Genomic DNA, 72,089 nt, shown 5'->3' with positions numbered 1-72,089 from the left:
GTATTTCATTGCAATTTAGAAGGGATTGCATTTAGGCTATGTATCCCTTTTGGTAATACAGTCAATTTCACTGTATTAATTTTAAAAGCTCATGAGTATCGAAAATCTTTCTATTTTATAGTCTCTTCTTCAATTACTTTCCTCAGTGTTTGAAAATTTTCATTATAGAAATCTTTCACTTCCTTGCCTATGTTTTATTCTAGGCATTTTATTTTTGAACCTATTGTGAATTCAGATTGCTTTCATGATATCTTTAAAAAATTTTTGATTACTGACAGAGAGATTCTGGTTTTGAATGTTGATTTTCTATCCTGCTTCTTTGCTATATGTATATCAACTTTAAAAATTTTAATGAAATCCATAGTGTCTTTTATAATCATATCTACATAATAAATTTACTCCTTCCTTTATTATGTGTATACATTTCTTTTCTGTTCTTATTGTCATAGCAAAAACTTCAAAGACTATTAAATATGTTTCCATTCCTGTAAAAAAAAGCCCTCTTAAGAGACCTTATTTGTATCTTTATAGAGAAATTGAAACGCTTTGACTCTTTCTTGATATTAGTGGAAAATATTTTGGGTTTTCTTCACTTATTAAAATGCTGGCTATAGGTTTATCATATAAATCAATGATATGCTTGCTTACTCTGTACTTCTTTGGGAATTTTGACATAAAGTGGTGTTAAGTTTCTGCAAATGACGCTTTTCTGCTTCTGCTGAGCTGATCTTGTGATCTCTGTCCTTGACTCTAGTCATAAGATGAATTGCATTTATAGGCAAAGATATATTGAACCCTCCTGGCATCTATGAAATGAAGTCAGCGTGATCATAGTGAATAATTTTTGATGCGTTATTGAATTGAGGTTTCAAGCATTTTATTGACAACCCATGTATGTCAAGGACATTTGGCTATAATGTTCTCTTTGAGTGTCTTTATGCAATTTTGCATTAGGAAAAATAATGACTTGAACTTAGTGGTACCTCTTCCCCTTCTAGTTAATGGAGAAGTATTAGAAGCAGTGGTGTTAATTCTTTAATATCTGGTAAAATTCAGAAATGACTCATTTACATCTTTTCTGCTAATTTCCATCCTAGACCTGTTTTACTTGTGTACTATAGTTTTTGCGATGTTTTTTTCATTTGGTCTTATGTGTTTTCAAAATCTCTCATTTGATTTCTTTGAAAGTCTATTTATCATTCGCTAGTGTGCTATTCAATCTCCATAACTGCAAGTATTAACTCCACTTTCTGTTGCTATTGTTTCACTATGATCAAATGAGATACAATGAATTACTTCAATTTTCTGGTAGTAGGATACAGGTCCTAAGCCACCCATGTACCAGCCTTAGTGTAGGTAAAGGTGTCTGCATATGGTTTACTCTAGCCTGTGTCTCTGATCTAATGTGCTTTTCAAAGATTTTCTCCTCCAACTTGTAAAATTATGGTGACCACATATAGGAGTACTCTTCTGTGGCATTGCTTTGAGTTTCCAGTATGAACCACACAGGAGAAATCTTTGCCTCTAGAGTCATTAACCTCGGTCCTCTACCAAGAAGGAAACATTTGTTGAACACCCCTGTTCTCTCCCTCCCTAACTCCTTCCCTCCATCCCTCAAACACTAAAGTGACAACAACTGCTAGAGAAGACGTGCAGCATGGGAAATACTCCTCCATTGCTGGTGAGAGTACCAAGTTGTACAAACACTTTGGAAATCAATCTAGTATTTTCTCAGAAAATGGAGAATAGTGCTTACCTCAAGACTCAGCTATATCACTCCTGGAATTATATCCAAAAGATGCCTCATCATACAACATCTACATTTGGTTCTATGTTCAGAGCAGCTTTATCTGTAATAGCTAGAATCTAGAAACAACCTAGGTGCCTCTAAACTATAAAATGGATAAAGAAAATGTAGTATATTTGCACAATGAAATACTACACAGCCATTAAAAATAAGAAATCGTGAAATTTGCAGGCAAGTGAATGGAACTAGAAAATATCATCCTGATTGAGGTATCCCAGACCCAGAAAGACAGGCATGGTATATACTCACTTATAAGAAAACTTAAGCCGTTTAATACAGGATAAACATACTGCGATACACAGACTCAAAGAATGTAAGTAACAAGGAGGACTCAAGAGGGAGGATGCTTAAATCTTACTCAGAAAGGGAAATATAATGAACAGAGTTAGTGTTTGAAGAGAGCAAGCAAGGTAGGAGAGAGAGCTGGGAGAAAAAAGGTGGAGATCAGACCTGGGGATCTGGAGTGCTGGAGGAGAGAAGACCTGCATTGAAAAAAGAATCTGGGTGGTAGAATTTCTGTGATGAGCTGGAGACCTAAGTCAGGATAGGCTAATACTAGTCACTAGAGAGAACACCCTCTAAATGCTCAAGACTCCTAGTGGAGGGAGGAGAACACCAACCTCCCGACGAAACCTTCAACCCAAAACTTACCCTGCTACAAGACATGCAAGGATATAGATAGAACAGAGATTGAGAGAATGTCCAAGCAATGTCTCTCTGAACCCACCGAAGAGAGCCAAACCCAGACACTATTAGTGATACTCTGCTATACTTGCAGATAGGAGCCTAGCAAGTTCTCTTCTGAGAAGCTCCATCCAGCAGTGGTTTGAAACAGATACTGAAATGCACAGCCAAGCATTGAGTGAAGCATAGAAAGTTTAATGGAAGAGTAGGAGGAAGGAACAAAGGACCTAGAGGTGACAAGAACTACAAAAGAAGACCAACAGATCCAACTAACCAAGGCCCAGAGGCACTTGTGTAGTGTGAAACACCAACAAAGGACTATGCGTGGACTGACTCTAGTTCCTCTACATAGATATAGCCTATGGCCAGCACAGGCTTCATGTGGGTCAACTAGGGAGGGGAAGAGGGGCAGTTTCTGACCTGGGCTCGGTTGCCTGCTTTTTTATTGCTTCCCCCTTGTAGGACTTTCTTGCTAGGCCACAAGGGAAGAAGAAAAATTCAGTAGTGATGTGACTTGATGAGCTGAGGTGGGTGGGAAAAGAGGCTCCCCTTTTCTGAATAATAGGGGAAGGGAAATGGCATAGAGAGAGTGGGAATGGGAATGTAAAGTGAATAAATAGATAAATTAATTTTAAAAAGAAAACAAACATAAAAATGTCCTGTAAATTTGGGAGAGGTGCTCTACCGCAAGCCATGGTTTTACCTCCATGCCGTCCTTCTTCCATATGGACTTTCACTGATAGAAGAGCTTTCCATAATCTGGATGCACAATGGAGTCTCTCTCCATCTCCCCGGTTCTTCCATGGTTTCTTCTTTGCTATTGAGGTTAGTGATCTTGAAATCACCCATCTCTTAATATGTTTGTTCTCCGGTATTGTCTAGTTTATTCATCAGAGATTTTAGTAGTCAGTGTTTGGGTATGACCAACTATATTTGAGTTTTTAGAAAATATTTGGAGTATCCTTTAGCACTAAAATTTCAAACAAGAAGCAAGAAAAATTTTCAATGGAAAGACAAAGAGATATTAGTACACAATTCAGAAAATAAAAACGGAAGATAAATTAATGGTGATATTTTAATGTTCTTAGATTTATATGCATGTGAACATGTGTAAATGTTTCTAGCGAGTTAGTTTGAAGTTAACATTAACATTTGTAAATTGCAATTTTTCTCAGTTTTCACAGTTGCACTTTCACACTCTAGTCATAAACAGTCTTTTGGTGAGGATGAAGATTTATCTGCCAGGCTTTTTACCCTGTTGTTTACAACAGCTTTTCTCTTTAAAAACAAAAAACAAAACAAAACACAAAACTAAAAAAAACAAGGTCTTTTAAAACCTTATATTAATTTAAAAAGTTACTTTGTTATGATAATACCAAACAATCTCTAGAAATATAGTATATGTGGCAAAGTACACACTATAATTACCTTTTAGTAGGATTTGCATCTTCTCTCTTGGCAGTTGGTTAAAACAGTTAAATAAGAAATTTAATAACATTCAGAAAAGACATCTCCAAGTGACATCTACAGCACAGTCACATGCATGTTCATGCTGCTCTCACAGGTACATATTTCAATCTTTAAAGTGTTCAGTTTCCAATAGGATGTCCTCCCCTCTGTCCCAGTTTCCTGGTAAGTGAAGACTTTCATGGGACATGCCCCTTGGGCTAGTATGCAGATATTCTAATAAATTAGACATAAAAATTATCTAACAAGTAATTTTTTAAATGTACAAGTGGGACTTTCATATCACAATGGCATTGAAATAATGCATACCTATAACATATATTCAACATTTATATCAACACATAAATTCTTTGCACACAGTGAATTTTATAACTCAAGAGTAATTGTTTAAAATTCTTCTTGATCTCTGTGATGGAAGAAATGTAATCCTCCCCTGAAGGAAACTAAGTTTTTTTGAGCTGGGACATCAAGCTTTCATGTCTGCCATCTGTATGGTTTTTTTCCCTTGGGAAACTTATATAGATACGATTGTCCTCTAAAGAATCATCATCCAGTTTTCCAAGTCTCACAGAGTCATCACTATTTGATTCCTGTCTGGAGAAAGCAGTTCTTCCAAATATTCTGTGCAGTATATCCACCCCTTTTCCAGCCTTTCCACATCACTTCTTTCAGCCTTGATATCTACTTGTGTAGATATCACAAGTAGAAGACTAGAAAGAAAGGACCCAACCCAGTAACAGGTACAAGTGGGACTTTCACACTACAACGCATACACATCAGAGATTGAGAGCACCAAAGATTACTGAGCAAGCTGCTCCATGGAAACTCCAAATATGGTCTACACCTGAAGGCTAAAGTTGTAAAATGTGGGAGGCAGAGTAAGAAATGGTTTCTCTTCACTTAGTCTTGCTATTGTACAGAGATGAATTACAAGAAAGCTCATTTCACAGCTTCCACCTCAGCAGCTGATTTCAGTTTTTGAGAAACACTCTCAGTAAATCTCAGGACGATCACATAAAGAGATGTGCAAATCCCTTGGGAGACTACTGATTGTTTGCAGTTTTAACAGCACTAACACTCCCTCTATTAAGATTAAATATAAAACAAACTTCTTAAGGACCGTGATCTTGTGAAGATTTAGTTAATTTCCTTTTTTCTTTTTAAAAAATGTGTGAGATTATATATAATTACATTTCTCCCATCTGTTTCCTCACTCCAAACTCTGCCACATTCTCATCTCCATCTCTTTCAAGTGTGTGACCTCTTCTTTCATTAATCGCTATTGCATAATATGTGTGTATATGTATGTATATTATTACACATATTTATAATAAACTACCAACAGCAAGAAGAACCACGAAACAATCTGGAATTATATAAATGTGACATTCCTAGTGCTTTGGCTATTTGTATTAGGCAACTTTGAAGAAAACATCTTTCCTATTTTGGTGCTTCTAAAATTCTGAATGTGAATCAACATCAAAAGATGCTTTGTTTTCTTTTTCTGGATTCTGAGTCTTAATTTTGAAACACAGGCTGGCTGACCTCATTGGCTTTGTATTCCCAAGATCTAACAAAGGCTGTACACTTAGTACACAGTAAATGTGGTGGAATTAAGATAACTGACTCAGTGATTGGTATTAAGTTATTGCTAACTATATAATATAATAGTAATTTGGGCTTGTATTATTAAATTTCAGCATTTTATCTATTATTCAATAATACTGAAAAAATCTCACAATGAAGTATTTTATTCAGGTAAAGTAGTACTTTGTAATAAACAATATTGCATCAAATTTCCTTTAGAAATCTGTGGAATGCTGTGAGCTGGAGAGGTAGTCTTCTGTGGGGAATATAACATCAATTGATTGTCCAGTGAAAAATGGCCAACCCTGAAAATATACCTACAAGTAATATTATATGGATGGAGCAGGTTATGTTTAGTAATATATATTTATTATGTAAATATATATGTATGTGTACATGTATGTGTATGTTTATGTGTATATGGATATATATATATATATATATATATATATATATATATATATAACAGTAATTTATATATCTAAACAGAGTGGAAAATAAAATCAATTGGATTACTTGAAGACACATTAGATGGGTAAATTCAGTCTTTGAGAACTTGCTGTATTTATTCTTAGTATAATGTCATCCAGAAATAAACATAATCTTCATTTTGCCCCAAAATTAAGAGGACACTTCTTTCTTACTGAGTTTTCAGAGGTCTATATAATTAATGTAAAATTCCATATTTTACATTGAAGTACATAAAATTTGAAGGACTCAGTAAATGGAATATATGAAACAGTAGATTTAATGGTCTTACATTAAAAGGTACTGTCATGAATACCACAACAATGGCAGTGTTTTAATTGATCTTTCCAAAATTATCTGAAAGTATGAAAACATTGATTTTTGGACAAAAGCATGATAGAAATATATTCAACATACAAATTCTTATTATTATGTAGGCTTGATATTTATCTCAAAATGGTATATTTTCTTGTATGTAATGTATTTCCTTTTCTTTTTACATAGAGAATCAGTAAAATATATTGGCTATTGTATAGAATATCAATGATTATTCACTTGTAACTATATAGATTTTTATATAGGTATTATTTGTATATTTGTATTATGTATAATAATAAATTATAATTTGTATCATAATATAAATTATTTCTGTTTAAATATGTTATTATTGATTATTAAATACTTTTTCTGTTTTCCAAATCAGTATACAAATAAATTCTAATGATACATTTTTGAAAAACAACTATTTTATTTTGGAAATATGGCATAAGAAGAAAACACAAATTATCTGACAAAGTAAATAGATAGGAGATCCATAGATGTCTCCCAGTGGACCATGGGTAAGCTCCTTGCCTGGCATCTGCTGCATAAAATCAATAGTTCTCACAAACACCATGTCTTCTCAGTCAAGAATACCACTGTAAAATAAAATTAAACTATGTTTCCTTTGCTTCCCAGTCAAATACTGCATCCTAAATTAGTTTTCTTTTTCTTATTACTGCAAATTAGGTAGTTTGAAACCATACAAGTGTATTTTCTTACAGTTATGTAAATTAGAAGTCAAACACAGATATTCAAGATGAAGTTCAGAAGTGGCAGGAAACTCCTTAACTTGATAGAGTTGCTACAGTTCCTCTTTTTCTTAGACACGATGCTATCTCATCTTTGGTATAACCCTTAATCTTCCTTAGATTTTCAAGAGCGTTACTGTTACATTAGAGTAATCTTGGAAAGGAAGAATAGTTTGTGCACTTTAGAGTCAGTTGGTTATAAATCTTGATTCAACTTTACCAACCTTCTGTCGTGTGATCCAACACAGTCATAGGTACTGGTGACTGGGTTGAGGCTCTCTGCTCTTCCTATGATGCACACTGAATTATTTCTATAATTCTTTAGTATCAAATTTCTGGCATCTCCTTTATAGATATATCATATTACTAAAACTATAAGATACTTTCAAAAATATATATAGTGGAGAAAAATTAGAATAAAAAAAAGCTCTTCATATTATTGAAAGCTATGGGAATTTAATAAAAATAAAATTCACTTAAATATATTCAACTCTTGAAACATGAAATTTTAATAAGATGTGTGTGTGTGTGTGTGTGTGTATGTGTGTGTGAACTTGAAAATCTGTACATTTCTCCTTATGTAGAGTTTTTTTTTAATGTGTCAGATCTATTTGAAGAGAAGGAAGGAACACAAGAGAAGTTAATAAATGTGGCAAGAGAAATTAAAACAATGTGAAGTATATATTATTTCCTACTGTCCAGTGAGAAAAAGATTCAGTTGATGGACCACTTCTATTTATAAAATTCTAAAAATATTAATGGTGATATGCAATATGCCATACTTTAAGAACTAGTAAATTATGCTGTAGGATAAAATAATTTCCACTAAATAACAGGAATGAGTAATTGAATTGGATCCATACTCACATCATAATTGTTCAGGTTTTCTTCCATGACTTAAGCCATGACAGCCATTATTTCTCTCTTGCTCTGTGTACTTATTATCTATAAATCTTCTGAGATGATTAAAAGCATCATGGAATGAAAATACTCTTCAACTTTAAGCTACCTAAGAACAGAACCTGAAGTTCCATTGGCTCGACACACGTTGATTGGTAAAATATGATAGATATATAAAAACTCAAGAGATTTGTTATTATTATTTCTCAGCTGTAACCAAATAGTACCAGATATCAGGAATTCCAATCCGTTTGATGGCTTTGCTGGGAGTGTAGGTAGGTCTTTTTGAAGTAGCTGCTCACTGACTCAGACTCTCATGAGTGAGTTCAGGCAACTATCACTGTACTCACTTTCTATGACAAGGGCTAGAGCGATGCACACTCTAAGCAGGGAGGGTTTACAGTACATTTTTCAACAGCATCAATATAATTCTCAAGAACCTACTTAGAATAAACTGTCATTATTGCCTCCACAGTCATCTGATTTCTGTGGCTGATGAACCATGTTTTTCTTCCAAAGTAAACATTTTCCTTTAAATATCATATTTCTTGGGTTGTTCTTCCTGTTGCTGTGATAAAGTGCCCTGAGAAAGGAGAGGCAGCATTTATTTTAGCTCATAATTCGAGGTTACAGTCCATCAGAGTAGAGAAGTGAGGGCAGCAGGAATATGAAATAGTCAATCATATTACATCCACAGTCAAGAGAATCAGAAAAATAAAAGCATGTGTGCTTTCTGCTCGGCTCTCTTTCTCTGCTCTTACAGAGTTTAGGACTAACACTGCTCACAATTGCTTGAACCTTCCCAAGTTAACTAATGCAAACAAGAAACCCTCTGCAGACATACTCACAAGCCAACTTTATTAAAAGAGACCCTCCCCTGAGACTCTGCATCAGCTGTTCTCCACCTGTGGTTCACAACAGTTTTGGGGCTGCAAAGATCCTTGCACTGGGTCTCATACAAGATGTCCTGCATGTCAGATATTTACATGACTATTTGTAACAGTATCACCATTATACTTATGAAGTAGCAATGAAAATAATTTTTATGGTTGAGGTTATTTTATTTATGCATGGAGCTGTCTTAAAGGGTCCCAGAGTTAGGAAGGCAGACAAATGCTACTCCAGATTGTCTCAAACTGATAATCAAAACTAACTATCATGGCACAAATATCAAGACTTTACCTTAAAAATGTTAATAAAGTGAACAAAGTTGTACGATGGCGGCTAAAGTATATTCACTTTCATGTATTCATAATCCTGGATGAAAGAATTGAGATGCTTGAAATGTTATTCATGAAACCTTATGCAGGAAACAATTCTTTCTATGAGTAAGCCGATTTCCATAACAGAAGGAAAATCCCTGAAGAGTCCAGTGTTCTCTTGAGCTTATTAACAATCTATTCTCTAGGTCTGCTGATGCACTGCACTCCTAGGTAAAAATGACTTCATAAAATTCATAGCAGCAAGTTTAGCAGTCTGTAAACATGACCATAGCTCTGCGTTTATCACCACGGCTTTAATTCAGGCCAGGCCATGTTGATTTGTACAGTTCAGGACTCTCGACACTATTCATGATTCCTTGCAGCACATGTACAGGTTAAAATTTGTTTTCCCCTGCAGCAGCACTGGCTATAGATGTTTGCGTATTTGAAATGCTGACCGCTTCCTAGACTTTGCAAATTTACTTTCAGCTTGTTCAAGATGGTATGCATTAGTCATGAAGACCTCAGCCTCCAAGCTATCAAACTCTCTTAAAAATCTTACTCCTGTGAGGCCAAGCCGTCAGAGATTCCCAAATGGGCTATGAATCATGACTGTGGACCAAATGGCTTATTATCCTCGAAAGGAGCTTAGGCATTCTCACAGACAGTCCCTTTGAGATTCCTGATTTCTGCCCTGAGGATTGTCCTGCAATGATCTTCATTTGATAACTTGCCTTCAGCTACAAATCATGCACTTGCAGAGCACAGCAGCAGGAGACAGCCCGATATGCACTCTTACACTGAGCTAACTTCAAAATGGGTATGGAGAGGGAAGTGAGCAGGATAGGGAGCTGTTTCAAACCTTCCTCTACTTGAGCTCACATGGACAGTGTATTACATAGCCTTGTTTGCTCTCTCTATGCAATCATTAACACCTCCTGTGTCTCTTCCCTATTCTTTGTTCTCACATTATCTCTTTTATCCTTTCCATTCTCCTATTCTCTTCTTTACTGTCGAAGTGATTTCTAACATTATTTTACCAACATCGCAGTTACAATTTTGATCTAATTTCTTAGAGTTATCAATATAATGCCACCTCCAATTCTTATGCTCTATAATCTTTGGCCCAGTCATATATATCACAAGATGCTTCTTTCTTTAATGATTAAAAATATTCACTAGATTGGGGAAGATAGTTTTCTCTGAAATTAATTTCAGTGGCAACTTTAGGAGAATTCTTGTTCTTTGTAGAGGAGACCTGTCACCGAGCTAGGAGAAAGACAGAAGACTGGTGTGCTAGAGGTTAAACAGCTAAGTCAGCTTCATGGCATCTTCTGAGGACAACACATGCATTGGTTAATGAGGCAGAGCTATAGGGGAAAAGCATTAATTTGTGTGTTGGCAAATATTTAAATACTTAGATAGAAAATGATGAAGTTATCACTTAAATTTACTACCCTGGAATATGAAAGATATTTGATTGTACAATTGATCCTTAGAATTGATGGAAGATGGCTTCTAGGACCCAAACAGATCCATATGTGTCTTCGTGCTCCAGTTGTTTATGTAAAATATTCTCTGAATACTTTATGTTATCACTTATAATATCTAGTACAATAGAAATTCTATGCTCATTTTTATAGCAGTGTTATAGTTCGGGAATAATAAGAACAACTGGATTTTTCTATCTTCAGTATAGATGCACATCTTTCTAATAATGCTTGAACTCATATATGTATAACCCAAAAGTGAAAAGTTCTGTTAAAGTAACAATCTTGCTTTTCTCCTTTTGGTTCTTTATCTCAAATTCATTTTTTCTGTGTGCTCATCCCCTTCCTGCTACATCTGTATTTAGATTTTTCTAATCACACTTTCCCCTTTCATCTTCTAGCTGCCTCAGACACACACCTATCCAAACATTTCAGTGAATATTGCTTCAATTGCTTTCTGAACCACTTACTTGCATCTCCAGTGTTGCAGAGGTGCTTGATTTTTTTGAATTATCAATTGTGCTCTAACCTTTCAACAAATGAAAGTAAAATCTCTTTAATGTAGGTCTGATTTCCAATCCAATAACTAAAAAGCAATGCCATGCTTAAATCGACTCTCTGTAATCCTCCAAATGAGGTAGAGAGATTAGAGAGGATAGGAATTAATAGATCATGATATTGAAGGAGTGAGTGTTCTTTACCTTAATTCATAGCTCTGCGCTGATTGACTCTGATAGCATTTGAAAGCTTAAGAATGGAAAAGTGCACAGGGTGAAAATAGGATTGATAACAGCTTTGAAGTCTAACAGAATAGAGGTAGAAAAGATGAATCTGATGAGTGACAGCGTAACTGCAGGAAAAAAGAAAAGAATCCTATCTTAAGAACATGAGATAGGAACCCCAGCTGATTACAGCCCAGTATATGAGCACAAGTGAAATACATAATTCAAATAATTAAATGTTTAACTGAGATTTCCAATGTAAAAGAAATAATGTGAATCAGGAAATGCAGAAGAATACACAACTTTGATATTGTGATATTGTCTTGTAGTGTAAATTATTTAGTCTTTTCATTGGTGTCTCTACAGTTCAATATAAAGGGATGTTCTCTTGATTTGGAGAGCTTTGCCTCCTAGTTTTATTATTTGAGAGCAATGCTGTGGAAGATACAGACAAACAGACCAAATTGCAGGTAAATATGAAGTAAAAAGACCTGCATGAATGTCTCAGGTATCTGGCAAAACATTAAGAAAAATGATCTGGGGCACAAAGAGAAGGAATGTGGAGGAACACATGAAACCTACATAAAGATTGTCACTTCTCTCACTACCCACCCAAGTCAGTAGTGTAAATAAGTCACTGGTTAAAGTTTGAAAGAAATCTTTCAATAGGTACAAGCTAATAGTTTGCTGTATTTGATCTCAGCAGTGAAGAAACTTCCTTATTCTGGTGGATCTAGCAACAGATGCCTCTGATTATCTCATACAGCAGAGATGAGCACTGAGCTACATATATTGTGCTCCCTCAAGAAAAATGAACTGCTTGGGTGCTCGTGCATCGGACCTTTTTGCATGATTTTGGGAATGCATATGTGTATGTATGTGTTCATGTGTATGCAGGCCTGCATGTGTATATGTGTGGAGGTATATGAACATATGCATATGTTCCCATATATGTGTGGATGAGGGAGAGCAATCTTGAGAGACTTTCTTTAAGCACCATTCACATATGTAGGACAGGGTCTGTCACTTGTTTGGATCATGGCAAGTAAGCTAGGATGGCTGACCATTGATTCATAGTACTCCTCCTGTCCCAGTGTTTAGATTAAAAGTATACATCAATATGCCTAGACTTTTAAAAATACTACATTTATTAATATATTAGTGTGTATGTGTGTGTGTGCGTGCGCACACGCGCACCATGACTTACATGTAAAGGTTTGAGGAGAGGATGTGGAAGTCAATCTCTCCATCATGTGTTTCCAAAGGATTGGATTCGAGTTAGCAAACCTGATAACAAGCAGGTCAACCTGCTTATATATATATCTGGCCCGTCATGGCTATTTTTACATGGGTTCTGGAGATAAAACTCAGGCCTTCATGAATCAAGCACTTTACCCACTGATCTCTCTCCTCAGCCTCACATCAAGTCTTTTAAACGTTATTTACCTTTTAAACCATGGATCAGTAGAAGAGCATTTGTTCTTACCAAAAACCGAGCCACCCTCAAAATGTATGCTTGCTCTGTAACTGAGCATTAGGGGTTTATGTAAGTGTTCAAAAAAGAATGTACAAATATTTGTTTTTACCAACATGTGATCATAAATCATATCATCTGTGAATGGTGGACTTACTTTCCTACATGAATAGGGAGTATATTGTGACGGAATCTACTTTCATACTACAAAAGTTGCTGTCCCAACTTAATGTAGACTGCATTAAAGATGCATTGAGGACAAGTTTTGGGTAATCTTGAATCTCATTTTTTTGAGCATATTTTAGAACATGGTAAAGTTAACCCTATTACTTAGGCTTGGTTTCCTGTGTTTCACTTAGGTTTGGCATCCAATAGTCTATACAGAGAATTATCCCTTCTTTTCACCATTTCCAATGGCCCATAAAGAGAGTTTGTAGTGCCTTACCTACACTGAAGCTGAAGCTACAATGGCCACTTTGTGGAGACACAGTCACACACAGCATCATGTATCCATTTGACACAGCCATGAGCTGTCAGCCGAACGGATTCTTTTCAGTGTTTTCATTGGTAGCACACAGACTTGATCACCTGGATTTTTCTTTCATGGGTTTTGTGAGCTTTTACTCAGACATTTTCTATGTTAGCTGACAAGTCCTGTGTAATTAACAACTCTTGAAGAAATGCTCAATCAATGAGATCCTAGGTTTGATTTACACACATGGTGGCTTAGCGAGCCTTCTATTCTTATCTTTCCTTGGAGAGTTCCCAGTAAGATTGAGCTCCATTTTCTAGAAACTGCAAACCACTTATCAGAAAAACATTTTATCCTGTTTTCTGAATATACAAATTTACCTTTTCTTCTCCCTAACTTGTGCTTTCTGGAGATCAACATGCAAATAAGTCATTGATTGCTAGAATATGTTTAAGAGACAGCTCTTTGGAAAACAGAAAGGAAAAATAATAGATTGCAAACATGCTTATACTAAAATCAAAATTAACTTTTGAATTAAACATTCATATTGTGTTTCATGGGTATCTTCTGATAACCAATAAGATATATTTTAATCTAATGTGGTATAAATTTAAGGAGTAAAAGTATATGGATAAGCAAAATAAATATTTTACAGATGAAGAAAATTTAATGTAGCTGCATGTTTTTCTAAAGAAAAGTTTAATCCTACAAGACAGAATCTTATAAACTGTAAGTGAAGAATTGGGACCCTCATTTGAAATTAAGCTTATATTAAAGAAAAATAGTTTGTCAGCCCCTGAGAGGCAGAGCCAGGCAGATCACGCTGAATTTGAGGCCAGTCTGATCTACAAAGTGAGTCTATGGCAGGCAAGGCTACACAAAGAAACCTTGTCTCAAAAAACCAACCAACCAGCCAAACAAACAAAAGATCACTTTGAATCTTAAAATGTGCTTTGAGGTCTTTTGGCCTGGCCTGGCCCATCCAGGACACAGTCAGCAAACCAGCAGAGGAAGCCCTTTTAGACCCTTATATATCATCCTGCACAAAACTAAAGTTCAAGTGGATTAAAGATCTCAATATAAAACCAAACACACTAAATCTGTTAGAAGGAAAATTGAGGAAGAGCCTTGATCTCATTGGTACAGGTGACAACTTCCTGACCAGAACATGAAACATCCAGCCTCTAAGATCATCAATTAATAAATGGGACTTCATGAAACTGAAAAGCTTCTGTAAGGCAAAGGACACTGTCTACAGAACAAAACAACCTGCAGATTGGGAAAATATCTTCATCAACCCAACATCTGAGAGAGGATTAATATCCAAATTATATAAAGAACTCAAAAAATTAAATACCCCAAACCAAATAATCTAATTTAAAATTGGGGTATAAAATTAAACAGAATTCTCAACAAAGGAATACTGAATTGTCAAGAAACACTTAAAGAAATGCTCAAAATCACTATTATCAGGGAAGTGCAAATTAAAACAACTCTGAGATTCCACCTTACACCAGTCAGAATGGCTAAGATAAAAAATTCAAGTGACAGCACACCCTGCTGAGGATGTAGAGAAAGGAAAACTTGTCCATTGCTGGTGGGAGTGCAAACTTGTATAACCAGTTTGTAAACCAATCTGGTACTTGATCAGAAAATTGAGAACAGCCATGCTACTCTTGGGTCATGTACCTGAAAGATGCTCCACCATACAACAAGGGCATTTGCTCAACTATGTTCAAAGCAACCCTATTCATAATAGCCAGAATCTGGAAACAACCTACATGTCCCTCAGCTGAAGACTGGATAAAGAAGCAGTGGTACATTTACACAATGGGACACTACTCAGCAATTGAAACAAGGAAGATTTGAAATTTGTAGGCAAATCGATGGAACTAGAAATGATCATCCTGAGTGAGGTAATCTATTCCCAGGAAAACGCACATGGTATATACTCACTTATAAGTGGATATTAACCTCATAATGCGGGATAACCACACTACAATATACAGACCTAGGGAAGCAAAATAACATTGAGGGATTATTCAGAAGGGCAAGTAGAATAGACCCTTGGAACAGTTGAAGAGAAGGGACAGGACAAGAGCCTATCACAGAGGTCCTCTGAAAGATCCCAAACAATGAGGGATGGAAACTGAAGGGGAGAATCACAGACAAACTTTGTGGTGAAGCATAGGAAGTCTTAGGGGACAAAAACTCCACAAGGAAACCATTGGAGCCAATGTATCTGGGCATGGGCTGTGTGTGTGTGTGTGTGTGTGTGTGTGTGTGTGTGTGTGTGTGTGTGTGGTGTGTATGTGTGTGCTGCAGAGACTGATCCATCAACCAAGGACCATGCATGATAAGGACTTGGAACACTTGCTGAGATGTAGTAGCTAGGCAGCACCGTCTCCTTGTGGTTGTCATAATATGGAGATTATGGGCTGTCTCTGACTTGGACTCAGGTGCTCACTCATTAGTTGATCAATCACTTCCACTTGGCAGGGCAGCCTTGCCAGGCCACAGAGGAAGAGGATGCAGGCAGTCCAGAAGAGATTTGATAGGCGTGGGTCTGATGATAGGGGAGAAGGGCTCCCCTTTTCTGAGGACTAGGGGATGTGGGAGGGGGAATTAGGGAGGGTATCAGGAACCAGAAGGAGATGAGAGAGGGGGCTACAATAGGCATGTAAAGTGAACAAATTTTTAAAAATTTAAAGAGTAGTTTGAATCTTGGATTCTGAAAATAGTTTGAGCTGTTAAGACTTGAAAGATTCTTGAAGACCTTATCTTTTTTTACCTTATCTTTCTATAAAATCATATCTATCTGTTACACTTAGGATGTATATTTTTGTGATAAAAATAGACTAGTAATTGATATGATCATGATTTGATCAACTAACAATTAACTTGTATAACTTACTTATCCTGCAAGAACACTTTCAAAGTATTGGAAATAAGCCTTGTATAATAATTGAGTTATATGGGAACAATACCTCATATGAGTAGAAATATATATAATTTGTATGAAGAATAATCTTAAATTTGAATTCTATACCAATGTATCTAAAATTAAGCTTATTTTACATTTTATTCCTTCTCAAGTCTCTGATGGGTTTGAAGACCACATAGTTTAGTCTTACAATTAAACTTTGTTGTTTAAGAGTTAAGATGTTTTTAGGCCTAGATAGATGTTTTAAGTTAATAATGATGAGATATGATAGATATTGATTTACATTTAGAATTTTAGACTCACCAAGATAGGAAAGATGTTTTCTTCAAAGATGCCAAATACAAATAGCTAAAAAACGATGAATGTCACATTTATATAATTCCTAATTATTTCATGATTCTTCTTGCTGTAGGTAGTTTATTGTATATATGTGTAATAATATAAATGTATATTAAAATTTTTAAGTAATAAAATTGAAAATAAAAGTCTTGAAAGATTCTTATTGTCATCTAAATGAATTTTTTATTATGTGATGGACCAGGAACATAACATGGATTTTAAAACTTCTTTTATCATTTCTTCCTCTCCATAGGATAATACTGTTTTAGAAAGCTGTGGAACATTTTGGAGGTCCTTTGTTTTTTAATTCACCTTCAAATAGTAGATCATGGTCCAAGGCTCCGGTCTTGCCTCCAAACAAGCACATGGATTCTGACCTCAGAGATATGTTGGGGTGGATCACAAGCATGGCAGCGGAGATTCCATTCCAGAGGATCCCAAGAATAGTTTTGTCATCACTGTATGGCCAGGAGTCTGTATTCAAGCTATTCTGACTTTAGGTATCTACCTCATTATGAGTTAAATTACATTAAAGAACCACAGATATAATTTTATGCCCAAATGTCAATAATAAATCCATTTATTTAGAATACAGGGGGAGGTAGTCCCCCTCAGGAACAGTCATAGGGGAGGGGAATAGGGGGAAAATGGGAGGGAGGGAAGAATGGGAGGATACAAGGGATGGGATAACCATTGAGATGTAACAAGAATAGATTAATAAAAAAAGGAAAAAATAATATTAAAAAAATAGAATACTATGAAAGTTGAGTGTGATATACTTCAAGCTTTATGTCCTTCCATGGCATCTAATAAATAAAAACAATAGAACAATTACTATTGTCTTAAATTAAATGTGTAAAGGAGCTTCCTAAATATCCTCATCTACTCCAGTTTTGACATTGATGTGAATTGTAAGCCAATCTCTTGTCATGACACTGGATTATCTGGTAATGCTTCAGTTACAAGAGAAGAGATTTAGGCTTACTTTTTATTGCTTTCTGCTTTGGCTTGCGCAACACTGTAGCATCCTCTGCATCACTGCAAAGGACAAAGGAAGCTTGGCTTCAAGAGAAGTCATGAGGTTATCGTCTTTGGTTAAGAGGTTAAGGGTGCTCTTAATTTTTTTCTAACCAAACTGAGAATCTCTGGTTTCACACACAAGAGCTGCCTATTCAAAAAGCCGAAGTTGAGGGATGTAATTTCCCATGAGTCAACGTGGTACTGAGTCAACATTCAGCAACAAAGCATCTTTGACACCTGGAAGACATGTTCTAAGAAATACTTAATACAGGAATGTTTACAAGGAAAGCCATCATTGTAACTCAAAATTTCAGCACTTGTGTTGCATAAGTTCTAAGAGTGTTTAATTGCAGCAAATTCCTCTAAAAACAAGAGCTAATGTGTATGCTCTAACATTTGTGCCCCATCTTTAGAATGTTCCTTCGCACTTACCATTTATGGTACAGAACAGATCAAACCTATTTTCACTTTTTACTGTAAATTCAAATCAGCTTGCTTCCAATCTTGTTTATTTAGAAAACATGCGACGTGTATTTTGAGTTATAATTACTTTATCACAAAAACTGACTCTCATCAAGCTGTTTCTTACTTGGCAGACAGTGTTTTATACTTTTTATTTAATATTGCTGTAAAATATATTTTATCGCATAATTTTTAATTTCCAACTCTTCTTATATTTTCTATTCTGCCTTAGCCACCGACTTTGTTTTTTCTATCTCAAAAAAATAAATCAAAAAGAAAATCAAAACGAACAAGCAAACAAAAACCCATTGAGATAAAAAGGAACAAAATAAGTTTTTTTAAAAAGAAGCACACATGAAACATGAGTCATGGAATTAGTTTTGTGTTGGCCAGCTACTCCCGTGAATAGAGCCAGCCCTTGAGTGTGACTTATTATTTTACTGAAAGGATTTAGTGTTAAAATGACTCCTAATGACCTGTTGTTAAACCCCTGGAACAGAATGTGACACGTTCTTCATTCTTCTTGCCGCTTCCTCTTGCAGCAAACCATAATTAACACAGAAACCCACAACTGAACCCAGTGCACAGTAGAGGAGATTCTGCCCTAGCACTCAGCCCTACCTAGAATATCTTTATTAAACCTAAATGTTCAAGGATCTGTGAAGAATTTGAGGCAAAAGGGGTGTAAAAGCCAGAGGTGGTGGATATCTCCAAGAAAATAGCATCTTCCAGACACAATAGGTCTGATACACACATAAGGTCACGGAGACTATGCCAGCATGCATAGACATACACACTTCAGAATTAGTCAAAATTTCAGCATGGAGACATGGAAATGAGTAATGGCCACAAAGGCCCATTCTTAACCAAGAAACTATCTACAACTGATATGTGCTTGGAAAGGAAAAGAAATATTCTCCTAATCAACAAATCTTATCGATACCAATATTTATGCATGTATGTAAATTGTCCTTGCTCATTTATAATGTGATCATCAGTATATGATTCCTGAAAATGACTCTCTACATCAATCTGGCATAGTTCTTTATTGAGTGACTCACTTCTCTAATCCATTAGCATGAGTCAGAGATTGGATTTCATATTTTGTGAAAGTTGTTTCCCACTGAAGTTCACATATTGAAATTCAACCCACCCAGAGCTGAGGCTGATGATGGGGAGCTCATGAAGGTGCAATCATGGTGGCCCCTTTTGCTTTGATAGAAGAGGCAGAGAGCAACTAACATGCCTTCTCTAAAATTTCAATACTAATTAAAAAGCATTCTTCATAAAGAAGAATTTAACAGGTGCCCAATTGAACTTGGACTTTTTAAGCCCCCAGAACAATGAAAAATAAAATATGATCTTATAGGCCACCAGCTCTCTTTGGCAGTTCACTATATTAATCAGTTCACTACAGCAACTGAAGCAGACATTAGCATATAGAACAACAAAATTAATTCTCCACTGGATAAAGTAGAAAGCTAGCAAACTAGAACTGACTTATCATATGTTTTATGTGTGGATGGGTGCATGTGTGTGTGTTCATGTATGAATGCACATATGCACATGTGTATAAAATACATAGAATATCTCCTAACCTTAAAAGCCACATAACTGAGTGTGTGTGCACATGCAGGCATGTATACACACACATGCTCTCATTCATCTTTCTTATTTTACAAAAAAGCATCTGTAGTAAACAACTGAAAAACAGGAAACTTGCTCTTAACTCCTGTTTTTTGAGGCTTCAGTCTATGGACAGTTAATGCCTTACTTTTGTCATGTTAGAAATGCATAGTGTAGGATACCCTGATCTTTGCTACAGGCAAAACAGAGAAGCAGAAGACACTGTTTCACTATTTCTTCAAGGTATTCCTTCCATGACCGGACCTCTCATTAAGGCCTTATCTATTTTGCAACCTACCACCTCCATTAATGCCATAGGTTGGGGATCAAGCCTTTGGGAGATCAATCTACAATTTTGATCCCCCCTTGAAAGTAACTAATGGAGAGAGAGAGAGAGAGAGAGAGAGAGAGAGAGAGAGAGGGAGGGAGAGAGAGAGAGAGAGAGAGAAAGAGAGAGAGAGAGAGAGACAGAGAGAGACAGAGAGAGACAGAGAGAGACAGAGAGAGAGAGAGAGACAGAGACAGAGACAGAGACAGAGACAGACAGACAGACAGACAGACACAGACACAGACAAAGAGACAAAGAATGACAGACAAACAGAAGATACATCAATAGAGAGTTACTTTCCCTTAAGATACCTATCAAGTAACATATCTATAACATAAAATACTACAATGATTTTATGTTCTATTCTCTGTTTCTACTGTGTTTACACACTTCCTCCCAGAAGGAGCTTAATTAAACTTTAGATACATTTTAAAGGGCATATATTTGTGTTATAGTACAATGCCTACATACCCCATAAAATTAATGGGAATTATCAACAGTTTTGAACATTTGCTGCCTCTCTGTCCCTATCTATCATCAATCAATCAATCTATCTATCTATCTATATATCTATCTATCTATCTATCTATCTTATACCTACAGACATATGGACCTATCTATATACACACATACAATTCTTATGAAACAATTGAGAGTAACTTAGAAGACAATAGACATTGTCTTTTCTTTTTCTTTGAAAATTTGTCCTATATATTTTAAGGATGGTGCATTGGTTTTAATGCATAAATAGCAACCTCAGAATACACATAGTGTCATAATTTTACATTAAGAAAAATAAATCATAAGGACACCCAGGCATAGTTTCAGCATGAGCAAGCCCACTTTTGAATTTGCTTCTTATTTTTTCCCTATGTCTTCATTCATTCCTCTCTGTTGGGTGTGTGAGTCTTAATTTGTGTCTGCCTGAATGCTGCCTTATGAATCTGACTGCCCATGGCTCTGTGTCTAGGGATACACACCTCTGTTTGTCTGCTTTGGAAGTTACTTTGCTCTCTTTCTTTTTTTCAACTACACAGAAATCATTGCACAGGGAAGAAATGAGGGATGCTTTATGGAAACCCTTAACAGAGTTTGACAAGAGGTTGAATCACTGCTTTTATTTGCCCCCAATTGATGCCAATTGACCCAGATAACAAATGAACAAAGGTGTCAAGCTGTATTCATATTTTGCATCCAAACAACTATGGTGAGTTTTCATTTTATAAGGTCATTTTCTGGTTTGGGCAAATTCTTATCACTATATATATATATATATATATATATATATATATATATATATATATATATATACATACCTTACTCAAAGATAAGGAGAATGGAAGAGCACTTAACTTAAAAATAACAGCTATGGCTAGCTTAGGTTGTAAAAGTTGATACCACAGGAAATCCAGAATAAGAAAAGGTTGTTGTTATATAGTTTTCTTAAAGACAGGTTAAGCAATAAGACAGAGTATACAGTAGGATACCTGTCTTAAGTCTTATGTCACTTTAAAGTTTATTAGCATTAGTTGTTAGGTCCAGCAAACTTTCATCATAGTGCATTGCTAGAAAAATAGTATATCTTCCTTCATTCTATCTTATAAATAAGTACTTCAAAATCTGTACAACGTGAGCCTCTTGCTTTACATATGGTGAAATAGCAAAGAGCAATTCAGTGTATTTCCTGATCCTGCTGTAGTTTTTCTAAATCAGAATCACCAATAATGAGGCTCAAGGATTTTTTAATGTGCTTTAATTATTGGATATACTCTGGGGCATTTAGTATAAAGATCCGCAAATAAGTATTTATAGCTTATACAGTGTATGCAATGAAGACAGTTAAGTCTGCAGGCACAAACAGAAGAAAAGTATTGCATGAAATGTGGTTTAGAATCATTGGATTAGATTTGTTACAGCAAATGTTTTAACATCACACACACACACACACACACACACACACACACACACACTATATGCTTTTATTTCCAAGTTTCCAAATGGAAGGGAAAATTGCCTAAAAACATGATGTCAGGCAAACTACTTCAGAATCCTGAGCCTCATGAGGGTCCACTTACTTTTATGAGTCATTCTTTTCTCCTCAGAACTTGAGGAATTTTTATCCACAGCTGTCATTTCTGTGGTGGATTTTGACTCGTGATGATATCGCTAACAAATGTGAGTACATGCAGTACCCTCTTGTTCTGTTTTGTCTAGGATATAACATGCTTTTTCAAGAAAACAACTGAAAAGGGAATTTTGGCTGCCATCTTCAGTATTAAAATGGGTGGCACATTACTTCGGCGCCTAGTATAATATTGTTTTATAAAGAAAAGTACCATCTGCAAGAGTTGTCAATCAAGAGCTTAGCTCATCTCTTCATTCTGGGAACATTCTCTTGTAATGAGGCAGAAACACGTTACACAGGAAGATTTCACAATTGCTTTCATTTTCCCCAATGTCTTTGAAACAATGCAAATCTCCCTGTACATATTCAAAGGGCTATTTCTTTGAAAGAAAATAAAAAGGCATTGGTTTAGATTTTACAAAGTGCTCTAAAATTGTCATGGGACTCCAAAAATGTAAGTAGTGAACCAAAATGCCGAAACCAAAATACTCAAGTTTCCAACAAGACTTAAGTGTCTGTTGAAGTATTTTATAGCAGAATATAATTTTATGCGTTATAAGGACATAGACACTTCAATTTTCCTAAGCATGAACGAAGACTCTTGGTTTTGATGTATCAAATCTGCTCTTCTTTATAATAGCCTTTGCATGCGTTTTTATTTTCATTTTTGGTGTCCAACCATTTTGGTATGCGAATGTATAGAAAACATATATTGGGTTTTACTTGAAATTGTGAGTTTTGATTGTGACTGTGTTATGACCTCTCACTCATCACTTGAGTGTGCCATGCTTCAACCTGCTTACCCTGATAATATGTAACTGTCCCATCAGAAGTGGGTACTGTGTTTCTTTGCTGATACAGTCCACTTGAAAGAGCTTTCTCCATATTGTTTACCCACTTGGGATTTAGATTATCTCTACTTTTTAAAAAATGAAACAATAGGTAAAGCAACAACAGTGTATTACCATATCGTGCATTTCCTGCAGTTATTTCTATAGCTAGTAGTTCTGAATTATGTTCTGCACAGAATAAGAAATGTACGCTGTCCTCTTCCAAATGTCACACTTCAAACAGAGATACTCAAAGCCACAACTACTGGCCCATCTGTAAGGCTGTGGTATGTGTGTATTCGGATGTCTGAATTAGAAGTGAAGCAAGATAGTGTTCTTTGTTGACAAGCAGCGGAGTAATTATGTTTCAAAGGGCCAGGTTGGGTTAGCACTTCACAATGCAGTTATATTATATTCAAACAATTGGCCATAGTGTGATCCTACAATGGGAAACAAATGACAATGAGATGCACTTGGTATTGCTTGTCAGAATGTAGCTTTGCTGCATAAAATAAGGCAAGTAGTGGAATGAAAGATGCCATTGAGTAGTAGCATATACATATCTTTTAATATAGCTCTTTATTATGTTACTCTCCCAGCTAGCTCCTTTCTATGCTATATTTAAAAATGTTTGATCGTTTAAGGTAAAAAATAAGTTCATGGAATAAAATTACAAATTGTGAGATATAAGTCATTTAGGTACAAAAGTGCACTTAAAAATTGAGGCACTATCTTTGTCTAAATTATTTATAATTTGTATAAAATGTAACAATAATATAAATGATGATTCCATATCTAGGATTAATTTGGATACTCTTGCATCAGTAAACTATATGATGTTATGATGTCATAACAAAGTACCACAGACTGGGTTGTTTAACTGGCAGGAATTTATTTTTTCACACTCTGAAGTGTAAATTCCCATGTTGAGGTCTGGTAGTGTTTGCTTTCCAGTGTGGAATCTCTTCCTGGTTTGAGGACAGGCACATTGTTGTCGCATGGTCATTTCCTAGTGTGCACTCAGTGTGAAGAGCTGGATAGCTCTGGTGTTACTTATCATAAGTACAAATACTCCTGTGAAAGGATTTTCTTGTCTTTACCACTTTATTTGTCCTGGGTTACATTACATTAAGGTTTAATATATTATTTTGGAGAGCATTAGGAGACAAATATTCAGTCTGAAACAGTCTACCTTACCTTCCAAAAGGTACAACTTTTTGGATGAAAAATCTATTCTGTACATTTCTACAGTCACCAAATTCCTAACTTATTCTAGTGTCAATTCCAAAAGCCTCAAGTCTTATTTAAATATTGAACATTAGCGAAACTCAAGGTACAGGGCACCTGAGTTTGTCTTGTATCTGCTGTGAACCTGCCAAACCAGACAAGCTGTTTTCCTTTGAAAAGGATGGTCAGTCAGACAAGAGAAGTCAACAAAAAGAAAGGGAAGAGGCTTCCAATCCAGACAAAATTCTATAAAGTCAACATCCATCAGTTCTTTGGTTCTGAGAATTATCTTTTTTAGCTCACCATCACAACCAGCACCTAGCAGGTGATGCTGATGCTTCTGTCACTCAGTGCATTGTGTCTTCCCACTAGAGCCTGTGGTCAAGGTGGTGGCCTTGATGACCTCTGGATTAGCTATATTGTTCTTCTCCTTCCTTGAAGAATAAGACATATCCTCAGGTGACAACCTGGACATTCGACATTGTCCTTTCAGTCCAGTCTTGTGCTTTTCTGTTGTCATGATGCCATCTCTAATTCTGCCTCCTATGTAAATTACTCATCAAGAATCAAAGTATTCTCTTCAAGGAGTGACTGTCCAATCACACTTTTGGTTTTGTCTCCAGAAAAACCTTTCTACTTGTATAGCCAAAAAAAAAATGTTTTTTGAAATGTTTAATATCAAGTTTCTTCTGTTTTAATAATCCTACATTTTAATGTTTTCTTTCATATTTTCTGTAAAGTAACAAGAACTAATCTGGATTTTTCTTGACTATATTGTACATAAATAATTTTGATCTTCGGTTGAATCTATGACTGTGAGATTATGGAGAAGATAGAAGCCTGACTGTATATACTGCTGCTGGTGTACTCTAAAATCCTGAAAATCAGTGTGACAGCCCAATTTTAGTTTCTGAAAAAAAAGTACTAAATTCTAAGATGTTTTGTTGAACAGGGAACATCTCCCACCACCCCATCTGAGTGTTGAATAAACTAATCTCTAAATAAACAATGACATCTGTTTCTACCTTTAAAAACAATAATTTATCTAACATCATAGTTTGATAACTTCTCAGTAGTAGAAGCAAATTAAGCCAAGTTTCTTGCTACTTTATATAGTCGTTGTAGTCATTGCTGTACATTCACTATCTATTTGTTATTTTTATCCCATTCTTCTTTCTTCTTTCTTTTCCTTTTCACTCCTCTCTTGCTTGCTTTCTTGCTCACTCTCTCGGTGTCACTCTTCCTCTTTTATTTTTGCATTCTCTCTTATTTCTCTGGAGATCAAGGACTTATTATATACTTATACTATTACTATTACTGATAAACATTTACTTTTTGACACATTTATGAAGTACCACGTAGTGAACATCAGTTTAATTTTTTACAAAGCTTTATTCCTCAATCTCGTTCTTAAAAAAGAAGAAGAAAATCTTAATATAAGGAATGATATATTTCACACACAACCTAATGTGACATAAACTAGTATGTTAATATACATATTTATAATGAATTCATTTGCTCATACTGTGATAGAAAATTCACCTGTATCCATTGTGGAATAGAAATAGATTTAGAAGAAGGTCATATCACTTACAGAAAGTTGTAAAATAATTTCATGCAGAGATGAAGCATTTTCAACACAGCCCAGATCTTGAGAAGTGAAAATGGCACGTGGTAGAAGCCTAGATTATCTCTATCTCTGTTCTGGAATAAAGGAAACACAGACATTACCCTGTAAAAGAAAGTAAGTTGCTTTCTCATGAAAACTCATTTTCATTGTGACTTAAAAAAGTGAAAGCTATGAGTTGTAAATCTCCATTAATGAAAAACAGTGTGTTATGAATAACAAGGACAAGTATGTAATATTATCCTAAATGATTGAATTAATAAATATGTAAGAAAGTTTTAACCTATATTGGACCACTGGTAACTCCTGCCATAATTTGTGCTTCAAAATATCAAGTAATTCTTATGGTGTCTACAAACTATATGTTTTGTCTGTTTTCTCTTTCTTTAAATGACTCTTCAAAAAAAAAAATAAATGACTCTTCAAGATACTAAAGAGACAATGTAATAAGTTAGCTTGTAACTCTCATTTTATGTAAGAGGATCATCTATAATAGCATTATTTTTTATATTGATTTTTTTAAATTTATTTATTTATTTTTATTAATTTATTCTTGTTACATCTCAATGCTTATCCCATCCCTTGTATCCTCCCATTCTTCCCTCCCTCCCATTTTCCCCCTTATTCCCTTCCCCTATAACTGTTCTTGAAGGGGATTACCTCCCCCTGTATATGCTCATAGGTATGCTTCTTGGTAACCTGCTGTCCTTCCTTTGAGTGCCACCAGGTCTCCACCTCCAGGGGACATGGTCAAAGGTGAGGCACCAGAGTACGTGAGAAAGTCATAATCCACTCTCCACTCAACTGTGGAGAATGTTCTGCCCAATGGCTAGATCTGGATAGGGGTTTAAAGTTTATCGCCTGTATTGTCCTTTTAATGGACTTTATATTCTTTCCACATTCATTGCTGTAAGTATGAACTGTAGATTAATTAATTCTTGCAAAGACAGAAAACTTAAATCAGTCTCCCTATTTGTTACTGTCCTCTCGCATCCCCTGAACTATTTACTTTGGCGTCTTCCTGTCTCTAGCTTCCCAGTGCTGAGATGTTAAGCATAACCTAGCATTTCTGTGTGTATTCTAGACATCTAATTAAGGTCTTCATGCTTGCAAATTAAGAGTTTGCTCGCTGAGCTATCCCCCATCGGCTATACCTCATCTTCAGTTTTATCTTATATTTCATTAACCCTATTATTAGCTTGTGATTATATAAACTTAAGAATGAGCATTGATCATTTAAAATGAACACTTACACATTGTAGTTCTCTTCGTCTTGATGACTACAGTTGATTGGTTAGCAATCTCCTAGCTTAGTGAAATTGTAGGCAAAAGATTTCTACACTGTCAAGAATTCTCCTATAATTCACCAATATTTACCAAGGCATGAAAACTGAAGATCAAGTAATGATTGGTTTATATGACAACATTGCCAACAACTGACTACCACTAAAATTAATCCCTATTCTATAAATGGCCAGGGCCATGTGCCTGCCAGAATGACATCGAAGGTTCTGGTACTCATTTAGATTACTAGGTGTCTCACTCTGCAATTCCTTGTTTGGCCATTGAGAAGATAATGGACTCTCGAATTTTACAACCCCGAGCAGAGTAGGACGTGTGGAAGAAGTATTCGGGTGAGATATATTATCTTGTTCTTAATGAAAGGAGCACAGAATTTAAATTTTACAAAGGGTCCTATGAAAACTGTATACCTAATTATTTTAAAATGTTAAATTATATGAATGAGTGTGGGCATAAGCATGTGAGTATATGTGTCTATAGAGTCATGAGTATTGGGGGATCGTCCTAAAACTATAGTAACAGGTAGTTGTGAAATACATAATATACATACTAGAAATCAAACTTGGGTCTTCTTTAAGAGTGCTATGCATTGTTACCGGATGAACCATCAGTCCAGTTTGATTAATTTAACATATATCCTTCTCTTTCTAATAGTTTTATGTCCTGGGGCTTTATTCCAGGGCCTTCCACATGCTAGCCATCTCTTTTCCATGCCACTTTTACTTGCAAGCATCAGCAATTATTTTTATAAAACAGTTTTCTCATGTTTGTGTCTACCTAATGATATAGCAGAGGTATGGAGCAAAACCTACAGTATGTCATTTGGCTAACTAATTAAGTAAAAACACATTTTCCTATGAATCTATATATTAGCTATCATAGTTTTCTTGAATATGTCAGATTGTGTGCTCAAATATGCTATTTTGTGACAGCCACATGGAAAAGAAGGAGGGATGCTTTTCCTTTAAGGAACTCTTTAGAACAGTGGTTCTCAACCATCCTAATGCATCAACCCTTTAGTATAGTTCCTTCTGTTATAGTTACCTCCAATGATAAAATTATTTTTGTTAATACTTCATAACTATAATTTTGGTACTGTTATGAATCATAATGTAAATATCTGTGTTGTACAGTGGTCTTAGGTGACTCATGTGAAAGGTTCATTTGACCCCCAAAGGTGTTGTGATCCACAGGTTAAGAACCACTGTTCTAAATTTTACGAGGTCTATGACAAGTATTTAGTTCTTTTTGTTGAGAGAATGAATATAATCTTTCAACAGCTGTAATAAATAGGAACAAATTAAAATGCTCTGGAATAAAAAAAATCAGTACTAAAAGCAAGTCAGTAAAGGTTGTGCAGAAATATATTTGGTACTTACTGACAATTACATGCATCCAGTCTTGAAGCTGCTGCAACTCCAGAGAGAGACAAAGAGATAGAGGAGAGAGAGAGAGAGAGAGAGAGAGAGAGAGAGAGAGAGAGAGAGAGAGAGAGAGAGAGAGAGAGAGAGACAGAGACAGAGACAGAGAGACAGAGACAGAGAGAGACAGAGAGACAGAGAGAGACATACACACAAAGGGGAAGATTCCCATATGCAGTCATCTGAGAGGATCACTAAGCCCCACCACTATAGGCTGCTGTTTTCTTCTGGTTTTCTTGTGTGTAGTTGCAGTCCCTGTGTCTAGATTTAGACAATTGATCATGGCCATAAGCTTTCTCTCTTACTGATTAAGCAATAAAAAGTGAAAGAGTCCTGTCTTGAGAGGACTAAATTCCACACCTGATGGGAAAGTGCAGTACAGCTTTGATGTTATTCCCAGCCCTTCAGTAAGAAGGGGCTGTGCTGTGAAACTTGTTTTGGGTTTCCCTTAATTAAACAAGCATTATTGACCTGAAAATTTAATTTAAAACTTGACTATAATTTGAATTATGAATATTGATTACCTGGCTGCTATTTGAAGGCCTTCAAATTCCCTTCTTCCACTTCAACAATGTTGAGAGAATTTTATTAATTAAAGGAAATGTATGTGTTTCTTTTTAATGCTATGTTTTCAATAATTGGCTTAAAGATCATCTAATAATAACCAAGGTATATATATAATATTCTTAAAGTGTAAAAAGCTTACTCAATCAACTATGGGGGACTGCTGCAGAATTATATATAAACTTTTAACTGAAAACTTACACTTTTGAGCCTGAAAAATAACTGCAGGCTATTTTGATAACAGTAGAAGTTAAATTTGGATTTAAAACTAATGACTATTTATATCTTCTTTACATTCCAAGTTTGCTAATTAATTTGGTGATTTAGTATGACTATCTCACTTAAACTCAGCAATAGAAGAGTATGTACCATCATGACAAGTATATTAAAACAGAAACAGATAGACAAATCATAGGTATTCCATAAATGTCTCATTTTTTTTCTTTCCTAGTGACAAGATGTCTTCAAGCAAACTGATTAATTAAAATATAAACAATGCAGGCAACACAAATATTAAACATTTACAGACAACTGCAACAAAAATAATTAGTTGAATAACTGAATTAAAATCATATAGCTTTGACTACCATATGATTCATGGACAATTAGAGAAATTTCAGCAAAATAATTGCAAAGAAGTATATGAGAAAAAGTTGAGGAACAAGATATACCAAATCAGGGGAATTCTAAGCAGATTATGCCTTTGCAATGACATTCTTAAATAAGTGGCATCTGCACTTAGGAATTAAGAACGAAGAGGTTAGGACAAGAGCTGCTGACTCTATAAAATATAAGGCATAAAACAAATTAGAGACAATGTTGAATTTGGTAAACTAAAACCTTTTTTCCTAAATAAGATGGGAGAAAAGAATTTGATGAAAATTTAGGAGGTCTGATATATGTGTTCTGTGAGTTAGGGTTACTCTGTGGCTCCCCTTTGTGTCTTCAGCACACGCATTCACTTGGTCTGTGTCTACTGCAGTAGCTAGCAGAACAAAGAGAATTAAATTGGTCCCAGTGTCTTAACCTATGCCAAAAGAAGCCCAAAATCTTTCTTCTTGTACTCTGTGTCTATGCTAAACTTCCAAGAAAATAAGCGCCTAGTTATATGTGGATGTAAAGGACAGGGGTGTGTGCTGAGGAGTAGATGTTTCTCAACTCCGTTACAGCTGGTGAGCTGCCTTTGATTAGCTCAGCTGCAGAAGACCGATACACTGATGATGCCCAAAGGCATCATAAATATGTGCAAACTAACCAGCTTACTGAAGCCCACCCAGCAAATGCACAAGTATATAGCTAATTACCACAGGAGTACAGGAAGTGTATATTATTTTTCTCAGATACTGAGGCAATCTGAGGTCGTAGGTTGCAGCAATAGCTGACACTAAAGGCCTTGAATCCAAACAAATACAACCATTTTTCACTTTTGCAAAATAAATTTTAATACAGTTTTCAAATATAACACAGAAAGACTATGGAAGGAGATAATGTGATGGGTTGTTAAATTATGGTCAGGGGCAATATGGAATTAATTGGACAGAGAGGAAGAGAGATACAAACAAGGACTTGACAAGCATTTGAGACCACAGCAACCAGATCATGGTATAATTTGTGGTGTGATTGTGCTGAAATGGAAAGGAATGCTGAGGAGTAAATGGAGGCAATAGAAGCAAGAACAAATTAAAGTTTATTCTCAAAGATAAGCATATATTAAATTATCCTGGCACTGTTATAATAATGACTTCACAATTTGTGGCTTTAGAACAAATCTGAAAAATCACTCAAGACTAAAGAATGAGACATAAAGATCTCCTACAAGTCACTGATGAAGCTGAGTCAATTTGTACCATTTTAAGTGTAGCACCATGATCAGAGGGGCAGTTTGAGAACTATCCCAGGTGCGTCTGTGTACATCAGAAGGCAGACATCCATCTCTGTATCTTCAAAATGTAAAAGCTTAAGACAGATTTATGAGAACACTATGTTAGCTGACTTTCCATAGCTATAACAGAATTTTAACATAATTCTTAAAACAATTAACCTACACACAGAAAAAAATTGTTTTGATTCACAGATCATAAATATCGGACTACCTCACAGGGGTGCTACATTGTGATTATGCTGTGAAAATATGGAAATTTGGGAACATCTATATTGTAACAGTTGATCTACAAGTATCATCTATATATTTAGTTTCTCAAGTTATCTAAGCTACGGACTAATTTAGTCCCAACCATATTGAGATGGTTAATGGTATCTTTTAGAATAGATTTGTTTCAGTATCACCACCATTAATATTTGGGGATCACAGTTCTTTCTTGAGGTAAAAGTGTGCTTTTGTATATTATGGGATGCTTAACAGTACCCTTGTTCTGTAGGATCTCAATCATATTGCTGTGGTTGTGATAGCAAAAACATTCCCCCATACTTCACCCAACGTAACTCTCCAGGAAATTATTTTGGATGAAGAAGAGTTACTTTAGGGGTTATTTTTCCATAAAAATAATAATTAAGTACAGATTTAAGAAAAATTTAATGACAATGCTACATATTGCTTCTGAATCTTAGTTAAGTTTCTTTAAGTAGCTTAATACAAAGTGACATTCTAGGTTTAAATGTGTTTTATGTTTATTTGGTGTATATATTACCTTTGCCAAAGCCTTACTAAAATGGATGCTTCTGGTTCTGCATTTCAATGTATATAAAGTTCACTCTTTAAAATTCAAAATAACCTTTAAAAATGAGAGGATGACAGAGACAGTCTCCTGGCATACTCAGGTAATCAAGTTTATTCCTGCTCAAGTCTCTGATGGAATTGAAAACCAGGCAGCTTAGTTTTACAATAAAGCTTAGCTGTTTAAGGGCTAAGATTTTCTTTTAGGTCTAGATAGATGTTTTAAGTTGATAATCACAAGATGTGATAGAGGTTGACTTACATTCAGAATTTTAAATGCCCCAAGATAAGAATGATGTTTTCTTCAAGGCTTCCAAATACACTACTAATGTAACAAGTATATATTTCCTCACTTTGTCATGGTTATTCTTGCTATAGGTAGTTTATTGTATATATGTGTAATAATATAATGTATATGTGAAAAATAAAAATGTTTAATTAAAAAATTTAATTAAAGAAATTCAAAATAATCAAGTGCGCTTGAAGGTTGAAAGGTTGAATATATAAGTTTACCTTGTCATTCTTGTGATACCAATAATAAGAACACCTAAACATTTAATAATAGTTCAATTAATTAACAAAAATTTAATAAAAAATTTATATATGTTTAGGGGTAGTTTGATTTGTTCATTTTAACATAGTTGAACATGTTAAACATGTTCATTTTAAACACAAAACTGTGTCCTTTCTTTTTTGCCTAGATTTAAAGAAAGTAGTATAGCAATTTCAAATCTTAAACTTTAAAATTTAAGTGCAAGGTTACAAGTATGGGTCCAGTTGCATTTTTTTACACATAGACATCCAGTTAGACCAGCACCATTTGTTGAAGATGCTATCCCTTTTCCATCGAATGGATCTGGCTTCTTTGTCGAAAATCAAGTGACCACATGTGTGTGGATTCATATCTGGGTCTTCGATTCGATTCCACTGATCAACCAGCCTGTTGGAGAGTGGGATATTACTTTCTCACATACTCTGGTGCTTCACCTTTGACTATGTCCCCTGGAGGGGGAGACCTGGTGGCACTCAGAGGAAGGAGAGCAGGTTACCAAGAAGAGACTGGATATCCTATGAACATATACAGGGGGAGGTAATCCCCCTCAGGAACAGTCATAGGGGAGGGGAATAAGGGGAAAATGGGAGGGAGGGAAGAACGGGAGGATACAAGGGATGGGATAACCATTGAGATGTAATAAGAATAAATTAATAAAGGAGAAAAAAAGTAAAAAAATAAAATAAATAAATAAATAAAAATTTGCGTGATGTTTTAGGACTTGATAGATGTTTTAAGTTGATAGAGATGAGACATGATAGATATTGAGTTACATTCAGAATTGTAGACTCACCAAGATAGGAGAATGTTTTCTTCAAGATTGCTAAATATGAACAGCCAAATCAGTATGAATGTAACATGAATATAATTCCTGATTGCTCTTTGGTTCTTCTTGTTGCATGTAAATTATGTTATATAGGTGTAATAATATAAATGCATATGCAAAAAAGTAGTAAATAATAAAAATAATTACTTTCTAACTAAAAGAAGGAAAAAGCTAAGTGACTTTATATTATTTTTAGTTTATAAACTTAATACATTGAAAATAATGACAATCCAATAATTCTAAATAACCTTTTTATTCTGTGCTTAGGAAGTGTAACCCAAGAGTGCAATTATAAAGAAATATTAGCAGAGACAGAGGCCACACAGGAGAGCTTCCAGGGTGGAAGAGATCCAAGAAGAGCAGGGAGGACAGAGGGGGATGTAGAGGCAACAGGATGGCTAACACAGTGCCACAGTGGCAGGAGCTAAACCAAAGCTGAAGAGTGTGGAAGAGTGTGGAGTCAGATTCAGAACCAATTACATACCACATCATTCATAGCCATTTTCTTTTATTTAACTATTTCCACAGGTCAACCAGGCACTGGTGTAAACAACAGTACACCTTAAAATCACAGTGATTAGATGACAGTCATTTTTAAAAGCCCTGTGAGATCTAGAATAAGATCATTTTAGGACAGAACTGGGGATAGGCTGCCCTCACGAATCTCATCCACCAGTGGCTGCTGTGACTGAAATAAAAATTGAAGCTCTTTAGTAAAACCTTGGTCTTTAGACACAATGTTTAGTTCTATAGACATAATTACAAATAAAACCACAAATATAGTGTAGATTTTCTTAGGGTTTTTATTGTTATGATATACCACTATGATGAAATGCAACTTATCGAGGAAATAATTGAGTCTGTCATTCAGGACAGTAAGGGCAGGGATTGAAGGAGGTCTGGAATCCAATGGCATCAAATGGAGCATAATCAGTGGAGGAACACTGCTTACTGGGTTGGCGCCATTTAAGTTGTTCAGTTGGTTCCTAAACCATTTGAGTTCACCTGCCAAATGGACTGGGTACTACCCACAATGGGCTGGGTCCTCCTACTTTAGTCATTAATTAAGAAAATACCCCCACGCACTTGTCTACAGGGCAATCTTATAGAGCCGATTTTCTCAACTAGGATCCCATTTTCACAGATAGGTCTAGGTGTGTGTCAAGTGGACAACAAAACAAGCAAACAAACAAAACAAAACAAACAAACAAAAAAACCACAATGACTGTTAGCTTGATACACAAACACGATACTTCTTAATTCATAACCTTTCCTTTCCCATTCATTTCCAAAAGCCCAAAAACATACATAATTCAAAAACCCCCAGTCTCTCAACTCTGGGCACCTATAAAATAAACAAAAAGACATACTTTATTATTTTACAATCAAATCAAATAAAACCCCAAATCCAACAGTGTCAAGAGTTCAGGGATTGAGCTCTGGGACTCACTCACACTCTCATCGGTCTGTGCTGTCAAGCGCTCCATTTCTCCAGGTCTGGTATTCACAACGTACAACAGCTTATTTTATAAACTCTGGTGTGCTACGCTCCACAACTCTCTCTGTCATTGATAGTCACGATCTGGTGTTGGTGTCCCTGAAATGTTGCCATCTCTAGTCCAGCTGGGCTTCACCTTCAACAACAGCGTCTCCTCACTTCTCTTCTAGACTCTGGTCACACAACAGCAAGCCTCAACAGTTCCCAGTCTCCTGTTTCAACTGAGGCTGCACTTTCAGCAGTGGCCTCTCCTGACCTCTCAGGAGGGAAAGCCTGGGCTGTGACCCATGTCTTCAAAGCCAGTGGCACCTAAGAAACTTACACATTGTGAAGTTTGTCTGCCTGCACAAACTGCAGCACTGGACCAAACTCTCTGTGTGCTGACTCTGAAGAAGCACTTCCTAGAAGATGACACCTCAGAGTTACTGGGATCTTTTTAATCACTGCTAATTCTTCAGCTCCAGCTGACCAGCACTGATTATCCCAGGAAAGCAAAGGTTTCATTTTAATGGTTGGAGTCTCTTGGTAAATCAGATAATTCTTCAGCTTCAGCTGATCAGAACCACAGATTCTTAGCTCAAAATATCAAACAGCCCCAAAGGTACATATTTCCCTCTAAAACTTTACAAACCAGGTGTCTATAATCTGCGCTATGGTCAGCATTATCTTCCGAGTTCCCGCAACTGCCCGTTAAGATCTAAACACTCAACGCCCAGGCCAGAGTTCCCAATTCTTAACCATTTTCCCCTCAACCAACACGTAAGATCTGCCAGAGCCACAGCGATACTACTTTCTCTCATAAATTGACTTTCTATTTCTGTGATAAAACAGCACGTTGGAAAGTTGCTTGGGAAGAAAAGGGTTGATTTTTATCTTACGTTTTGTAGTTCATCATCCAGTGAAGTCAGGTTAGGAACTCACGCATGCCTGAAACAAGGAGACAGAAACCACCAGGAAGGGGAGCTGCTTACTGGTGTGGCTCCTCAGGACTTGATCAGCCTGCATCCTTACTATCCAAGACCACCTTGCCGGGGCCTTTCCCGGTGTGTCTCAGTTTGCGTCAAGCTGGCAACAAAACAACCTTCGCAAAGATAAATAAAGTAGCAGAAGATTGATTAACAATTGGAGAGATGTAGTTACACTATTTTAATTTGTCTGTCTAACTCTATCTCTATTCTTGCCTATTAAAATTATAAATTTAGTTAAATATATATATGTGGAGGGCATATCCACCCTTCCCAGTACTTTATCTTGCTGAAGTAGTCCTCTGTCATTTGATTGGAAGAAGCAGCTTTGGGCTTCACCTGTCAATGGGTGTGTGACTCTGATCCCACTGCTTCAACTCTGCACCTGTATACTCCTACATCTTAAGTTGTATAAAAGAGTTTACTTGTGGGACGATGAGGATTAAGTGTCGTAATGGTGCAATGTTCAGGGTAGAACTGTCTGAACTGTATTCTTTTTCTTCATTTGAAGTTGTGTTTTGTTAAAAACCAAATGTGGTAGCAGCACATGCCTTTAATCCCACCGCTTGGGAGGCAGAAGACGAAGACGGCAGATGTCTGTGAGCTTGAAGCTAGCCTGGTCTACAAAGTGAGATCTAGGACAGGTTAGGGTACACACAGGGAAACCTTGTCTTGACCCCTCCCTCCACAAAACAAAAAAACACCAAACAAACAAACAAACATGATAGAGCCCTTCATAAGACACGTTCTTATTTCATTTCATTTCATATTTTGGTTTTTTGAGACAGAGTTTCTCAGTTTTAGCCCTGGGTGTCCTGGAACTCACTGTGTGGATGAAGCTGGCCTTGAACTCACAGAGATCCACTTGCCTCTGCCTCCCTGAGTGTGGGGGTTACAGGTATGTGTCACTGTGCATACATGGATCTCTTTTTTTTATTTTTTGTATTAGAGGGTCCTAGAACTGTATTTATTATATGCAGTATGGCTCACCATGGTCCTAAAGTATGCATGCTGTATAGTCCCTGCCAAAATTGGGTATATCTTTTGTTTGAAGATTTCTCTCATTGTTTTTTTTTTAATACATTCAAGTTGAGAAAGCACGTAAGGAAGATTAGCAATTGTAGATTCTGAAAGGAGGGGCATTACATCATTGTTAAAATTACTATCAAGCATATGACTGGATTCCTTTTAAGAAAATATATTATTTATCTTGTCATCCAAATGAAATAAAAAGGAAAATACAAAATGGTAAAAAAATAAATATTTATTTTTAAAAAGTGCTGTTAACTTTCTCATACAAATGAAATCTGTGTTTTATGTACCATTATAACTAATTTGGTTACAGTTGTCATTTAGTATCATAGACTGAACTTTTGGGTAACAAAAATAACAAATATTATCATTCCAGGTAATTGATTATTATAAAAATTGAAGGTAATACAGCTTTAATTAAGTGTCAATTATTTTTAAATATAGGTAGAAGATGACAAGAGTTTTATTTCACTTAGAAAAGAAATCCAAACCTGAGCCATGTTTCCTACTGTTAGTGGGGATTTGTGTACACGTGTTCCCAGTGGAAAGAACATGCAGCTCTGTCATCTGTGTTATAACTATTGCTTATAAGTTAGAGACATGCCAAGACCAGAAATGTAATGGTTTGAATTCAAGAGAACAGTGAACTTCATTGCAAAGTACATGAATTATTAATCATTTTTGGATTATCATTGCCCTTAGGTCTCTCAAATTTGCTAAACACGCTCACGCTTTATAAATCCTGAAGCCGGAATTTGCAAAATGTGGCATTTCAGATAAACCTCTCCCCCAGTACATACCCTGGGACTGCACAGATGCTACACTAATCCTGCGAACTCTTCTCTATCGTTGAGGACACTTGACATTTCATCAACACAGTGTTTGAGGACCAGGTAGAAGCTCAGTGGGTGCATAAGGGCCATCGGAAGCTGAGGAGGCCACTTGCAATTGATTGGCCTCCTGAACTCCTTCTCTCGCAGGCTTCCAACTGGATCTGGGCACTTTGCCGCGCTTCCTTCATTTCATCTTTGCTCTGTTGTGCTGGGAGAAATAACTTTCCAAGATTGACACATATGTTTCCTCATTCAGTATATCCTTTTAGCTATTGGGAGCCACTCAAATTCGTCTTTTTAATAACACGGAGGAGACAACTTCATGGTTTCTGATAATTTTAGGAGCATCTGAGAGGAACATGCCATAAGCCTCTGCCTAATACTGATGTATAGGGGCTGAAGTCTCCTGTTCCTCCCAGTCGTCACATTCAAGGTAGTTTCCCTTCATCAATTCTACAGTGAATTTAACCCACGGTTCTCTTATCTGCCATCTTTCACTTGCTGAATAATGGATGTAAATAAATTACATATTAAAATATTTCATCAGTCTATACATAAAATTTATATTGCAAAATTAAAATTAGCTACATTTCTAGAATAATCAAACATGTCTTTTGGGTTTGCTTTGTCTGTCATTTAATTATAAAATGCATAGTTTAAGATAGTAGTAGATACCTGAACAAAGATGTCTGCTGAGCTGAGGATGGTGTGAGCCTTTCAGCACAATGGCTTCAAGGCTGTATATTTAACTGATCCAAAAATTAGGAAGATATAATATTATCCTTCATCTAACTTCAAAATGGAATAAAACCAATTGCAGTTGTGAAAATCTAGAATTTAAGAAATCATTCACATTCAATCACATCATACACCATCTGTAATGAATCCAGACCACTGACCACCAAGTCAGATTCTTCAGCAAGATTGTAGCATGGTTTTCCTCTTAATCCAAAGTGTGGATTTCCTTTTTAACAAAATCTCTGTGTATTTATGTGTTTACTTATGTGTGTGTATGTATGTATGTATGGATAGATGTGTGTGTGTGTGTGTGTGTGTGTGTGTGTGTGTGTGTGCGTGTGTGTGTCTATGTGGAGGTTGAGCATACCCTCAGGTGTTGTTCTCAAGTGGTCTCCATCTTTTAAAATTTGTTTGTTTGTTTCCACCCTCTGCTTTCAGACAGGGTCTTTCACTGTTCTGGAACTCACCAAGTAGGCTAGGCAATTATGTTTATTTCTAGCATATTTTTGTTTCATGAATGTGTTTTTAATGTTTTCCTATAATAAATGGACATATGAATTATGAAGGTCACTTTAAAATGCAGAGACAAATTTGGTAAATCATAAACTTTGACAAAACGTTACAGCTAGTTTATAAAAATGTAAGGCAATCATTTATATGTTTTCTAATTAAGTTCTAGGAAAATCATGCTATAATTTATACTTTAAAATAATAGGGCTTGGGGCACACACTTTTATTCCAGAAAACAAGAAACAGAGGTAGGCAGATCCCTATATTTAAAGTCTTTATAGCAAGTTCGATGTGAGTCAAGACAATATAGAGATTCTTGTCTCAAAAAATAAAACAAAACTCAACATATATAAAACTACAAAAATGAACATAGTTCTATAGATATTACAAAGACTTTACAGCATTGGCTATTCTTCCAGAGGACCAGCTCTCTATTCCCTGTGTCGACATGACAGTTTACAACTGACCGTAGTTCACTTCCAAAAGAGCCAATGCTCTCTTCTGGCAGGCATCCAAGTGGTGCACAGGCGTCTATGCCGGCAAACAAACAAACAAACAAAAAACAGACAAACAACCATCAAACAAAAACCACAACATGTAAAAGGAAAATAAGTAAATTCTTTTTAAAAATTAAGAAAATAGTAATTTGTTTCTCTTAAAAAAGGGACTTTTTTTTTCATTAGCAAAATGTTCGTCTTCTATCTTCTGTTACAGTGCTGTCTCTAAAAGTACCGAACTCTATTTCAGTTGACAATTTTGTGATATTAAAGAAGCCATTAATCTTAATTCTGTGTCTTTAGCTTATGTTTTCAAAAGTAGGTTAAAAATAGTTTCCTTCTTGAGGTGCTGTGGATACTCATTAAATTGTAAAATAGCAAGCTTGGGTAAAGGGCTGGGCTATAGAGCGTGGACTGATGGGTCCTTGACATGGCTGTCCTTGGCAGGTATACCAGATGTCACTGAAGCATGATGTCTGGAACAGAAAAAACAAAAAACAAACAAAAAATAAACAAACAAACAAAAAACCCACCTTCCTCTCTACTGATGGTCATCTCAAGAAACACTTTGTACTTAATTGCATTGTTTTTTTTCAAATTTTTTTCTCCTTTATTAATTTATTCCTGTTACATCTCAATGGTTATCCCATCCCTTGTATCCTCCCATTCTTTCCTCCCTCCCATATTTACCTTATTCCCCTCCCCTATGACTGTTCCGGAGGGGGATTACCTCCCCCTGTATATGCTCATAGGGTATCAAGTCTCTTCTTGGTAACCTGCTGTCCTTCCTCTGAGTGCATTGTTTATATTTTTCAACTCTCATTAAGATTAAAAACAGTCACATTAAGGGCTCTAGACATGGCTCCGAGCTTGAACAACACTGGCCTCCAGCGGAAGGGAGCTTGATTTTCAGCACGCACATGGCAGCTCTCACCGATCTGTAGCTCCAGTTGGATCTGTTGTCTTCTAGCTTCTGCAGGCAGGAAGCACAGGCATTATGCAAAGACCTACATATAGGCAGAAATACCCGCATACACGACATAAAAATGAGATGTCAAACCAATGTCAAGTGAAATAAACTTTAAAAACTACTTTAGTTTTACAAGTTGTCCCATTAATGACAACTTTGTTCTCTGGCCTGTAGGTACTTCACAGAGAAGGGAGATTACTCTGGGAAAAAAAAATATCAATCTCTGCATCATTTACACTTTAGCAGTGTTGATGGGATTGTTTAGCTGGTTATTTTGACAACAAATGGAAAAGTCCGTTTCCGGGACAAATGTCAGAGTGAAAGAGTGAGCAGAGCTTGTGTGATACACTTGATGGTCATGAATCTGTGTTCTATTTGGAGACAACAAAGCAGGGGACTCAATAAATCTGAATAGGGCAGATTGGAATATCTGCAATGAATAAAATTATAGCGTGAGGTGGCAGGGCGTGGGATGCTGGTAGATGAATAGGCTCTGACAGTTTTCCTTCTATTATTATGAGGATATGCAATAATAAGCAACCGATAAAGTGCACATGCTTATCTTTGCTAGTGGGCTCGGTGATTTGAATCCATGATTTGTTCTATACTTTAGGACTGTAACCAAAATATGAAGCAGGCAAAACTAAGGATTGCAAGCAGAAAGTTCAGGAAGCGAAAGAGGCCAACATCTTATAGTCATTTATGAGAACATGATATTAATGCTCTAAGGATATCCCACTAGATCCCACCATTTCCCTAAAGATCTCACCTACAGAATAGGGCATTTGAGGAGAAAAGTGAGGGCACAATTACAGCAAGATTATTTAGGTGCTGGGGCTGCTGTCCCTAGTATTGTCTCTGCTAGCCAGAAAAAAATCTAGTTTCCTGAGAGTTCTCTAAAGTGAACTGGAGGCCACGTTTCTCACCACAAGGCAAAAGTTACACTGGAGATCCATGAAGAAATTTCTCTAGGTTGAAGTGAATGAAAGCGGGCACATTTTGCTATGAATCAATCCTGCTAAAATTATCCTCTGGTCTCCAGTGTTCCTGACACATGTCCTGAAGGCGGATTTCATCCTGCTTTGCTTGTGTTCCTGAATAGTAGTTTATCTGATCCTTCCCTAATAGAAGCATTATGTAAACATTACATTAGAGATATAAAATAACTTCATTGAGGAAAGCATCATAGTCTTCTGCCCCTCTTTAAAGTTGACTAGTCTTACAGCACTCACAGAGGAGTAAGCTACCCCAACCCTAAAATGAGCTACACACACACACACACACACACACACACACACACACACACACACACACACACGTATCTGCTCTCACTGTGACTGTGAATTTTTACACAGAAGTGTGTGTTTAATATGCAAAAATTCAACACCCAGTATTGTGAACCTGAAATGTAAGCCCAAGGTTCACCATAACTCACAGTTTAGAGATAAAGAAATCTTTACTGTAATTAACTTTTCTCAAAGAAAGACATCTTTGACATCCTTATTCAGATAAAGAGGGAAACAAGGAAAAAAATCTCCACAGATGTTTATGAGTATCCTAGAATTACAATTATGCCTGATGCCAAGGCAATCTACATTTGCTTTGTGAGTGTTATATTCATTAAGCCCCAACAAACCTCTGTGTTTCACAGATATATCCAAATTAACATCACTGGTCACTGAAAACTGCTGCATAATAGTAGAAATGAATCTGGGGTCTCAAGAAAATGACTACACAATCCAAAGTATTTTGGCAAGGCAAAAACTTTATTTCTGAAGAAGGGTATATAGATATGCTTAAGCAAGCACAGTCCTTGAATTCCCTGCTGTATTTTTTATTTCCAACATAAAGAGATCTCCTGACTTACTATGAGTGGTCAGAGCTTGACCTCATATTCTTATGCTTTGAGCTAACAGAATGATGCAATTTCTAGGGAAAAATGAAACTTAGTGTATATTTTGAAATCAAAGAACTCTTGAACCTGAAGAAAATTGGATATTTTCTTATTTAATCCTTCATTAGAAAAAAATACTCAAAGATTCCAACAAGTATTAGAATGGCTAAGATAAAAAAATCTCAAGCAGTAGCACACGCTGGCAAGGATGTGGAGAAATGGGAGCACCCTGCTGGTGGGGGTGTAGACTTATACAACCAGTTTGGAAATCAATCTGACTTTTTCTCAGGAAATTACATCTAGTTCTACCACAAGACCCAGCCTTGCCACTCCTGAGCATATACCTGAAAGATGCTCCACCATACAAGGACGTTTGCTTTACTATGTTCATAGCACCTTTATTCATTAACAGCCAGAATCTGGAAACAACCCAGATGCCCCTAAACCAAAGAATGGATAAAGAAACTGTGGTGTATCTACACAATGGAATACTATTCAGCTATTAAAAACAAGGAAATCTTGAAATTTGCAGGCAAATAGATAGAACTAGAAACAAATCATCCTGAATGAGGTATCCCAGACCCAGAAAGACACTCATGGTGTATACTCACTTAAAAGTGGATATTAGCCGACCAGATATCTTTCGAGAGACTCAACCCAGAGGGGGATGGGAACAGATGCTGGAATTTGAAGCTGAACTCTTGGCAGCGTGCTGAGAGATGTAGGGAAGAGTGGGAGAATGGAAGAGCCTGGAAGGGTCAGGAGCTCCACAGGGAGACCATCAAGGCCAGTGAATCTGGACACAGGGGCACCTGCACAAACTGACACACCAAGGACAATGCAGGCAGAGAACCTAGACCTCCTTTTCAGATGTAGCCTGTGGACAGCTGATTCTGCTAGTGGGGCTTGGGGTGGGGGACAGCCGCTGAACCTCTGACAAGCTGGTGCTCAGGATTGATCACTGGCAGGAAGGCCTTGTGGACACAGAGTAAGGGGATGTAGACTATCTGGATGAGACCTGATAAGCTGTGGCCAGACAGTGGGTAGGAGGGCCTAACCTATCAGAGACTTAGGGGAGGGCAATAGCGTAGAAGATGAGGAGGTTGGGAACAGGGAGATAAGAACAAGAGGTTAACATCAGGATGTAATGTGGGAATAAGTTATAACAAATGAAAATTTTAAGAAGAAAAAGTCCCTATATTTTGTTCACACATTCCGTAGATGAGTTCGGGTAGATGATCTATATATTACTGTGATGCATTTTAAAAATAAATCAAAATTTATTTAAAATATATTTTAAAATTTTAGGAGCAAAAATATGCTATTTTAATATGCAGTACATTTCTATGTGTGGATTTTCTGAGTCCTCTTTATGGAATCTAGACAGAGGGAAAGGTGGTCAACCTCAGGATAAAGTTTGTTTTTTTCTCTAAAAAGTTCTGCAGTTGAAATCTTGTACATTTGTATCACATGAATAGAAGCAAAAACTTGTCCCTCAACCTCACAGCTACCACAATATTTAAAAGAAAACATGAAAAGACTATATATTCTAAAGGAAAACATTAAACGATTGTTAATATATAGTACATAGTAATTAGTATACACTGATAAGTCTCAAACCCTGAGCCTAATGGATAAAATGCCTACTTAACATCAAATTGAGCCTGTTCACCATATTTTCCCAGCATCCCTCAGTCCTCCTGTTTGGAATACCCCACCTTCTACCCTGTACTCTCCAGTCCAGTCATCTGGGCTGCTCTTCCACACATGATCCAGCCATTTTGGTTACCTGCTCTTTTGTAACTTTGCCCTCTTAGCTGCTGTACCTCAATTTGCTCTCTCACATAGCCCTTCCTCTCTCCCTCTATTGACATGGACCAGTTCAGCCTGGTCATATCTACTCTGGACTCTTCCAGATGTCTCTGCCTCTGGTTATGCTCTTCCTTGTGTCTATAATAACTGTTTCCTTCCACCATACCTAGGAATAGTCATATTATTCACTTTTTATTCCTACATATAATATATAAAATTTTAGAAACACTAGCAATTACAAGAGAAAGAAAATATATGTATAGAAATATATTCTGTGGAAAGGGGACAATTGGCATGGGGAGCCTTTGAAGGAAAAGCCAGGAGGTTTCATTGGCTACAAAACCCAATCCGAATAAGCGTACACTGAAGAAGACATTACATCTGAATAGAGACAAGAGACTGAAGCAGCATACCAAGAAAAGGACAACAAAATTGACAAGAACCTATGTTGCAGCACCCACAATATAATCAAATGCTCACTTCTTCATGAAAATTTGGGGTGTCTGAGTCTTTTATCCAACAGGCTCAGTCTGGGTCCAGGTTTTATATCCTTGCATAATCTAAAGTCCAGGTATCTGAATCAGCCTCGGCTGTGTGCTTAGAGTGCTTGGCCTTCTGGATTAATGTAGATGGCTTTCTTAGAACACAATTTTCCATTACATGGGACTTACATTTGTTAATGTTGAAGAACCCAGGGCAAATACTAAAATTTGGAAAATAGACAAGGGATGGAAAATGAAAAAATGGCAAAATTCTATCACTGAAAATCAGTATTTTCATGTATTTCAACACTGCAGTTCATTGCCTAAGGATAGTTTCCCTATGGATATACGTGATGACTTATTTTACTCCAAAATATAGTAATTTATATTAATACTTATTCTGTATTGGTAAAGTATGTTACATTTAAACACTGAGACAGCATGTGGCAGCCAACACTACACCTCATTCTTGTGCGTGTTTGACAGTTAGTCTGTTCTTTAACAGTAATAGTTGTGTGATCCTGGGCAAGCGTTGTCAAATACATTTCAGAGAAGGGTAGCTCTATGAAAAGATGGGATTCGTTTTTAGATCCTCAGCTGCAGGGCTTACATTTTCCAAGAGCAGAGTCTGAAGGTCAAGAGCTCTCTCTGTGGACTTCTCTATTTTGATGAATACTGGGATGAGGAAAAAACAAACACCAAACCAAACCAAACCACGTTCTCATCACCAGAAACTATCAGCTATGAAAAGAACTCTACTTTGGAATTCATCATAAAATAAATGGGTTTTCATGAATGAATAAGCATCTACTTACCCTTCACATTCCAAGGATAGTGAATGAAGGCACTTCAATGCTATTCATTACTCTTTGTAGAGAGGTACTTACATATTGGATGTTCTTGCAGATGCCTCCTGTTTCTGGCTTGGCTGAAGATTCCATCAGTCAAAAATGACAAGTGCATAAGTATCTTTGCTGAATGTTTCAATCAAACCATGGAGTCATAAAAAAAAATCCTATGGCTGAAGACTGCTGACTATGTCCCCTGGTGCTTATCACTGTATATCAGTGAAATCAGTGGAATATAAGATGTAGACCTTGAGTATGACACAGAATCAGGTGTTTATGGTAAGTTGCAGCTCAGGTTCCTCTCCAATACCTCCTCAAGGCTCATCACTAGTGTTGAAGTTAAATTTTGGAGTTTCTTGCTATTGTCAGCTCCCTTCAGCCTAGTCTCCTCTATTGTTGGGTGTTCCATTCATCCTCCTCCTTAATCTTTTATTCTTATTATTTTAGTCTTATTTTTATTACTATATTTCTTCCTTTTCTTACTTCTCTACCTCTCCAAACCATTCTCTTCCTCAGTGCTTGGTGTCACCACTCAGTTAGTCAAACCAGAGCCTGAATGGGAACTGCCATTTCCTCTTATCCTCTGGCCCTTCCTGTTAATTGTGTCAGTAGGCATCACTCCAGCACCAGTCTGGTATGAAAATAATCTCTGGATTCATCTGGACCATCTTCATTTCTCCTATAACATTCTGAAGATCCATATTTGATGCCTCCAATATAAATCAACACATCAGAATGACAATTAAACACACATTTAATCATTGTTTACTATCTTTCAAATGATTCTCTTTCCCTTTATAAGGCCTTTAACAATCACTTTCTTATATAAGCATTATAATTTTACCTATTAAATTTAAGCCTTCATGTCATGACATCTTAAATCTATTTAGGTTCAACTCTAATAGTTTCCTCATGCATCAGACTTCTTAAGGGTTGCACAGTTTCAAAGTAGTCTACAACTTTTTTTCCTATTCCTGTCTGAAAATCCCCTTTTCACTGTTCACAGCAAAGTCAATAGAGTGGTAATTTATTACCTCCCTTTATTTAAATTGGCTTTCTTTGCCAACTTTTCTCTGATGCAGTGTTATCTGTTTGTCTTCCTCAGGGCTCGATGAAGCTGTTTCTTGCTTCTCTGTTGCATATCTTGACTTCACTTTTGTTCTGCCTCATTCTTTAGAAATCTAGGAAAACAGGCCCTATGTCAACTTTTCCCCAAAGCCTAATAAACACTCAAAAATCTTCTCATATTTGACATAATGTAACTTTCTTTGATGAAATTTGTATTAGCAAGTTATGTCATCAAGAGTGCTGTTTTTATAATCTTCACTTTTATTTTGTCAATATTTTAAGTGTCTTTATGTTTTTAAGTAACTGAACCAACACACAGAAACAAAACTATAAAGGAGACAGTAAGAACACAAAGATGATTTCACCATCAGAAACAACCGTGATTTCCATTTGGTAAATAATTTCCATAACTCTTTTTATGTACTGATTAAGAAAGACTGCTATATAAAGAGAGGAATGTCCTAAATGATTGTTTTAAATTATCAAAGGCCATGAACTTAGTTGATGCTGAAGGTCTGAATCCTAAGTTGGCTGCCACTGAGGTCAGGACTTTAGGATGCAAATGAGTTTAGTTAAAATTACATATGTGGATACTAGCCTAACAGACTCGCTGTTCTTATAAAATGCAGAGGAAAACATACAAACATCAAGGAAAGACTACCTAGGGGCAAACTCATAAGCGAGTGTGTACCAGCCAGGAAGGTCCCCTCAACAGAAGTCAGAGAGTTAGCCTCATCTTCAATCTCAGGTTTCTGGGACTGAGAGTGCCTACTCCAATTGTTTTCACCACTCAATCTGTGGTCATTGAAGCCCTCATGCAGAAATAGCTGTTAGATTTGTTAAATTTTAATTTATTTTAGCAAAAGAATGGAAAGTGTTACAGTGACTCCAAGGAAATATTTTCCTCGCAGAAATGGTATCTGTAGCGTCACTTAGTGTTCACAAAATATTTTAAAGAAACATAAATATGAAAATTGAGCTGGAAGAAGTTAGAGCATCTGCAAAAATATAATGATGTGAAAGGTATTGAGAGATGGTATACTATTTATTGACCTTATTTCCTGGAACAAATGTAACTGTGCTATGCTGAGAATAAAGTTTGTATGAATATGTATATATGCTAAATTGGTACAAATTATATACATTATCCATAGAAATAGCAGTTTTATGTGTGGGATTTGTCTCTTGGGGAAAGAAAGGAACAAAGAAAAGAGGGGGCTATATAAATGAAAATCAGGGGAAGGTAAGGCGGAGAGAAAGATGTATTATACCATAAAGACTAGAATATTTTATGGAAAATGCATTCTTCTACAAAACGTAAGCACAAATAATACTATTTTGAGAGTCTAACAATGAGCTCAATATATTTTTAATATTTATTACATCAATATACATAGTCAAAAATCTTATACTGTTTCGTTAATACATTCTTAATTATATAAAAGATTTATTTTTCTTACTTTGAAGTGTGTGTGTGTCTATGTGTTTGTATGTGCAGTGAATGCATTTGCCTTCCTTCATAAGACTGAGTGCTCATATTCCCCAGAGATGGAGATACAGGCAATTGTGAGGCTACTAACACAGATGCCAAGAACTCAAGCTATATTAACTACACAAAGTCAGATCTTCTCTTCTAGCCTCCAGGTGTAATGACACACACACACACACACACACACACACACACACACGTGTAAATCATAAAAAAATTTAAGCAGTGCTTTCTGTGGGTACACATGAACAGTTTGATTAAAAAAGGAAAATATTATTTTGTGTAGAAGAAAATTAGCACTAAAAATAAAATTGAAATAAAAATTTCTAGACTTGTAAAATGTTTGGATCATTTGTATTTGCTTTAATTTTATATTGATTCTAATATTTAAAAAATGGAATTCATGGTGGTAAGAAATGAAAGAAAAATAAAAGTATTTTGACATTGAATTAAGGTATACAGATTCATTCTTTGAATAGCAATATATGTAATTACCTACTTTGAACAATACTGGAGGTTGGGAGGAACACGACCTTCAAACGTAACCTTCACCTTGGAGAACTCTGATTTCAACCCTTGGTTGTAATGTATGCTTCATCTTATTTAGGAGCAGTTCAGGGTCTGACCATGGCAGATGGAGACAGATCTCGAAAACATCGAAGAACATGGGTTTGAAAATTGTGTCCTAAGTAATTCAGGGTTTCCATGGTGACACCTTGGAGAAATGTTACATCATTTTACAGATTTGAAGGTAAAACAAGAGGATTCTAGCTTTGAATCCCTACCAGCTTAAAGTAGTCTATTTCATTCCTCATTTTATATACTTCAAGTCTATGTATAATTTCGTTTTTAATATACTTTATCATACGAAATAACAAATTACATAACACTATTATGGGTGTTTTACACAACTTATTTTCTTGATAATAATAATTTCAGTAGAAGTATTCTGAACACAAGACACAAATATGTAACCTGTGAAAAGAACTTACACGTGTGTCCTAGGGCTTGTGCACTTTAAGAAAGGCAAATGGAATTTCATTCCTAGTTGAGTGACAGCAGATGATTTAGAATACTACTTGGAACCACTGGGCAAGGCACTTCCTGAGTTGGGGCTTGTAGAGAAGACTGTTTCAGAGAAAGATCAGGGCCCCACCTCCTGGGCACCAGACTTGTAGAAAGCTGTCTTAAAACACTGTTTAAAACGGCAGGTAGTGTTAATGATGAATTCCATAAGTCTCTAGTGTAAGTACTCCTTTTAACATTCAATCTTCTATAGATAGGCAAGATAATAACGGGAGAGTTTGACTACCTTTCTAGTAAGTATTGTCCTATTCTGTGCTGCTGGAGCAGCCTTGAACAACGGGACTGGAAGACAAACAGCCCTAACTACCCACACCAATGCCGGCAGCAACGGTCTGGAACTCTAAAAGGTGCCTCGAAACAGCTCTTCAAGACTGCAGCTGTTTGCCTGCCTACCCAAGCTACAGCCCAACCAGGACCATTCAGAACATCTAACACCTATAGAGTTTTGCACATTTCTGAAAAGTCCACACCATGGCTGAAGGAGGGACAAGTCCCCTGGTGAAAAAGAAGCTTTCACAGTTGGCACAGCCATGATGAGCTAACAGGCAAGCCGTAATGGCTGTGGATGGAGCTGGAGGAAAAGTTTAGATTGGCCAAACAAATGGCCGTAATGGTTCTAACACTCTTCGGGGGACAGAAGAGGCATTTTGAGAGCACTGGGTGAGGAGCTGGTGAAATGTTTCTATGTTGGCTTCCCTGATGTTCTAGCATTAGGCCCAATTGTGGATTCCTTTCTCCGGGAGGCTGGGCTGATAATCTGGTCACAGAGTTTTCTTCGGCCTTCTGTAGGGTGACTGAGGAAGGTTCTGTCCCAAGAACTGGTCATGAGGGGGTCCTTCTGGCCAGGAAGGGAGCTTTGCAGCCAGATCCTACAGCTCAAGGGAGTGCAGGGCAGCCTTCAGCTTAGCCAGGTTGAAACAATGAGAGTCTGCATCCCTTCCAGCCCCAGGGTGGTGGTAAGGGAGCCTCTGACTTGTGAAAGACCAAGTAACCACAGCACTTGGCGGACACAAAAACAGTAAAGAAAATACGTTGTGTAAAACACCCATAATAATGTTATGTAATTTGTTATTTAATGTGATAAAATATGCTAAAAATGAAATTATACATAGACTCAAAATATATAAAATGGGAAATGAAATAGACTAGACTGGGAAGGGAAGTCCAGCTCCTCTCATTGGCTCTTCAGCTTCTTTGTTAACCAATCAGAGATAATTGAGGAGCAAGTCTGACAGACTATTGAGATAGAAAATGCCTCAACAGTGATGACAATACAAGAATATTATTTAGTTAGTATTTAGTTAACTGCTTGTTGAGCAATATACAATCAAATATAGATATATACCTTAACACAATACGCATGAAGGTCACCTTTACAGCCTTTTCTTGCCTATTTTTCACTATGTGGGATGAAGTAAAACTTACTAACTCTGGGTGGCAAGGTGACAGGCTAGATAGCCAAACAGTAGAACAAACTCAGGTTTCCCGTGGGCCTTCTGGGGCAAAGGCCTATCATGGGTTTTCGACACTTGAAAATTCTGTTGGTCTTTATGTGGATCTCAGCTTGAGTCAGGCTTTGGTTGGGCATTCCCTCCATCTCTGATCCATTTTTCTCCCTGCACATCTTGTAGGAAGGTAAATTTTGCATTGAAGTTTCTATGGGTGGATTAGTGTTCTCCTCCCTCCAGTAGGAGTCATGTCTAGTTAGAAGATAACCTCTTCTGTCTCCGTTACCTCCACTACTAGGGGTTTCATCTAGAGATGAGTGGCCAGGAGCTGCATAAGAAGACCAACAGAGCCAACTAACTTGGGCCCAGCGGAGCTTGTGAAGACTGTAGCACCACCAAGGACCATGAATAGAATGGACTTAGGCCACCTACACAGATGTACCCAATGTGCAGCATGGTCTTTGTGTGGGCTCTCTAGTAAGGGGAGTGACAAAGTGGGACCAGTAGTAGAGGAGGGATGGGGCTATGATTGGGATCTAAAGAGAATAACTAAAATAATTAATAATAATAATAATAATAATAATAATAATAATAATAATAATAATAATAAAAATTCTGCAAGGGAATTCCATATTGCCAGGCAACACCATTTGTGCCTAAGAACAGGGATGATCAAGCCACTTGATTCTGGACTCTGCTTTCTTTTCACCTCCACATCCATCTGTAATAGATGTCAGTCTGGGATGCCTACCTTGTGACCTGAGTCCTGAGTTTCTAGGCAACAAAGCATGAACAAATTGCTTGACTTCTGAAGAAGTCCCATTATCTCTGAGGCAGTCCCATTCACAGTTTCTGACATTCAATCTCTAGCTTCAAACAGCTGTTCCCTTGTTGTACCTTGATGGTGTGGCCCAAGGCTATTGTCCCAGCACAAAGAACTAACAATCACCTCTTGCAGCCAAAGAAATTGCTGCAGAGTAGGCTTCCTTCACCCACCACCTGTACTCATACACCTTAATTGTGTCTATGGTTATATGAACTGTGGGTGACAATCTCAATAACTCCACAGCTCTCAAACTTGTTATTATATTCATTTGGGTTAAATTTGCAGATCAGTAGGTGGGTTCTGGTTTCTGATATGTTTTCTCTTGCTTTTGCCAGATGTTCAGTGATATTAAGACTCTCTCTTGGTCTTCGTTATAGTCTCCAGGTGATCATGACTTGCTTCCTTAGTGGACTGACCCCCTCTCTTTTTTGAAAATAGTTTTTCTCACATATTCTGATTACAGTTTTGCCTCCTTCTGCTCCTCTCATTTACTCCTTACATCTCTTATCTGGATCCACTCCTTAACTGCCTCTCATTAGAAAAGAACAGGCTTCTAAGGAATTATAATATGATATTATACCATACAATATGATAGGATACAATATATTATGATACTCTATGATATGATATCATGCAGCAAGAAATAAAACACTGGAATTGAATAAAATAACCAAACAAAAGAGAAAAAAACTCAAGAAAAGGCACAAACACTGAGAGCCTTTATTCACACACTCAGGAATCCCATTAAAAACACTAAACTAACTGGAACCATAACATATACGCAGAGGATCTGGAACAGACCTGTGCAGGCCCTGTCCATGCCTCCTCAGTCTCTGTTTTTATGTGCATTGATCTGATGAGTTAGAGGGCCTTGTTTCCTTGGCTTCCTGCATCTTATCTGGGTCTTACAGTCTTTAAGCATCCTCTTCCGTGGTTTCCCCTGAGTCCTGAGAAGAGGGATTTGATGGAAATTTCATGCTTAGATCTAAATTGTTTCCATGGCTCTCACTCTCTGCATAATGTCTGATTTGGGGGTCTCTCTATCTGTTCCCATCTCTGCCGGAAGAAGCTTCTGTGATGATGGCTGAGCAAGACACTGATAAGCATAACAAATTGTAATTAGTATTTCCTTTTACTCTGGGTCCATAGATATACAGTCTCAGACTCTTGGTCACTAAGCAGTGTCAAGGTTAGGGTTCCATCTCATGGATTGAGCCTTCAGTCAAACCAGATATTGTCTGGTTATTTGTATAAGGTTTGGGCCATTATTGTGCTGGCATAGAAAAAATTTCCTAATAGGGACTCTAGATAAGAGAAGCATGGGAGAATAGCAAAGTAGAAGGATCCAGAGAGTCCTAGAAACCTACAAGTAGAACATTATGATAGGCAGATTTGGGCCCAGGGGTCCCACTCAATCTAAAGCACCAGCCAAGGACAATACAGGCGGTAAACCTTAAACCCCTACCCAGATCTAGCCAATGGTCAGAACAGTCTCCACACTTGAGTGGAGAGTGGGATATGACTTTCTCACTTACTCTGGTGCCTCACCTTTGACCATGTCCCCTGGAGGGGGAGACCTGGTGGCACTCAGAAGAAGGATAGCAGGTTACCAAGAAGAGACTTGATACCCTATGATCATATATAGGGGGAGGTAATCCCCCTCAGTCACAGTCATAGGGGAGGGGAATAAGGGGAAAATGGGAGGGAGGGAAGAATGGGAGGATACAAGGGATGGGATAACCATTGAGATGTAACAAGAATAAATTAATAATAAAAAATTAAAAAACGATAAGTTAAAAAAAGAAACAATTTCCTTTTATAATTATTGTTTATATTTGTAATTCATAATTTTGATTATATCTTTAGTTAATTAAAAACTTTTGACAGACTGTGTTCTTTGAATCGTGAAAGAGGGCACTGTTTAATATTCAACCATGGAGAACTGCACAGTTTTCCTACTGTTGTTGGTTACTATGATTTGAGAATATATTTCCTAAACTTTTTATTCCCTTCAATATCCTAAAATGTATTTAACAACCCAAGAAATGGTCTTTTGAAAAGTGTGACATATGTACTTGAAAAAAAACCTGATTTCCACTATTGTTGAAGGGCAAATATGGTAAATGTCAATTAAACAACTGGATTTTTGTTAATGAAGGTCAGCCCATGTACAGCTTATTGATTTTTTTACTTCCTGGTTCATCAATTACTTAAACAAGGATGTTGAAAACTTCAACTCTAATGATAAATTTGAGTATTTTTCTTCTTGATTTTCTTAGTTTTACTCCATGGATTTCTATATTCCATTGTTAGGTGTGTGTATATTTAGAATTACCTAATTTGTAAAAATAATTGATTAATTTTTTATTTTAAATTTTTTTATTTTAACATCTACAATTGTATTATTACACATATATACAATAAACAACATACAGCAAGAAATACATAAAACAATTTGGAATTACATAAATATTACTTTCATGGTGTTTTGCCTGTTTGTATTTGGCAATCTTGGAGAAAACATCTTTCCTATCATATCTCATCTCTATCTACTTAAAATATCTATTTAGACATTAAAACATCTTAACCCCTAAGCAGCTAAGCTTAATTGTAAAACTAAACTATTTGGTCTTCAACTCCATATGAGATTTGAGAAGGAATAAAATTAATTATCTGAGTAAACAAGAAGTACAAGTTAGCAGCTTCCAAAATGAAAAACGTGATAGAGACAGCTTACTGTCTGAATAGTCACCCAAAACTCTGTATAGCATTGGAAAATCATCCTCAGCCTTCTGGCCCAATATGTCTGGCAGACATATTTGTGAAGCAGGAACTATTGAAGACTTGCTTAAGCTGTCTTACCAGAGTTTGGCTGTCGACTCTGCCTGTGTCCAAAGTTGCCCACTTTTACACGGAATTCTGTCTGTGGAAGAAAGGAGGGCATTTTGCACACTGGCTGGGTTGCCACATTTGAAGCCATCTCCATAAGGAGGTTCTTTGATGCTAATCATCTTCTCTAAAGTAGACTGAGTGTTGCCAGGAGTTAACCTGTTTTATTATCAAAGAATCCTTAAAAATCATAGACACATCTTTAAATGACATATTCTATAGGTTTCTATGTTTTTGAAGACCTCCTATCTGTTAAAACTAGACTGTATATTCTTGTGATGAAAATAGACTAGTAATTGACATGACCATGAGTTGATCAGCTAATGATTAACCTGTATTACTTAATTATCCTAAACAGCCTGCAATACGGCATTCAAAGTATTAGAGGGAAAGCCTATATTATAATTGAGTTGTATGGGCACACTACCTCCTATCACAGCAGCAATATATTTAATGTGAGTGAAGAATAATCTTGGATTTGAATTCTATACTAATGTATCAAAATTGGACTTATTTTGCATCAGTATAAAAATTGGTACCAATGAATTAAAAATAACCTTGTTTGTGAGTAACAGTCAAGGTCTTAAATTGAGGAGAAGGTTCAATAATCTACATCTGGGCCTGTAATCCCTATATAGTCTCTATTCCCTTTATTTCCTTTTTGACCCCTATCTCCATACCTAAGAAGGAAAGATAAAGGACAAAAGACAATTCCCTGAGTCCAACCTGGTTTTGTCTCCGAATAAGATCAGTAATAACTTATAACCAACTCCCAGTGAAAATAAACGTTCATATTCCAAGAACACAACTAAAAACCCAGATTCTTTAATGCATCGTTTTGCTCTGCTATATTTTGACACTGCTATTGTTGCTTGTTCTGAAGTAGTCTAGACTGAAGCTACTGTCCCTGATCTAGTCTTCTTATGGCCAGGATTAATATAATGAATCATTATTCTTTTCTCTTTTCCCTTTAACCTACTGACTGACCTTTACATTTAATGTGGACTTCTTTTACAAAGCCTTGACTTTCCATAAAAAGAAATATAGAGATATTTATTTTAAGCTGTAATATTTAGACCATTCCCATTCAAATTGGCTCTGGTATCATAAGAGTTGCCTGTGGGTCTTAGGTTAGCACCCTAAACACGAGCGTAAGAAGTGTTGTATACGCTCCTCATCTTCATAAACTGAGAAGTGGAAATTCAGAAGTCTGCATGTCTTGTCTCTTTTACATATATAGAGCTCTCTAACTGGACAGGCTTCTTGATCTCACTCCTCCATTCAATTGTATCCCACTCCTTTTCACAGAGCTGTTCTATGACTAATTTTTCTCAATTTCATAATCAAGTATCAGGCAGACTTAGTTTTGAGTTACAATTTTATTTGCTTTGTTTTTAACATTTTTCACCTATTTATTAAAGTAAAGTGGCAAGAAGGAACCACTCTGTCTTGTTGCCCCTCTCTGTTAATTTCCTTAGGTATTTTAGATATCTTTTTCCAGATTGAGGAGGCTCCTTTTTCAGTATTTTGTCTTTTCCTTAGATTGTGATCATATATCAATTGAATCCATGAGTCTGTTAGGAAGAATTGTAATGCTTTTCCATTTTAATAATTTCATGAATACAGCTGAGTTTCACATCTTAAAAAAGGTCTGAATTTCCAAGATAAATAATCTTTATGTGGTTCATGAGGCTCGGAAAATATTTATTTTTAATTTTAGTATGGGAAACAAAGTAACAATTTATATAATTGAAAATATCTGTTATACAACGATGATGGTGATGTTTGCATGCATTTGGTTATTTACCTTTCGTTAAATATTTAGCATAGTCATCATTAAAATCATTTGGGACTTAGTGTTTCTAAAGTAGCATTGTGTGATTGACGTTTTGTTCTCAAAGAATTAGTTTGCTTATTTAAATGGCTTCTCCATTCCAGTTCAATTTTAAACTATATTTATATTTATAATTATTATTTCTGCTTATGCTCAGTATAAAACCTTAGTTGATTTCATAGCTTTCATTACTAATATTGGTGACATTACAATCAGTACAATGAATTACAATTCATTACATATATGGTGATATTTGATTTAGAATGGCAGGTTTTATAAGAATATGTTTGGGATTTATTTGCTCTACTATTTTGAAGTCATTTTTATTGTTATTAATTGTGCTTTATTGAATTTTTTCTTCTGTTTACTGCAAAAATTACTTTTAATACACTATTTTTTACAAATTGAATATAATGTAGATGTGTTGGGTTTATTTGGTAACTATAATATTTGATTCCTTCATACTTTCCTGTGGTTCTATTTTATATTATTACTTTTAATATGTTTTTATGTCTTTTCTATTATTTTCTACTGTTTTTAATATTTTATAGCTCTTGAAATTATTTCAAGTTCTTGATTATTCTGTTCCATTATATAAGCCATTTTCCTTTGTTTTAATGCTTTCAGTTTTAATCTCACTATTTCTTTCCTAAGCCACATTAAGTCAGCTCAGGAGTCCTCCAACGGAGTCATTCGCTTCCCTTTTACTTGATTCTCCCTTGGAGTTTTTATTTCTACTTGAACTTTTCTAATCTCATTCATATACTCTGTATTTCTTACATTGAGGTTTCCAGCTACTTTTTGGATTCTCCGTCTTAAAGTTCTAAAATATGCATCATTCACAAACCTAGCCTTGATAGCTGCTTTGCGTTTTTCATTTTTTGGCTCTTCAGGGTTCTCACTATATTTGGACAAAAACTAGGCATAAGGTGTCTATTGGGTTCAAGAAGATTTTGAGAATTTTTATTGACCACTATCATTGGGTCTTAAGTCTTTAATGACATGATGACATTCTTTGGATAATGCCTGTGGAGATGATGTAAGGCCCTTCAAGACAATATATATTGCCTGCTGCATGTGGACAACACAGGATGTGAAAGTGAGATTCTGAGCTGTCCCAAACCTACATAGCTCTTATTGCTCCAAGATGGGTATGACCTAGGCAGCAATTCTTTGATAAAAAATAGTGTAATAGTCCACTAGCAATAATATATTTTATAGAATATTTTTATTAAGCTTTTGAGATTTGTTTATATGGTGGGTTATATTGATTGGTTTCGTATATTAAACCACCCGTGCATGCCTGGAATGAAGCCTAATTGGTCATGGTGTATGATATTTTTGATGTGTTCTTGAATGTGGTTTGCGTGTGTTTTGTTGAGTATTTTTGTGTCAATGTTTATAAGAGAAATTTGTATGAAATTCTCTTTCTTTGATGAGTCTTCCTCTGATTTAGTTATCAAAGTGACTGTGGCCTTATAGAATGAGTTTGGTAATATTCTTTCTGTTTCTATTTTGTGGGATGGTTTAAAGAGATTTGGTATTATCTCTTCTTTGAAAGTTTGGTAGAATTCTGCACTGAATCCATCAGAACAACTCCCATTTCCCTTACTGGCAGTGTGGGTAGGTTTGTGTTTGCTCTCTTGGCCTATAGATGTTTGCTTCACAGGGAGTTGCTTATAAGTTATGACTGGTCTTATTCAGACAGAAATGGAGGTTGGATTCAGGGATGTCTCTCTTCCTCTATCTTTCTTTCATAGATATGGAGATAGGGGTTGATAAGAAATAAGGGGGTATAGAAATATATAGAGATGATACCATAGAAAGTAAATTATTAAAGCTACTCTTCAACCTAAGGCCTTACTTGTTACTAACAAAATTGTTTTTCTTTAATTCAGTGGTATAGAACTTTGTATATTGATACAAAATAAGATTAACTTTGTTAAATTGATATAGAATTCAAATTTAATACTATTATCTATGCACATTATATATATATATATATATATATATATATATATATATTCCTACTCTTATTAGATATATAGCTTTATAGATAATATAAAGCTTACTTCCAATACCTGGAAAATCCTATTGCAGGTTGATTAGAATAATTACGTGATACAAGCCATTTGTTAGTTGATCAAATTATGGTCATGTCAACTATCAGCCTATTTTTAATCACAAGAATATACATCCTAGGTTTGACAGATAGATATGATCTATAGATAGAGAAGGTAAAATAGTTAGATAAAGTCTTCAAAGCCTCAGAGATCTACAGAATATGGCATTCAAGAAGCTTTTAATGTCTTAAAGATTCTTTGACAACAAGACATGCTAACTCCTGGCAACACCCAGCCTACCTCAAGAAGATAATGAGCATCAAAGATACTCCTTATGGAGATGGGTTCAAATGTGGCAAACGAGCCACTGGGGAAAATGTCCTCATTTCTGCCGTAAACAGAATTGTGCCTAAAAAAAGCTTGGGTACAGGCATATTTAATGGCCAAACTCTGTTAAGACAGGGTAAGCAAGTCCTCAGTAGTCTCACAAATATGTCTATAAGCTATATTGGGCCAGAAGTCTGAAGATGATGCTCCATTGTTACAGAGTTTTGGGTGACTGTTTAGGCGGTATACTGTCTTTGTCATGTCTTTACTTTTTTCTTTTCTTTTTTTTTTTTCCCTTCTCATCTTGGAACCAGCTAACCTGCACACCTGCACCTCTGCTTCACTCAAGTAACGAACTTTTATTCCTTCTCAAGTCTTTGATGGGGTTGAAGACCTGATAGTTTAGTCTTACAACTAACCTAAGCAGTTTAGGGGTTAAGATGTGTTTAGGTATAGATAGAGTTTTTGAGATGGTAGTGATGAGAGAGGACAGATATTGGTTTTCACTCAGAATTTTAGACTCATCAAGATAGGAAAGATGTATTCTACAAGGTTAGCAAATGCAATTAAACAAAACACCTTGAATATAACACTCATATGACCCCTGATTGTTTCATGGTTCTTATTGCTGTATTTTCTAATTACATGTAATAATATAAATGTATATGCCAATAAATAAATAAATAAATAAATAAATAAAATTTAACAAAAGATTTTGAGAATTATACATAATATGTCTTCATCATATTTATTCCCAGATTCATTTGCAACTCCTCACAGATTTGATCTTTCTCAGCTCCCAATTTCAAGTCTTTTTCTTTTTATGGTTTTACAATAATTCACCAATTTTATCTTGTGCTGCTCATATATTACTGGAGTGTGGCTGACATACCAGGGGTCACACCTTTAGGGAAGACTTACTCCTTCCCCTAGAAGCCACCTACTTTCCATAGCTCCTCAGTTAGGAGTAGGGTCTCATGAACCGCTTCCTACTCCACGAGGGCACACTGACTGGAACCACAGCTGCCATGAGGCCACGTGTGCAGTGACGCTGTCATATCGAAAAGACACTATGTCTCCCTCTTACAGCTTTTCTTCTTCCAGGCCATGATGGTTCCTGAGCCTTGAGAAAGGAGTGTAACATAGATGTCCCATTTGTGGCTTAGTATTCTGCTGACCCTTATTCTATGCACTTTACCCAGAGGTGAAATAGCTAGAATTAGAGAACAGACAAAATATATAATATTAACCTTCATTTCATATGAATATTTTATTTTAATGTTCTTACAACATTAAGTTGCGAATTTGTTTGTATTCATTTAGTCAGAAGTCACCATATCTACTAAAGTTATTACTTCCTCAAATTAAGGAATTCTTCAATGGCCTATTCTTAATATAGCCTAAATCTTCTTATGAAAAGACTTACATGCATGAAACTTAGAGCAATGGCTAACCAATAGCGTGAAGAATCCTATCTTTATGTGTCCCTCCACCTTGAACTGTACAAAGGTAAATGTTGCCAACTGTCCAACTTATATTATGCATAAAGTTTATCCTTATTTTAGAAAATCTTCCCTTTCCACTTTCTGCTACATTTTGGTAGACTTTTACTTCATTTTAAAAATGTCTTTATTAAAAACCAAAACCAAAAACAACAACAACAACAACAACAACAACAACAAACAACAACAACAACCCAGACAGAATAATGAGGAAACTCCAGAATGACAGGAACTTTTCCTTTAAGTTATCTTGGCTGTTGGAGTAGTGGTTATAGAGACAACCTGCGAGTTTAGCCATGGGAGCATCATGCGACTGATCTGTATCCACAGCTTTTGTTATTGTTGTTAGAGCTACACACTTTATTTTTAGATATAATCATGCTAAGGTTCCCTGACGACTTCAGATTCTTTATGTAGCCCACGTGAGCAGGCTTCAAGCCTGCCATACTTCTGTGTCAGCCTGCTATGTAACTGGAATTATAGGTGTGCCCTACTTTGTCAGATTTTAAGTCACCTTCTTACATCACTGAAGAAACATGATGTAGCATGACTTTATTCAAATGCATTATTTTGAAATTACATAAATGTATCATGATAAATACTGTTTTCGGGCTAATATATACGGGCTAATATATAATAATATAAACTCAGTTCCTTTTTGAGAATAATTTTTTTCATATTTTCCACAAATATGTTCATCCATCCCCACAATATTTTTCTTTACCAAAGTATATATACTTTGATCTATCTCTTCATTGAGTCAGTTAGTGTAACAGGTGAGGTTCTATTCCTCTGGTTTGTTTTCCATCTATTCCCATTGTCCAAAAATCATCACACTAACCCGAGCCTATATTGAAATGACTGAAACAAAACTCATGGTCCACTCAATACTTTGTATGCCATCTTCCCTCTGGAACATTGGGGGAAGAGCCAGATCACAGCTCAGGCTGTGGAGACGTGCTGGCTAGGTTCCCCCCTCATCTTTCCTAATAACTGATGCATACCAAGACTCCTCTCATTACAAAATTAACATTCTCCCTATTATACAATCTCCTCTGTCATACAGATTTGAAGAGAGTGGAGAGAGAGAGAGAGAGAGAGAGAGAGAGAGAGAGAGAGAGAGAGAGAGGTGAAATGAGTGATACACTAAATTTTATTGCTCAGAAACACGATCAAATGCCTACAGAAAATTTCTACCAGTTTTCAGACTTTCAAGCCATGAGCAACAGAATGTTTTTCTTCTTTGTCCTGCTAAAATTATAAAAGATCAATTTTATATATGCTAGAATTCATAACTTCCAAGTGTTTTATTATTATTTAATTTTATTTGTAATTATATAGATTAAAACTTTTTTATGAGCAACACTGTTTTCTGTCTCTTTATCAGTGTTTGCCTCTCTCCTCTCTTCCTTCCCTCCCTGTTTTGGCTTGAGGTGCCAGAGACATAAGGACCATTATGGCTGGGAAGGTATGGCAGGTAGATCCAAAAACTGGCTAATCACGTTTTCATGAAAATGCAGGAATCTGAAAGACAGAGGACAAGCACTAGGCTCTAGTGCATGAAATATCAAAGTTGTATCATCACTTGTGAGCTTCCTCCAGCAAGTATTCATCTATATTAAAAATTCCCTAACCTCCCATATAGTGGCATTAATTGGCGACCAAATATTCTAATACGTGAACATACAGGGCAACACAGACCTATGTATTTTATACCATGCTCTACTATGGAAGTGATTATGAGAGGTTTTATTAGTTATATAACAGAGACATTAATAAAGCATTTACCAAATACATTGATGGAGGTTCCAGGTAGGTATGTTACAGTACATCAGTGAACCCTGTGCTATTGGTTTGGATGATATCTGATGATATTCTTAGCTTCAGATTATTGAAAACTGGTGGTTTGTTAAAAACATTATAAGCATTTTGAAAGGATGTTAGGTCAGACACAGATATGGGCAATTGCTGCCTTCCAGTGGGGTTAAAAAACAACCCAAAAAGATTTAGATCTTATCTAACATGTTTTAATTATTCATAGTCTTGAATATTAGACATTTGGCTCTGTGAAATCTTTAGCACAGGTGCACCTTTGCTCTTTCTCTTGTTACTCATTCTCACCTTCTCTTGATAATGTCAGTTTCCAGATACACATGCAATTATTTTCCCCATTTTATGAGACTTCATAGGTATTTTGCATTTAAAATGTTTAATCTGTGATTTTTTTTTCCCTGCAAAACTGTAAAGTTTTCTCTTTCAATAATGGCTAGTTTTAAATTTGGTACTATATCATTTTATTCTGGTAGTTTGAATATGTTCCTTTATTTCAAACTCCTTGGCTAGTATACACCCTTTGTTTTCTGTACATATTAGCAAATTGCCTCTTCCTCCCTTTTGTTAAAAATGCTTTGCTTGTGAGTTACCATAGTAGGTCCCTATTTTTGTTTTATTGACCATTACACAGGCATTGTTCTAGCAACATATTTTCTATGATGGACTCTGGGAATTGTGCTCATTATTAGAAATGTGAGGGACTTAGTGTATAGCCCCAACAATTAGATGGCTCTTAAATTTTTATTTGAGAGAAGTTCTACATCTGAGTTTATGTTTTGTAATTACACACAGATATCCTTGCATTGTCCCACTTTTTGCTTTTCTTTTGCTTGCTGCAGTATTTATTACCACAGGTGGGAATGCCAAGCCAGTAGATGCTAAACCTTTTATGTGCAGGTGTGTGGAAATTGAAGGAGCATACCTTGAGAAATGGGATTGCTTGCTTCTGCAGGAAACATGAGATGTTCACATAGAGTTCATCACGTTGTTTTCTCATTTAAAAGATACATAGATCAGATTACACATAATTTCTCATATGTTTGCTTACTGCTCATAAAATATATTTTAAATTTTATTTTCTTGAAATTTCTTTTCTGATTCTGCTTTAAATTTAGGTTTTTTGTTTGTTTGTTTTTTTTTGTTTTGTTTTTTTTAATGATCTATGCTTTCTTTCCCAGAGGAAGACACTCGTACTGAAAATGTTATACAATAGTGGCATCCACGCACCGCCCCCCCCTTCCCTCCGAATTTCCCTGAATGTACCTGCATTTCCCTGAATGTAATTTTAGAGGCTTATGTTTCTTTGAGTTCTGAAGATATGTCTCGTATAATTCTGAGGTGAACGTCCTTTGTTTCCAGTAGAGTAGTAGAGTTTTTTGTTTGTTTGTTTTTTTATTAGCTTTTGTTGTTCTTACTTATTTCCAATTGAGGGTAAGATTCCTGATTTTATTTGCTTTTTGTTTGATTATTAAGGTAGTGTTTAGTGTTTACTAAGGTAGTCTTTAGCCAAGCTGTCCTCAATTTCATGGTAGCCACCTAACTTAACTTCCTTAGTGCTGCAATCACAAACCTTAGCCACTATGCATAGCTAAGACGCCACAGCACATGTTACAAACAAGAGGCTTCTGCTCCTAGGCTTACACAGACTCATGAGACATCCATGTTCTGTTAACTTCATTTTTGTATTTTTGACAGGACAGCTAAAGAGAAATAGTACTTTTTTTCCTGCCTATTTCCATGCATCTCATTAGAAGATCCATTTTACATTTTGACAATAACTTGACTGTCAATCAATAAGTTATTAAAACTTAGGTTTGATGTTATTTTTAAAGTCTTTATATATATTTCAGAGGTTTCCTGGGACACTCTACTATCTTTCCTTGATTAATTTGACCCAAAAGCTCATAAATTTTATTTATGAAAATTAATTCAGTGGATATGTAGTAAGTATGCTTTGAGATATATGTCTTTTAGTTTTTTTAAGTGTTGAAGATTTTACTAATTTGAAAGAAATTGCATAAATATAAATGAAATTTCTTTGCCAGCAATTGGTATTCTTCTAGTTCAGGCAAAGTCTGCACTTAATTAGTGTCACCACCAGATGACCAGCAGGTGGAGGGGGGTGGCATGCCTTTCTTCTTTTCAGTATGTCATTTATCTTATGAGTTTTGAGTTTAATATCACAGAGGTTCATAGATTGGGCTACTGGGTAGCATCATAAATCAAAGAAAACCTGGTCTGTCAGTGAACTACTATGGAAACATATCGTTTAAGAAGATTTAACTTGTTTTGCTTTAAATTGCCAAAGTAGACACTTTCTGATCTAATTACCATATGCAGTAAGGTAACAGGATGAAATACCACAGATGAAATATTGTTTACACATTATGCAAAAAAGAATTTCACTGTTATAGGTGTGTTCTTCAAGACAAAACTTCAAAACGTTCGAGTTTAGTAACAGACTTTGTGTGCCTAACATAGTGGGTGCTCTTTGTACCATCCTTAAAGGATTGGTTCTCTTTAAATATTTCATGTAAGCACAGTGCCTAGATAATACATTTTCCTGAAAAGAGTGTTGGCCTGTGAAATGTGCTTTTCTTTGCCCATGAAGGATCATCTTTGACATAATCATGACTAATGACTCTTGAACAACTTTTTAACAATTTCTTGAGCTGTTGGGGAAAAAATGACTTCTGTAAATGTGAAAACCAATAACTGATAAAAGAAAGGAAAAGAGTGAGTGGGGAAGAGGAGAAACAAGCATTTCCATTTTTTATATAAGGTAGTGAAAAGGACAAAGAGAACCACCTGTTTTATTGTATAAAGGGACAGTTTTTGTACAACTGGAAAAATAGTATCTATTTACTTTTTGCTATTCTATTCTTTTTTTTTTATAAATATCCCCCAAATTGTAGCATCTTTTATCCAAAACACTAGAGCAATGAAATAGAAACAGAAAGAGGATGGAAATGGTTTGTAAGTAATAAATGGAGAAAGTAGGTAGTTTCCACCTCTTCCATAAGGACAGAAAGATCGACCTTTTAGAGGTCCAAAAAGAGGAGCTGTCTGTCATTTGGGGCTATCATAACAGACTAAGGTGCATTGCCTTCTCTCTTTGATCTATCCCTGTGTGCAAAGGAGGAGGCAGGCAATAAGGTGGGGGAGGGTAAAGAGAGAGAAGGCAGGAGGAGCAGGGGAATGGAAGAGGAGGAGGAGGAGGAGGAGGAGGAAAAGGAGGAGGAGGGAAGTGTAGGATCCAGATCTTTTTTTTTTTTCAGGTTGAATTCTTTTTTTTAAATTTTTTTTATTTTTTTATTTTTTAATAATAACACATTTTTATTGAAAATTAAAAATTATTCATATTACATCTCATTTTCTATTCCATCCCGTGCATCCTCCCATTCCTCCCTCCCTCCCACTTTCACCCCAATCCTCCTTCCCTATGACTGTGGCTGTGAGGGACCTCTTCCCCCTGAATATGGTGCTAGGGTATGAAGTCTTTTCTTGGTAGTCCACTATCCTTCCTCCGAGTGCCATTGGGCCTCCCCAACAAAGGGACATGGCCAAATATGGGGCACCAGAGATCTTGTGAAAGTCTTCCTCAAGACCCAGTTATTCCACTCCTAGGAGTATACCCAGAAAATGCTCCAGCACACAACAAGAAAATTTGCCCAACCATGTTCATAGCAGCCTTATTCATAATCGCCAGAACATGGAAACAGCCTAAGTGCCCCTCAATAGAAGAATGGATAAAGAACCTGTGGTACATATACACTATGGAATACTACTCAGCTATTAAAAACAAGGATTTTCCAAAATTTGTGGACAAATGGATTGAACTAGAAATGATCATAATGAGTGAGCTAACCCAGAAGCAGAAAGACTCAAATGGTATATACTCACTTATTACTGGACACTAGTCCAAGGGACAGGTCCCATGAAAGTCTGCACCTACCAGGAAACGGGGATAGAGGTTAGGATCCAGATCTTATAAACGCTTCAAACCAGTGAGATACAGCCTCACTTTAGGGAATCATTTAACCCACTTAACTCCTAAAAACCATATCTTCAAACTGAGTCATGTTGAAGGCCCAAGCCTTGATGGAGGAATGTGACCAGTAGAATGGTAGGATGGAATGTTCTAAGTTATTTCTTATCAGAGGTTCAGAAAAAAACAAAAAGGGCCCAGGTAGCTCTACTGCATATAGCATACAGGGTCTTGCCACCTAGCCAGTGTTTGCACTGCATGTCCAATGTGACAGTAAGTATTCATACACACTTCGTACAAAGGTATAACAGGTGACTTATGCAGACTGTGCTGACTTGAAAAATGAAGATGGACTTTCAAATTCTGTTTGCTAGCTTACCTATCATCATAAAATGATGACAAACTATAAAAATTCATCTTGATGAGGGTGAGAAGTAAGGTAAGAAGCCAAGAAGACTTAGTAAACTTGTGAAAAAAATTAAAAGATAAAAAATAATTGTAATTATGTTTCTGAGATTACCAGAAATCCCACTCCTCACTGAGCTCTTAAAATTATGTCAGAAGTGAGTTGAAATTTATGCTGTAAAGAATGTTACACTTTCTGATAAGCTGCAGAAATGATTATGCTATTTGTGTGATGTCACCCAACCCTTCTGAGTTTGTTTCCACATCTAACAGTGTAACAATAGCCACAGAAGATGCATACATTCACTAGGAAAGTATAACTTCACACCGATTTTTGAAAATGGTTCCAAATTCAAGGGTGTTTTGAGAATCTTTATTACACCAAGAATTCACTTTCAATGTGACTATAATTTAAATATTTTAAAATGAATTACACATACATTTCTATACTTAAATGTAGTAATGTTTGACTCTCAAGAAACAAATGACTATGCTCTGCTACTTTTTTCCTTTTTATTTCTTTCTTTTATTTTATTTATTTATTTATTTATTTATTTATTTATTTATTTTTGAGGCAAAGTTTCTCTGTATAACAGCTCTGACTGCCCTGTAGTCCAGGCTGGCCTCGAACTCATGGAGATTCACCTACCTCTGCCTCCTAAGTGCTGGGATTAAAGGAATGTGCCACCACCGCTCTACTACTTCTTTCAAGCTTAACCTCTGGTGCAACTTTTCAGTGAAGGTTCTCCTCAGATGGCTTCAGAAATCTGACTGACAATTGCAAGTTTCTTTTCCTAAAGTGTACTTCAGAAAAACAAACAGTACATAATAAAAAGAAAGCATGAATCAAATGTTATTCTGCCACTGAGCAGCCAAGAAGATACTCTGAAATACTATCAAGAGCATATGGCATCTCAAACACAGAATTTCAACTTCACTTTCTCTGCCAATTAAAGCCTTAGTGAATTCCACTTAGCTGTACCTCTGATCTAATCTGCATGTGGGCATGATAACAGCAGATAGCTCCCTGAGCTCCTGGAAGAATGACTAATGCCTTTGAAGCACTTACCTGGCATCTGCTGCAACTAAAGTAAGTGACTAATAATACTGAGTTACTACTACAGCCATAGACCATGACTGTAGTCACTTAATCTTGTAGCTAGCTAAAAATCACAATGACACCAGGTAATAGGAATTGCTATTGTCCTGTCCTAAATGCAAACTATACTCAACTTTTTTCCCACACACAATCATCTTGTTATAGGACTTCCATTTTTGTGTATGAACATGTAATATTAATACCAATACATTGCCTTTTCTAAGTCATGTGTCCCTGCCCATTTCAAATTTTCTTCTTCTCACCCAACATTTCCTCCCATGGATGGATGGAGCATAAAACCTTGGTTACCAACTGGAACACACGTCCCCCACACCATTTTCCGTTTCCTTGTCTTTCGTCAGCTCTCACATCAGTTCCTTGAACACTTTTAATGCCTCTTCTAACATTTTCCCTTATTGTCTTATAGCAAGAGATGAGCTATGGAAAGCTTGCCCTCTGAGGAATCTTCAAACATGACATTTCCTTTAGAGCAAAGCTCTTTTTTTCTGGTTATATTTTTCACAAGTGTATCCTGCTTTAATCACTGCATGACCTTGATAGGATTTGGGATCAGAAAACACTATCCTGCTTGTTCACCCTGGGGGGATATCCAGTTGAACTCAATACAAAAAAATGTCCCTCCAACAACCAGGATAAATGGTTATGTATCCCCTGAGAATATTTCTATAGAGGAGGGGATCACAGTATGTGACAATCAGGAAATCCTATCGTTGAATAGCCCTGCAAACATGCCGGACTTCTAACTGCTTATCCTCAGCAGTGACCTGTGGCCGAGGAATGCATGGCATAAAGTAGGGCAAGAATACTGCTTTAATGCTTTTCCAGACAGACTGCTATGATGGGAAATTTTCCATCTCTCAGTGTAATGTACTTAAATGTGGGCAGTGAGAAGTGTTCAAACATCCTACACAGTACCTAGTGTATAGGAGCTTCTAAGACACTTCATAAGATGTACACGCCATTCATCAATGTCTGTTCTTTCAGGGTCCATCGGTTTTTATTATTAATCATTTATTTCATTTACTATTTAATTGCTTTACAGAGTTGTCTGTTAAGCCAATGGCTAATTAAAGTTACTTAGCACAGACATATAGTTCACTATTTTATAAAAGTGTAATGATAGTTCTAGGTCCAACTTTATGTAATTGACCACATAACTCAAATATATAAGTGCTTAATATGTTCCTATATTCAAGATATTACTCAAGATTATATGAACACATGCTTATGTGTTTGAAATAATAAGTAAAAGTTCAAGTTTTATAAAAAATAAATGCCTGGAAACAATACTCAATAATACTAGCTTGTTATTTATATATAGCTTTCATTTTTGAGTATGTAATATATTACTACAGAGTGACATCTTTTTCATTTACATAGAAATGAGGAAAATTAATTTTTAAAAAGAAAAGGCAGATATAAGAACAAGTATGATTCTAAAAATATCTCTGTATTCTTTTTCTTTTTTATTGAACATAGATTTATTTTCAAACAATATGTTCTGCTCAGTTTCTTCTCCCACATTTCTTCCTCAAACTTTCCCATGTTCCCAGCCATCCAACTCCTTGCCTTCTTTCTATATGCCCTTAGAGAACAACAACATAAAGGGAAAGACACAGACTACAAAAAATAAACAGAGAAAAAGAAAGGAATCACTATCATCTTAATCCCAGATCCCTAGACACTAGTGCAAAAACCCAGCTGTTATTTGGGCGAGGTGGCGCACGCCTTTAATCCCAACACTCAGGAGGCAGAAGCATGCAGATCACTGTGAGTTCGAGGCCAGCCTGGCCTAAACAGTGAGTCCAGGACAGCCAAGGCTACACGGAGAAACCCTGTCTTGAAAAGCCAAAACCAGCCAACCAAACAACCAAATAACCACAAAACAACAACAACAACAACAACAACAACAACAACAACAACAACAAAAAATACAATTGTTAACAGCCAAGACAGGTTTCTTCAGTAGCACCCATCAACTGTACTATAACAGGCCCGATCAAAAGCAATAAAGCTGAAAGTGTATATAGTATTCAAAGACATTTAAAGAAACTAAGAACGGATCTGTTAATGGAGTCTGTGAAAACATAAACAGGCAACAGAATACAATGATGAAAACAGTTCTAGACATTAAATTATAACGAGAACTACCAAAGAAACCGAAACTTAAATAAAAACTAGAAATGAAAAGTTTAAATAGTCAAATCAAAACCACAGTGGTAAGTCTAAGTCTAAGACATGAAAGAGAGAATTGCAGACACTGATGATAAGGTAGAAGACATAGATAAAACAAACAAAAAATTTAAATCTAAATCACTTAGGAAACCTGGGGATCTATAAAAAAGACCAAACTTATTAATAATTGGAATAGAAGAATGTGACATCCAGGTCAAAGGAACCGAAAATATTTTTAACAAAATATAAGGAGGATGTATCTATCAAAATACAGGAAACATTCAGAAACCAAATAGACTGGACTAGAAAAGAAATTGCCAAGTTCACCTTTACAATAACTGTCTGCTTTTCCGTTCTCTCATTTGTTAGTACTCTGTGTATCATCGTCTTTTGGGGAGTCTCATAGGAAGAAGAGCCACTCACATGTACAGTGTTGAGTGGTATGGATTGTAAGATCAGGGTAAATGGTGCCATTGGGCTTGGACTGATCTTTTTTTTTATCCCTTACGGGCAAGAGTTTGACCTTAGCAACCAACATAATCCATCACCTGCTGGCAGAGAACCAAAAAATAAATGGTTGGAAAAGATAGCCTCAGCCCTGAAGTTTTATGAACAATAAAATATAGAAGAATCAAAAAAGCTCTTAAAATAAATCATGGAGCAGAAAATACTTCTTCAAACAAAAGTCTACCTTTATATGTAAACATGTCTATATATTATATAAACAGAAGAAATCTCATAATTGGTTATATTTTATACCAACAGTTATTGATCCATAACTAACAGGAAAGTGTGTTTAAATCATTTATTTGCACTAAATAATACACAATTTGAGGTTTAAAGGTATTTCCTTTGAGTTCTTTAAAGAATACAAGTAGTAGGTGCATGTGCTTAGCTTTTTACAAAATGTGGTAGAAATGTGTTATTGCATTTATGCAACTTAAAGATTAAACTGTAGAAAGGAAGTAGTTCATGTTTTATGTGAAGTCAAGATAGAATGTCTTTTTCTAATATTGTTTTTCTCTTATAATTGACCTTTCTGATGTACAGGCAGACAAAGTCTGAAAAGAGGAAAGTGAGTGGGTCAGATAGCATAAAAAGTATTACTGAATTCTTAAAATAGTTCACACATGTGAAAAATTTAAAGACTAAATTGAAAGCATCCTGAATTGATCAGAGAGATACTACTGATTACTGTCTTATGCATTTATTTGCTGTCGTTTGAAGATTTAAAAACCTTTGCTACCTGGCTTATCTATAAAATTGTACTACTTCACAAATGTTTATACCATTTGCAAATATATGGGTAGTATTTTGTGCATTGATCTGTTTTTTAAATTTGCTTCATATATATACATTCCACAGATTATGAGCTTCTCTATAAGGACATAGCGAGATCATTCAACTTTTTCTCACATCCCTTGATGCTGATTGAATATTTCTCCTCCTCTTTATTGTAATTATTATCCTATTCCTCATTTCCTTTCCTCCCCTCCTCCTCTCCATATTCTTTATTTTCCCATTCACCGTTATTAACTTGTAGTGCTAGGAATAGAACCCAAGGCCTTTCTCATGTGGATAAAGAACTCTACCACTGAGCTGCAGCCCAAGTGCTCATGTTGTTTATGAATGGAGAGCACATAGTCTTCTATGTCTTGTGACCTAGGTAAGATACCCAGTAGATGAGTTCACTGACCACTGCTAAGAGAGCATCCTTCTGGAGAGTAAGTGCAGACATTCCAAAAAAAATAATCACTCTTAAATATGAATCAAACAGAACAAATATGTCCAGTCCAATGACCCTCAGCAACACCACACTTGCTTATTTTTATTCTCAATAAATAAAATAGCATCAAATTTAAGCTACACTTAAATGTCTCATAGTCATGTGATTTCATTATAGTTAAAAATATACATTACTTATTTTTGTACTTAATATCCTTTGCTCATTGCTCTTAAGTGAGTTAGATCACCTATGTTATTCCTTTGTGATAATCTAAAAAATTCTAGACAGCTAGATTTGTTGTATTTTACTGTACCTCAGGTTTTTCTTTGCTTCTCAATGAATTGATAGTGCTTTCCTCATATTTATGAGAGCCTTTTTAATTTGGTATAATTTTTTTCTTTAGTATGTATCCTTCTGATACAAGGAGCATTGTCTTGATTATTTGAGGTATTGATTTTGCAAAAGTGTGGAATATATCAGAAAGATGAAGCCACCTGTGTTGCTGCTGCCCTCAGCTTCTTTTACTACTAACATCATTTGTTTAAGAATCGGTAGCAAAACTGAGACAAAAATATGCAGGGACACTATTGGGACCTAGATTGTACATTCTATTTGGATTTGGCCCACTTTCCACTCATATTTCTTTTCTGGAGTCTGACCCAATGTCAGACACCACATCCTCTAATCATCTGGGCTCCTCTGTTTCTCTGTTTTCCTTCACTTTTTGTCACCTCAGTACTTGTGTTGAATACAGCTCAGGAGTTTTTTAGATTGTCCTTCTGGTGAAAGTGACTGATGACTGTCTTCTCCTGTTTACAGTGATTATGAGTTATGTGAGTGTGCCTGGTGTCAGGATGTGTACAGCAGTGGTGGGACACACAGCACATGTGCTCACTGGTTGAATTTAAGCAAAAGACTGCTTAAAGGTAGCTGGCTAGGTCTCTGGCTTCCAACATCCCGTTTTCCCTTCTGTTGTTTCAGAAGTGAGTTGCCAAATTTAGCATAACAATCAAGGAGGAG

The sequence above is a fragment of the Acomys minous genome, assembly GCF_964271855.1.
Source record: "Acomys minous genome assembly, chromosome: 10".
NCBI classification, from domain to species: domain Eukaryota; kingdom Metazoa; phylum Chordata; class Mammalia; order Rodentia; family Muridae; genus Acomys; species Acomys minous.
Note: the sequence above shows the minus strand (reverse complement) of the source record.